Source organism: Quercus suber, unplaced genomic scaffold (genome assembly GCF_002906115.3).
Source record: "Quercus suber isolate HL8 unplaced genomic scaffold, Cork oak 2.0 scaffold_631, whole genome shotgun sequence".
Lineage (NCBI taxonomy): Eukaryota > Viridiplantae > Streptophyta > Magnoliopsida > Fagales > Fagaceae > Quercus > Quercus suber.
In genome coordinates, this window is record NW_027070073.1 from 216,108 (window position 1) to 288,196 (window position 72,089).

Consider the following 72,089-nt stretch of genomic DNA (forward strand, 5'->3'; position numbering starts at 1 on the left):
ACTCCTTACCAACCTCAACAATCATTATATAAAGATCTCTCTATACCTTTAACCTCTCCATTTTCATCAACCTCTTCTAGAGAAAATCTCCAACCATTAGCCATGACACATCATGATTATAACCCTTTCAAGACAAGTGGAATTTTTCCAACCATAACATATACACCTCCACCTAAACCATAACCCCAAGCCAAGCCACAGGATGAACCTTCCTCTAATAAAAGGGACAAAGGACTATTATATCAACCTCCAAATCCAACTATTGGAGCTTCTTCAAAACCTCCGAACATGAACATGTTGACTGTAGATCCTGACCTTCCAAATTTAATTTCATCAATCCTGAAAAACCTTACCCTTGAAAATCCAAGAGATCCTTATGTGCTCCTAGTAATTGATGCCATTGATTTAGACTTGTCTAATCTTGGTCTAGAAGAAGTGTTCATGATAGATGACCAGCCAACTATAGAAGAAAATGATGTCCTCTACCTTAAACCGCCTCCACCGCCACCACCGCCAATTTTTCCTCCACCATCTTTGGTCCCTGACAACCAAACACGTTTAACCCACCCATTAACCACAAGTTCAAAACATCTGTTTACCATTGATAATGTTCATCCTTCTAGATGGCATGATGGATTTTTTAACATGTATTCATGGTGCATTGCTAAACTTCAAGCCCCAAATTCTACTATTGCCCATGTTATTACTAAGTTTGTTGCAAGACTCATAGGAAGAATTAGAGAATGGTGAATCAATTTATGAGAATTTCGGCAGAGACAGGCAACCTAATCCAAAACACCAGAAGATTTTTTTTCACAATTCTTCATTATGAATTTCTTGGCTCATCGGCACATTATACAGAAGTAGCACGAGAAGAATTCTTGGACATGAAGTGTTGCTCATTTGAAAGAAAACACCTGGAAAAGCAGTTTGATAGGATGTTAAGATAATTTTATTCTATCAATAGCATGGATGATGTCAATATTAAGCATACCTTCCTCAACTCCCTCCCAAACCCATTGAAAGATAAAACTCTTCGCATGATGAACCTCCAAAGAATAACCTTACAACAAGCCTCCTTGGAAGAAATTTACCAGCATATGCTCATTGCTCTAGAAAAGCTCTGCAACCAGAGAAAATTTCTTTCAGAAATTGAAAAGGTTCATAGTAAACTCAAAGACAATTGTAAAAGGAAATATTTGCAAATAAAATGCTATGAGAAAAGTTGTGACTGTTCAACAAAAAGAAGAGATCATTTCAAGAAGTATCCATTGAAAAGGAGACACCATGCAAGACCAAGGAAGAAATTTTTTAGAAAGCAAAAATGGAAGTTTCTTAGAAGAAAGCAATTGAAAGGAAAGACTTCAAAAGTCTATTTTGTGTGAAAAAGACCAAGCCATTTTGCAAAAAATTGTCCAAAAAAAGAGAGGACAGCAAAATTTCTTGAACAAGCACAAATTCATGCAGATGACACTCCTTTCTCAGATGTAGAATCACTTTTTTCACTTGATGATGACTACTCTCCTCAAGCTCTAGTAGTCATAGCTTATTTCACATCAAAAGAAGACTCAGACTCAGACAATTATGATGCCTCAGACCTAGAAATCCAAACCATTTATACATCCCAGCCTATTATATCTCCTCTATGTAGCCCCACTCCCATAGCCCAAGTACATATCCTCTTAGAAACCTACTCTAGACCCATTCTAGTTATAGCCATTTTTGATACTGGAGTTGCAGCAACAATTCTCCATCCCAAGATTCTACCTGCAGAATTTTGGTTGCCCTATAACCAGATGTTTCGTGCAACAAATGGAGAAACATTTTTAATTATCCAAAAAAGTAAACCTATCCTTATTAGAATTTTCTCAACCCTCACCATAAAACACCAAGTCCTTGGATCCCCTCTTACTGGCAGAAACCTTCTTATAGGTTTTGATCTCCTTCACCAAATACCTAGTCTTAGATGGTCTTCAAAATGACTTTTGCACAAATAGCACCTTCTCACTTAGACTCAAGTTCCTCATTTATTTACAGTTGACCCCTTTGACTCTTTGAGAATCCAGATCACTAACAATTTTTGTGCAAATAGCCATTCTAAATTCCTCCTTAAAAATCCAAATCCATTATGAAAGAACCCAAACTTTTTCATACACTTTCCTTTCAAAAAGAATGAAGATGTAAACCCCACAAAAGCTAGCCATAGAGGAATGAACCTAGAATATTTAGCCTTAACCAAATAAGAGTTATCTGCCCTCCTCTCAGAAGGCCTCATTGAACCCACAACCTCCCCGTGGGCATGTGAAGCTTTTTATGTCAACAAGCATGTTGAACAAATCCAAGGAAAACTTAGATTGGTAATTAATTACCAAGATCTTAATCATTTTCTTGCAAATGACAAGTTCCCTCTGCCAAACAGGAGTACTCTCTTCCAGCATCTTTCAAATGCAAAAGTGTTTTCAAAATTTGAACTTAAAGCATGATTTTGGCAATTAGGAATCCATCCAGAAGAAAGGTACAAAATAGCATTTTGCATTCCAGATCACCATGACCGATGGACAGTTATGCCATTTGGCCTAAAAAATGCCCCATCTCAGTTCCAAAAAGCAATAGTAACGTTGTTCCAGACACTCTTAGCCAATGCATTAATCTATGTGGATGATATCCTCCTGTTCTCAAAAGATGCAAATTCTCATGAAGGGTTGCTCACTGAATTTTATAATTTAGTGAAATCTCAAGAAATATTGCTTTCTAAAAAGAAAATGGTCATTGGATAGTATTCTATAGATTTCTTGGGAGTAAGCATTTTAGATGGAAAATATATTTTGCAGCTTCACATTGCCGCCTCCCTTGGTGAATTTCCAAATAAGCTCACAAGTGCCAAACAAATACAACAATTTCTTGGAATTGTTAATTACATGTCTGACTTCATCTCAAAGATTTCCAGATACAAGAACTGTTTAGCTCAACTCCTGAAGAAAACCCCTCCAAAGTGGAATTCTATTCACATAGAAGCAATCCAACAATTGAAAAGATTAGTAGAATAGCTTCCCCCGCTACAGATTCCAAGACCAAGCAAACGAATTTTGCAGACAAATGCAAGTGACGAGTATTGGGCAGTAGCTCTTTTTGAAGAAATTGATAGAAAAAGAAACATTTGTGGATATAAAAGCGGTGCATTCAAGCCTTCAGAACTTCATTATCATTCCACTTTCAAGGAGATACTTGCAGTAAAACATGAAATTGAAAATTTCTAGTTTCATCTCCTCAGGCATAATTTTTTAGTGGAAATGGACATGTCCTCTTTTCCAAAAATGCTTCGGTTCAAACGAAAAATGCTTCCTCATCCTCAATTACTCAAATGGTCAAATTGATTTTCACAATGGTCTTTCCAAGTAAAGCACATCAAAGGAAAAGATAACTTGATCACCGATTACCTTTCCAGAAAGCCTCCAGCCATTAACACCACAATTATTCCTCCACCCTTATGTGTATATCCTATTACAAATCCATCCTCATCCTCTACAGCCCCTAAAGATATCCTTAATATGATAGAAAACCTTCCTCTAGATATAAAAGACCAAATAAAGACCTTGACCCTTGAAGCTAGATCCAAAAAAATCATCAAAGTCCTCCATAATTACCTTAAGGAACATCATAATCACTTTCTTGCTATTTCTCCTAACTTGGACCGACCATGGAAAAATCATTTTGCCTTTTGGATAACCAACTGGACTGTCATACATTATCTTTACATGTGGTATTTACTCAATGAGTATTACTTGTGCCTTTTTGAACCAGGATTTTATAGACTTCTTTTGCTCAAGAAAATAAATATTTTCAAAAATTCTTGTTTGAAATACTGAAAAATGATGCTTATAATGGAGATTGGAAAAAGTATCCCATTAGAGAACATCCAAGATTTGGTCACAAAATTATTACAGGATGTATAATTGCTAAGATTAATTCAAAAAATGACATCCAAGTAGAGGGTATCTTTCACCCGTCAGAAATGCATTAGGTCACTAACCCAGATGACACCCTCCATTTACACATGGACACCACTTAGGCATCTTGTCACCATGCTCTTACAAAGGCAAAATCCTTTAATAAGGGAACCTTATCTGAAACAAGACCAAGTACTTTAGAAGCTTACAGACAACAGTGGCCACATGAAGACCTTTAGGAAATGCCCAATCCTTTTATTGGTTATGATGACCCCTATTATGATGACCATGACCCAGACGTTGGCGCTGACGTCGATAAAGAATGGTTCCAAGGAAGGGACGGATGGGAGTAAACAGGCCCAATACTTAAGGTCCTAGAAACATCCTAAAGTAGGTTGGCCTTATCCATGCATGTTAGAAACACTTATTGCCCCTATAGAAGCCTTATCCAGCAGCAATTTTGTCTCCAACCAGGCCCTTACTTCCTTCAACACTTGTCAATCACAAGCCAAGCCCCTCCCATCTTATGCAAAGTTGATTGTAAATTGTATCTAAATTTGTTTTGAGTTCCGTGATTTATAAATAACTACTTTGTATCATTGTAAAGGTAGAACATAGCCTTCTTCAGAAATCCTTATGACTCATGTAAAGAGTTTGTTGAATCTAATAATATCATTCAACTTGTTGTATCTAGTTCTCTATTCTATTCCATACTTTCAAGTAATTTTCTATATTTCTTTAGCGTTATATTTTCTTAACCAGTTCCCATAATCTTCTTACACCATCTATCCTCCTCCACCCTCTATCTCCTATATTTGGTATCAGAGCCTATAATCTTCTTACACCATCTATCTTCCTCCACCCTATATCTCCTAAATTTGGTATTAGAGCCGATAATCTCCTTACAGCGTATAGTTTCCACCTCCTTTGATTTGTATACTTTGATTATTGTCCTAATTAGTATGCTCTGTGATTTACAATTGCCACAATACGTGGATCCTCTATATTAGTCACATCAGAACACTGGACTTGATAATCAAGTAGAACACTAAGGAGTTTGTTTTCAAAAGTATCAAAGAATCCAGTTTCCCATTGTCACCTTGTGGACATTTGAACCTAGAGTTGGTGTTCTAGTCCTGTTAGGTTTTGGGTAAACAATTCTTTCTTAAAGAAACTATTATGGCCAATTCATCTTCTGTAGTCACTGATACCCATAAACTCGTTTTTGACCTTTCCCTCTGTACGTCTACTACAAATAGGTTAGACTACTTGTATGAAATCTCTCATGTACCTGAAGATGGAAAAATTCCTATTACTAATTTCCCTATTGTAAATCCTTATACTGTGTTTAATAAACCCCAAACTTCATTCAAAAAAACCCTAGAAAAAATAATTGGTCCTTCTCACCCCATAAACCCCAATAGGGAAGTCAGTAATAAGAATTTTATTAAACACAGTATAAGGATTTACAATAGGGAAGTCGATAATAGGAATTTTACTATCTTCAGGTACATGAGAGATTTCATACAAGTAGTCTAACCTATTTGCAATAGATGTATGGAGGGAAAGGTCAAAAGTGGGTTTAGGGGTTTCAGTGACTGTAGAAGATGAACTGGCCATAATAGTTTCTTTAAGAAAGAACTATTTACCCAAAACCTAACAAGACTAGAATGCTAGCTCTAGGCTCAAATGTCCATAAGGTGACAATGGGAAACTAGATTCTTTGAGACTTTTGAAACAAACTCATTAGTGTTCTACTTGATTATCAAGTCCAATGTTCTGATGTGACTAATACAGAGGATCCACATATTGTGGCAACTGTAAATCACAAAGCATACTAATTAGAGCCAATAATCTTCTTACACCTTATAATTTCCACCAGAACCCCAAGCTAGGCCACAGCATGAACCGTCCTCTAATAAAAGGGATTGCGAGGGACTGCTCAGATGTCCTTTTTTGAATTGAGCTTAGTAATTATACATCCCATAGTAATTTTGTGACCAAATCTTGGATGTTCTGTGATGGGATACTTTTTCCAATCTCCATTATGAGCATCATTTTTCAGGATTTCAAATCAAAATTTTTGAAAATATCTATTTTCTCGAGGGAAAACATGTCTATAAAATCCTAGTTCAAAATGAAGACACAAGTAATACTCATTGAGTAAATACCACATGTAAAGATAATGCATGATGGTCTAGTTGGTTATCCAAAAGGCAAAAGGGGTTTTCTTGATGATTTTTTTGGATTTGGCTTCAAGGGTCAAGGTTTTTATTTAGTCTTTTATATCTAGAGGAAGGTTTTCTATCATATTAAGGATATCATCAGAGGCTGCAAAGGATAAGCCTGAGGTTGAGGATGGATCTATAATAGGATATACACACAAGGGTGTGTGTGTGTGTATATATATATGTATATAAGGAATTGGTACCCCAATCTCTAGTTAGACTATTCTACTCCCTACCATGAGGCACTCTAGAAACCCATGAACCTATAGTGCGGTGGATTACCACTTGGGTGTGTAGTTGTTAAGTTGCCTCAATTCATTTAAAATTTTTCATTTATTTTAGCATAAAAATCTGTTTTTTTCTATCTTACACAATGGCAAAACTTAGGTATAGTATCTTAGGTTCCCCTCTTAAATTTTATCTACTTGTCTACTTCAAACACACAACAAATGGCATTACTTCTCTCTCTTTCAATTTCTTTTTTTTTTTTCTTTTTTCTTTTTTTTTTTGGGTCCAAACTCAAAACCCATTTCGAAAACCAGCGACTCAATCCCAGAAGAAGAAATTGGGTCTTTTGTTCTTCCTCTCTATGCTCTTATATTGATTGTAAAAGTTTGTCATATACACCCTTAAATCCTTTATCACAATTCACAAACATGTTTGCCAACAGCATGATTGTCGAGACTGACAATCCAAATTTGATCTTCATCAGAGATGCAAGGCCATTCCAATTGTTGATCAGTGCGTCGAAGACCATAGGCCCATACTTTTTAAGGTCTGGTAGTCGTGGAGCTTTGGTTTCGTCAACATGTCCGAGTTCTACAATAGATTGAGGAAGGTCTTAAGGAGGAGGTGCGTGGTATTGCCCTCTTGAACATGCTTGAGATATTGATTTGCAGATCAAATTGTTTTGGCCATGAGAGGGAAGAGAACTTTTTAGTGGCTTATGATGATGATGATAAGAGCTTTTAAAAAGAAGAGAGCAAATTAACGTTTAAGCTGATGTTTTCTTGCAAGTTCAGGAGAATGGAGGAAAAAACAAAAAAAGAAAAGAAAGAATACGGAGAGAGATACATATTTTAAAGCCGTTTAGGTTAGATGTTTAGTTAGACAAGTGGCTGTCTTCTTCTATGAATTTTGTATATGGGTTTGATGAGTTTGGGATCTAGATTTAGAATGGGTTTAATGAATTTTAGAAGTTGCTGGAATTCAAGAGGAGATTGTGAAGGAATAGAGTCAGTGAAAAGAGCAGAAGAAGAAAGAATCTGAGAGATGAGAGAAAAAATATTTAAAAATTAAAATAAAAAGCTATAGTAGCATTGTATATTTACACGATTACTATAGCTAACTTGTATTTTTACACAATAATACATGATCTGATCTGATGCAGTCCAGTTTTAGGCTATATTATGTAAATTTTACATATTTTTTTTAATTATACACCTACTGATGTGAATGCTATAAAATACTTAAAAACGTGTATTACAAAACAAATATACTTTTAAGGTCCATTCCAGTTCTCCTCCCACAAAAAAAATAATAATAATAATAAAATTAAAAAATAATATAAAAAAAAGACCATTTCAGTTAGTGGCACATTAGTCAATTCATGAAAAGAACGATGCTAACTTTTTTTTTTTTGAGAAACAACGATGCTAACTTATTATTACTAAAACATGTACCAACATTTTTCCTCAAGGTTCAAAGGAAAATAGAAATGCAGCTATACATATGCGTCATCTCCCAACAAGATTTCAACTTTTCCTTTTTGACTTAGCTAGAAAGACAAGACAACAACATCTGGAAGAGGAAAAACATTGAATACAAAGGCAGTGATTAGTCCCTAAGAAATCTCCAAGGTCCCATACCAGTCCCTATCCTGCAAAGATAGAAGCGTGAATGTTAAGGTAACCTGAAATTTCCCTGATATGTTAAAATAGTCAGTGATAGATTGTAACTGAAAGAATTTTTTTATTTTTTATTTTATGACGTTGAACCTCACCAAGTTAGGGCCCTTTTTGGACCCATCCTTGGGAAGTAAACTACAGTCCACATATACACAGCCCCGCCCACTAGAATCATGTATCAGGTAATCCTAAGGAACTCCTAGTGGGGATCACACCAAGATGTCTAAATCTCAGCTCATCTCAAGCTTCCAACCACTAGGTTGCACCTTGACTGGTAAGGAAGCTAAAAGAATATATTATCCTCCAACTCAAAAAAGAGGTAAAAGCCGCTAATTCAAAACAATGAGAGCTATAAAATGAAGGAAATGGTCTCTTGCACAAGAAGTTACCTCCAAAAACCAGCGAATGTGCGCAGACTCATATAGATAGACAATGCAATCCAGAGACCAATAAAGCCGTGACTTGAAGATAGTATAAATAAGCACAATATGCTCATTAATGAAACCAAAACCTGGGGACAAAGGGGAATTGAAATTATATGAGAGAGCGCCATGGATATATCTGTTAATTTAAGGAAAGTACCAAGAATGATATATTAACTGGTTGGATACTCAATGCTGGTTAAATAATTTGGATATTCTTCTTTTACTCATTCTAAAAAACCAAACAAAGATATCATGGGTAGCAACCAAGGGTTTGGAAGACTTGCCATTGAGTAAGCAGAATATGCAAAATCTGAAGCTCCATAGTTGATTCCATCAAAAATAAAGGCTAAAGCATTAATAGGTTGAGTCACTGCAACAAACTAGTAAAACAAAAAATAAAATTATCACAATTGAAATTATTGGGATCTCATAAACTGGGAAAGAAGGGAAGGAGGGAGGCAGAGGATTACCGGAATGCCTACACCTATAAGTTTCAATACATTGACATCCGCTGTAAATAATCTGGGTGCAAATTGTAATACAACTACGAGGACAGCTGAGAGCACTAACCCCAGAACCAAGCCCACCTGGATTATAAAACCATAAGCAATGCAGTGTAAAGCCAAATAAATAATAATAGTCAACAGACCTGCAATACACGAGAAGCAGTGGCAGTGGCCTTGGTGTAATCCTTCTTTGCAAATGCACTTGCAAGGATTGCCTGAAAAAGGTTTGAGTCACTATAGTCTACTGTGGAGACAATTTAGAACAGAATATGTTTCCGGATGGTTTAATATAGTCTAAGATGCTAAGAAATAAAGTCAAGCATGGCAAGGTGATGACACAATTCATGCTTCAGACAGTTCAACTTGTGTGCGTGTGTGTGTGTATATCAAAAAGAGAAAAGTAGAGAGGGGGTGGGGGGGAGAGAAATAAAGTTAGAATACAAATTGCAAGCAATTTGTAAGAAGTTAGATTAAGCATTTTACCAAAGACTCCAAACTCTGAGCCTTCAGATTATAATATGCTTCCAAGTTCAAATGTCCTAGTTAAGAAGAAACATAACCTTTTTTTTTTATATACTTATAAATGATGATTTTTGGTAAAAATGAAGCCAGAGAAAGAGCTGAGGCACCTGACAAAACCCCAAAGTTAAAAATGGAACCTATGGACATCAACGCACAAAACAAACAAAGAAACCTTCCTTGTTATACAACCTCCTTTGTGGCTTCCAAATGTAACATATATGTTTCATTCTGCTAATATATTGCTCTTTTGTTTTACTTTGAGTACAAGCTTATATATTGTTTGGAGTTCTATGTATCTCGTCTATTATCATTTCATAAAAGTTTCTCTCCCTTGCCACGTCGAACACAGGCCTTTGTAGACAAATATGGAAAGGTTATAGTAGCCAATAGTAGCATTATACTTGTATTTAAAAGTAAGTATCTTACTTGTCCTGCAACAGCCAAGCCATCAGCAAGCAAAGAGGTTGCCAGCCAAATTTGTAGGCAAACCTGAAATGCAGCCATTGATGTTGATCCCTGTCTCGCAGCCAATGATGCTGCTAGGGTTACACAAAATGTCACAGCTATAACCCTCACCAGTAACATAGATCCTAAATCCAAACACAGCAACAACAACAAAAAAAGCGAGAGTTAAATTGCAATCAACATGTAGAATTTCTACAGTATTTAGTATACCAAACATGCCCAGTATCATAGAATAAGATCATTATGAGTATTCTTTGATAAACCCCAGGAGGAAGGAGGATAGGGAAGAGATTCGAACTAGTGACCTCCACTTCATGAGGTGTAGTCAGCTGATTGTACTACCGCTTAGGGTAAGAGCATGATGAGTATATAAATAGAAGATACAGATAGGTGATGAATAAGAAATAGCAACTAAAATGAAATATTCACTAACAGCCTGATACAGAGAACCAAATATATGTTTCATTTATTATTGAACTTTCCACCTGTACGGTTGGTAGTCCAAATACAGTCATCCTCACATAAATAGCATAACATAACTTGCACAAATATGTGAGATTCAAGGGTAAGTTATTGAGGGTAGTTGTACATTTTGTAATCAGTCAGTTTGCATCCTTACATGAATTATTCATTGAATAAAGTGACATAATGACGCAGGACAACCAGAACAAAACTGAAATAACGGAAAAATAAAAGATATGACCTAGGAGTCAGCACCTAGGCCTTGCTTGGAGTCAGCACCAAGCGAGGAAACCACTAAGAGTCAGCACCTAGGGTAGACCTGGAGTCAGCACCAGACCAAAGAAAGACCAAACGGCCATTATTTTCATTCATCAAAATATCAGTCATCTTCTCAAGGAGTACAATAGATTGTTTATAAAGGATTGCTAAACTCTAGTTCTAATTGGCTAGGAAACCCTAATTGCCTTATTACAAAAATAACCTTACTTCTAAATTAAAATACTAAAAGCCCAATAAACTAATAGGACCTAAAACATAAAAATACAATAGGCTTGCAAACATAAATAATACTAAATAATAATCTTCTTGTGTCTCCCACATCATTCTCCTCTGGTTGGAGAAAACTCAACCTCGAGTTCTAAAGTGTTGAAGAATTAGGATGCTGACAAGTAACACCAAATTTGGAATCACCTTAGGGAGCACAGGGAAAAGAAAAACCTTGAATTCCACCACATCAAACTCATTTGGAATAACAAAATCAATGTGTCGAGTCAGTATAATCTCATCTTGAACCTTATGAACCATAGGAAACAGTGTGGTTTTAACCTCTTCAACTTCACCAAGATGTAGATCTCCAAGCACCATGGAGGGTTGATCAGAAGCACATTCAACAACTTCAACTTTCACATTATGTGCACCCTCAAGCTTGCTGCATTGTTTTTGAGTGTGTGCCATTATCGTTTCTAGCCAGGCATTAATCCTAATGATTATTTGCTCCCCCAATTTCCACGACATAAGTGAAACATTCTGATTTTCCTTTCTTACACTAGCAAAAAGTGAACTGAGAAGATTCAAGGAAATATCTTCACTTTCATCTATGACCAAATTCATAATTGTTTCCATGGCTGAAAGTACAGCAGGTTGATAGTTGGACCTAATTATCTTTAGGAAACTTTGAAACATCTCAACAACCAATGCATCACACTCAAGATCCAACATCACCAAGCATAACTTGACTTTTGCAATAGTATCAAGAATTGAAACCACCTTCTTATAAGAGCGAGTAGACATATGAGCTAGGAAGCACGGGTGCGTTTTGAGACTCGGGTGCGGGTGCGGGATTCGGCAATTTTTAAAAAAGGTGGGTGCGGGTGCGGCAGGACTCGGCGATTAAAAAATTATTAAAATTATTTTTATTTATATTTTTAATATATTACTAAGTATACTTTTCACATTATATATACATATACTAAATTTAAGAGCAATAATAAATAATAACTCAAAAATAATATTCATAAATTAAATAAAACCCACAAAATTAATCTTTTTATTTTTATTCTCTCCATTCACCTGCCACTAGTGCCAACAAGTCAACAATATATTACGTTTGGTCTCCTCATAATATCAATTTTACCTTTTTTTTTATTTTTTATTTTATTTCCCACGGCTTCCATTTTCCAAAGCCTACTCTACACCACACGTCCACACCTTTTAAAAAACATCTCTTCGTCTTCTTCGTTCTTCTCCTCAGCTTCGTTTCTTCCTTTCTACATTTTTTTTCTTCTCCTCAGCTTCGTTTGTTCTTCCTCAGCTTCGTTTCTTCCTTTCTACATTTTTTTTCTTCTTTCGTCTTCCTCTGCTTCGTTTCTTCCGTCACTCCCCTTCCCAGTTCATACCTTTTCTTTTTTTAACCTTTCTTTAGTTTCCTTAAACCAGTTTTCTTCTTTCGTCTTCCTCAAACGGTGCGTTTCGCACCTTTTTTTCTTTTCTTTTTTTGTTCTTGCTGGGCTCGCCAAAAAAAAAAGGAGGAAGAAGACGATCCGATTCGGCGCGAATCGGCGCTCGTCAAAGCCGAGTCGGCGCGAGTCCAGCGCTCCACGTGGCAAGATGCGGCCCGACGCGGCACGGACGCGCGGTCTGCGACGTCCCTCCTGCGTCGCCGCGTCCCGCCGAGTCCGACGCGGGTGCGGCTCCTCCGGAACCACGTCGATGCTTTCTAGCATATGAGACATTTTCAAATGCTGCCAAAATCAATTGAAATATTTCTTTCATTTGCTCGTCCTTATATGGGGCATTTGGTGCTGTTATCCTTGTAATCTCAATAAGGCAAGATAAAACTGAAACCTTCACATCCATTTCAGCATGTCGCAAAAGTTTATTAGTGATTAGTGCCTTCACTGAGGGTAAAAGTGCATCTCGCATTGATTTGGATGGTTCTTGCTCCACATATGCTAACAAATTTTCAACTTTATCAAGAAGAGTGAGGAGATCATCAATGGAGGAGGGAGGGTTAAGGAGTGCATTCCCAGCCTCCTTAATCTCCTTCTCAAATTCTCTATCAAAGGCAGTCATTTTCAGCTCAGACTTGGAGTCACAAAACACCGATATGGAAAATTTCCAAGAAGTTGAAGAACACTTGATGCGCACAGGTTGCTGTGATTATCTTGGAATAGGCTTCTAGGACTACTCTCAAATAGTTGCTGGGACTGCGCTGGTTGACAGGTTTGGATTTTTTGTGGGCTGGGTCGTGTACTTTTTTTTTTAAAGAAAACTAGTGTTGTAAAATGTGGACTTCGGGCTTGTTAACAAATGGGTTTTTAAAGAAAACTGGTGTTGTAAAATGTGGACTTTGGGCTTGTTAACAAATGGGTCGGGCAAGGGCTTGAGTGACTATGTACAACGAGTTTGTTGTTTTGACTGGGCAGTTTAATGGGTTTCAATTTGAAAATGGTCTGGGTTATAAAGGTGGGTCAGACTAGCTTGATTTTTCTTCTTTTTTTTTTCCTTTTCTGAGAATGGGTTTAGACAAAGCTAGTGGGTTACCTCCTGAGATCGGATCGATGGAGACTGATGAGACTACGGGCGGTGTGACAATGGGCGAAATTGAAATCATGGCAACGTGGAACAGAGGTGATGGTGAGGATCGAAGCTGTTGGCGGTGAGTTGCTGCAACTGGGGCTTGTGGATGTGTATAGCGGTAGTCACGACGGCAAGCAAGAACCGATGGAGGTGGATCTCCGGCGCGAGGAAGACCAAAAATTGATGAACCAGGGTCAGCGGTGATAGAACTTCTCTGTCTTTGTGGTTGCAACTGGTTTGGTGATTTGAGTATGGGTTTAGCATCTATGGCCGTGGGGTTGGGGTCTTGGAGTGATTGGGATGTTTGTGTCAAATTGTCAATGGTGGCGATGAGGTGGCAGGGCTGGCAGGATTTTTTTTTTTTTGTGGGGTCTTCTAGTGGTGGTAAAAAGCAACGGTGATTGGATTTCTAATGGGTTGTGACGGCGGTTCAACAGATATCTTTTTTTTTTTTTTTTTTTTGGGTTCTGGGCTCACTGCGATGATGCTTCAAATAGATCGATGCTTGCTCTGATACCAAATATAACGTAGGACAACCAGAACAAAACTGAAATAATGGAAAAATAAAAGATATGACCTACAAGTGAGCACCTAGGCCTTGCTTGGAGTCAGCACCAAGCGGAGAAACCACTAGGAATCAGCATCTAGGATAGACTTGGAGTCAACACCAGACCAAAGAAAGACCAAACGGCCATTGTTTTCATTCATCAAAATATCAGCCATCTCCTCAAGGAGTACAATAGATTGCTTATAAAGGATTGCTAAACTCTAGTTCTAATTGGCTAGGAAACCCTAATTGCCTTATTACAAAAATAACCTTACTTCTAAATTAAAATACTAAAAGCCCAATAAACTAATAGGACCTAAAACATAAAAATACAATGGGCTTGCAAACATAAATAATACTAAATAATAATCTTCTTGTGTCTCCCGCATCACATAACTTGCACATAGAGAGTTTCAAGGCTAAATTATTAAAGAAAGTTTTTTAGGTTTTGTAATCTGGCATCATTCCATAAGGAGTGAAATTTTTTGATAAAAAATAAACAGCTTCATTAATGAATTAAGAACAAGAGGTCGTAACCTAGCACATAGGATGTAGACAAGATTAAACCCAATAGTACATAAACAAATTAAGTTCTAAATTAAGCATATCTAAAAAATTGAACAATGGAGAAGAAGGAATCATAGCCTTGGTCCGCTCCTGAATACTCCTTAAGAGTACATCCGTTAATGTCCCAACCAATGTCTCTTCCCTCAAATATTCACCCACATTCCTTTGTCTCCAAATACACCACATTAAACATAGGAAAATGGCCTTCAAAAATCATTTCCATCTACCAAACCTTACTTTCCAGCACCCAGAGAGACCAATTAACATACATAGCATCACCCAACTAATCCCAAAAAAACAGAACACCAAGCTCCACAATCCACGGCAAAGATACAATGGAGAAAAAATGATACACATATTCCCCATTCACCTTACACATCATCCTACACCATTCCACAATCATTATACCCTTCCTACCAAAGTTTTTTGTTCTAAGGATCTTACCCATTTACTGTCCATACCAAAAAAATAAAAGCCACCCTTGATGGAACTTTTACATTCCAATTGCTTTCCAAGGGAATGTTTGTTGCTCCCCATCTCAAAGCTTTATAAGAAGTTTTAACTTGAAAACCCTGACTTTTTGATGGAAGCCAAATCATTTTTTCATTTCCAAGGGAATGTTTGTTGCTCCCCATCTCAAAGCTTTATAAGAAGTTTTAACTTGAAAACCCTAACTTTTTGATGGAAGCCAAATCATTTTGTCATTTTCATGGGATTACAGAATAAAGACCCTCTAAAACATAGCCATAGACTCTAATTCCCAGTCACGAAGAGATCGAATTAAAATAGGGTTCCAATGAATGCCACCACTAGTCCATTGCAAATATTCCACTACCTTCCCATCTCCGTCTATTGTTAAAAAGAGGCTAAACTCCCAAAGGATATCTGAGAAACTTACACGTTAACCACAAAAAATTCTTTTTTGAAAATTTCTCATTGATATCAAACAATGCAAAAAATATTACAGTGGCTTCCAATGTATATTTGTCTATTGTTCAAAGTTGACATTATAGATTTCTGTGGATTTGTATACAACAAAACTGAAAGACCAAGTGCTAATGAAAGCTATATTGTATGAATTAATATTTATACAACCTATGTCTTCATGATTAAATAGAAACAGAGTTTCATATTACACATACATATGCATACACATATTTTGTACAATCTAGAGTTTATGAAAGCATAATGATTTTTTGTTCTTCTCATCATCTATTGAGAAGTCCAAGTAATCAAGTTTCTGCATTACGATAACTCTCCATTTAACAAAATACATTATTTCCTTAAGCCTCTAAAAGTCACAAATTAAAATGTATACTCAGACATACTGCTTGGATATGTTGTAAACAATAACATATTTGAGTCCTGATAATGGTTTAGCGGCAGCAATTTTATTGAAAAATATATAGATTCTCTTACCATTTTTAAGAAACCGACCAATTTGTAGATCTTTGATACTTGGAGGTAAGAGATCAACTTCTTTAATTAATCTCCACAAAAGCATCAGGGAGATTAGGTACCTATAATGGTTATATATCATGTGAGAAATAGAAGTGGAGACATTTAAAATATTGAGACATCCTGGCCCAGAGTCAGAAATAGGAAATCTAGAAAATAATTAGTAAAAAGCAACACTTACTGAGAAATAACATGGGCAATGGCTGCACCACTGACACCCATACGGAGTATGAATATAAATATTGGGTCTAGAATAATGTTTGCTACATCTCCTACCACTACATTCAAATTTAACAAACTATTAGATAAGATTTAGCTGAAATCGAAAACATGAAACCTGGAATATATTCTTATACATGAAGAAAAGAGAAATTATTATCCAACTATATCCAGATTTGATATGAAAATATTTCAATGAATGTTTAATTACAAGTTTTATTTATTCATAAACATAAATATTTTCATTACATGCTTTTCTCCCCAGCAGTCTACAGGTTGCACATTAAAGTACCCATATCTGCTACGTTCTGTAAACCAAACATTAACCACCTAACCTTGTAACTACTTAAGTTCTCTTCTGCTAATTCATTTTTTTTTCACTCCTTAGGCAGAAAATTGAGGATAAGGCTGCCAGTCTATCCCAGATTCTGCAAAAGCAAGAGCCTCATGCACTAGGTACAAACTTTTAAGTACAAACACAACCAAGCCTTAGTTCCATAACTTTGGGGTCGGCTATGGTTCGTTTACAAATTAATTAGGGTCAGTCATGCGTATTCTTTTTAACCATTCTATGAAATCCAAAATCATGTTGGACTTATAGGCACAGAAGACCAAAAGACATTGACAACATTAGCAACAACCAAGCCTTAGTCCCAAAACTTGGGGGTTGGCTATGGATTTACACATTAAGGGTTTGTTTAGAATCTGCTTATTTTGCTGAAACTAAAAATTTTTTGTTGAAAGTACTATAGATAAAGGTAAAAGTTAGCTGAAATAGTACAGTAGAACTCATGAATAGTACCAAAAGTGCAGTGGGTCCCACTGTACTATTTCAGCTAACTTTTACCTTTATTTACAGTATTTTCAACAAAAAGTTTTCAGTTTCAGCAAAATAAGTGAATTTCAAACAGACACTAATTAGAGTTGGCCATGTGTAATCTTTTTCACCATTAAATGAAATCCAAAGTCATTTCTTTGTTACCTAAGAGCCGAAGACATTAAAATTTCGTATATTGCATCATGACATAAATCATGACAATGATATTCTATGTGCAACAAGACTGACATTTTAATTAAAGGGATACTTGTTTCAAAACTTACCAATAGCAAATAAAGGAGTTTTTGTGTCTTTAAATCCTCTAAAAACCCCTTGCATGGCCAGAGAGAGAAGAACTGCTGGAGCACCAAGAGACCTCAATGTCAGGTATTGTTGGGCTGGTTTTAGCATAGTAGAATTCTACAGGAACAGAATTGTGCTGCAGTCATTATATGTAGATTTTAGTTACTTGTATATTGGAACAAAAAAGGGGAGTCTAGAGGCATCTGAAGCCTTTTAGTACATAGAGAGATCATATTTTTGAACTTTTGGAGAAAATAAAAAATGTGAACTTCAAGTAGTTACATCATTTCAATGCAATACTGCAACATTGAAGTTATGAATTACAAATTTCTCCAACCATTTCAAGAGCCAATGTTACAATAAAGAATCAGACTACCTTCCACCCCAATAAACATAAGGAAAACCAACACATGACAGTCAATATTAAATGATGCAGATGGCCTTTTTCACCATCAATTTTGGGAGATAGGATGATGTCATGCATGGGGTCAGCTTTAGGAATAATATTAGCTTATCTCCAAATATGTGGTGTATATAAGGTCTATAATTGTTGCCAATGATCTCTAGCTCAATGACACCTCCTCCCTTGTAAGAGCAAGGGGGAGGGTTATGCTGTGTTCAACACCCACCAAGTGCATGTATAATTACCAATATAAAAAATTAAAAAAAAAGTATATAATAGTTGTCATTTCAATTACTGTCATGCTACCAAGGTGCAACAAATAATTTGTGAACAATACTGCTCATTAGTCTAGAGTATCAATCTAATGAACCTAGTATACTTTCTTATTCTTAAAATAAAAGAAAAGCTGAAAGTATTTCATACTCAATAGCAGTCCCCACAGTATAGGCATGCTGCAAATGCTTAATGAAACATTGTCATAAAACTAAAACAGCTAGCACAGCAAGAGTGAAGATAATGAGCAGAGGAGATATCCAATTAATTTTAAGGAAGCTCTTCTATAAGTTCTTTGGATGCATTCTCAGTGCTCATAAGTGATTTCCGAGATAGTTGAAACCCAATTTAGTTGAGAGTGTGGTTAAAAGTTGGGCAACAAGAAAATAAAAATGCTTTATCATATAACCATTTAATTATAATCATTTGACGGATTGGCATAAAAAGGATTCCATATATAGAATTACTAACACACAGGCTTTAGGGAACAACAAGCATAAAAATCGATTGACTCTAGCACTAGTAAAACTTACAGACTCTACACCCATATAGTTCAATATTGGTTTAGCAGCAAGAATGAGGAACAAAGCTTGTATGATCCCAAGCACGCTACCAATAACCAATGCCGCTGAAGCTGATGGAATTTGCCTTCTGACATTTGTTTTCTTGTAACTACTGGGAATGAGTGATGACTTGCACGTAGACTCTGGTTTCAAATAGACCACAACATGTTAATAGGCAACAAAATGATTCCAAAATGTTACATTGGAGGAAAAAGAAAAACATCAGGCATATTGGAATGATAGAAATTATTCCAAAAGATAATTTCAACAAAAACAAGAGGGTAAGAAGATAAAATTCGCACCAACTTGTGGTATCAGATCTTCCAGTTCCATCTCCTGATTGACAGCATAACCTGTCTCAAGTACTCCACCGTCATCTGCTTCAATACTCAAACTTTTAGTAGCATCTTCCTCAGCAACGAAAGAGGTTGTAACGCTGACAAGTGGGAATATTGCTATCTTTGATACTTGGTTGAAAACAGCAATAGAAACTCCTACAGCAGCAAGCTCCACAGGACCTATTTGAAGATCAGCCTAATTATCAACACCAAAACCAAATTGTAATATAGTTCTGCAACTTATGATAGCCCAATGATTGATCCAGAGTAAAACTTATAACTAACAAAACCATGCACATAAAAGGGTAAAATGAGTCTGCATAGTACCTGATAACAATTAACATCTAACTAACAATAAATTGAACATGTACATAAATCAGATATCCTTTTCTAGTAAGGCAATATTTCCTTGGAAGGGCCTTTGGAAAGTAAATGCATTTACAAACATAAGAAGTCAAAATTCTTCTTGAAATTCAATAGCCTAAGTCCAAAGCAACATTCTTCACTATAATCAAATTTTGGAATTGACTTATGGAAGGTAAGAAGTTGTATATATCTGTTTTCCCATTGGGGGCATCATGAATACAAGTCTTCTCTGATGCATACCATCATCTTTTAATAAGATTTCACAACTCAAACACAAGTCAACATTGTAACATACGCTATGCACAAGCTTGCTTCAATACATAAAAATGAAAATGAACGGTAAGCACTGACCAATATGGCCAATGAATGCTGTGTCTATTAGAGAAGCAATGGGGTCCGCCGTTAAAGCCAGCGCTGTGGGAAGTGCAATCTGCATTATTTCCTGACCAAGTTCATCGTTTCTGAATACATTCCTGGCAATGCCATTGTTAAAGTTGCAAGTTTAACATTTGAACAAGTAATTTGGCCCAAAGAAAAAAAGAACATTCAAATCCAATAAATATAAAAATTTAAAAAAAAAAAAAAAAAAAAAAAAATGCCTTCCCAGTTTGTCCTAGCTTCCCATGTGCTGGGCTTTGTTGCCAAGGAAACCGTTTCAGGACGAGGTCTCCTACGTTAAAACGCCTTGGCCTTACCATCGCATCATACCGCCTAGCCATGAGGTTTTTGTATCTTGCCATCCTTTGTTCGGCGTCTGTCCTTACCTCGTCTATCAGATCAAGGTCCAACCGGAGTTGTTCCTCGTTATCTTCATCTTGTACGTTGCAACCTATGACTGGCCATGTGTACTCTGCGGGTATGACTGCTTCTGCTCCATAAGCTAGCTTGAAAGGAGTTTCCCCTGTAGGAGTTCTCGCCGTCGTTCTATACGCCCACAAGACACCTGGAAGCTCTTCTGGCCATATTCCCTTAGCCCCCTCAAGCCGAGTCTTGATTATCTTTAACAAGGATCGGTTTGCTACTTCCGCTTGGCCATTAGCTTGTGGATGGGCTGGTGAAGAGTAATGATTCTGAATTCCAAAATGCGTGCAAAAATCTTTGAAAAGCGCGTTATCAAATTGTCGTCCGTTGTCTGACACCAGCACCTTAGGTACTCCAAACCTGCACACAATATTTTTCCAGACGAAGTTCTTAACATTCTGCTGTGTGATGTTGGCTAAAGGTTCCGCCTCTACCCACTTGGTGAAGTAGTCAATGCCAACCACGAGGAATTTCATTTGCCTTGTACCCAAAGGAAATGGGCCCAGAATGTCTAGTCCCCACTGTGCAAAAGGCCACGGGGCCGTCATTGGAGTCAAGTATTCTGACGGTTGCCTGGGAATGTTGCTAAACCTTTGGCATTGATCGCAGACCTTGACGTAGGCCTTGGCGTCAGCTTGCATATTTGGCCAATAATACCCTGCACGGACGATTTTGTGGACGAGCGACCTGGCTCCTGAATGATTTCCACATGCTCCTTCATGAATTTCCCTTATTACATAGTTTGCTTCGTCTGGGGCTAAGCACCTGAGATAAGGCTGGGAGAACCTCTCTTGTAAAGGATTTCATCAATAAGAATGTACCTGGCTGCTCTTACCCTTAATTTTCTGGCTTCGTCCCTCTCTTCTGGGAGCTGTCCGTCTTTGAGGTAAGATACAATTGGAGTCATCCAATTTCCCTATCTCCCACCTGCAGTATCACTGGGATATCTACACTTGGCATATATTGAATTTCGTCTAATTCGTCTGTGGCTTCCTTCGCTGAAGCTTCTCTTGCCAAGGCATCGGCTTCCATGTTTTCCTCCCTTGAGACTTGGACGAAACTGACTTCTTCAAACTTTTTCATAATGCGCATTACTCGGTCTAGATACTTCCTCATTCGCTCTTCCTTTGCCTCAAACACTCCATTCACTTGACCTATGATCAACTGCGAATCTCCTAGGACGAGGAGTGACTTCGCTTCTATGGACTTGGCCAATTCCATTCCCTTGAAAGAGCTTTCATACTCAGCTTCGTTGTTAGTCGTTGGTACTGCAAACGGACTTTATGCTTTAGCTTGTCCCCTCTGGGGATTGTAAAACCACACCTATTCCTCCTGCATGCTGAGTAGACGAACCATCGACATAGACGACCCACCTGGCATTAGCTTTGTCACTTACTTCATCACCACTTGAAGTAAATTCTGCGATGAAATCTGCCAAAGCCTGAGCTTTTATGGCGTGCCTGGTTGGTATCTTATGTCGAACTCACTGAGCTCGACGGCCCATTGGATCAGACGCCCTGCAGCTTCCAATTTGTTCATTGCCTTCTTAAGGGGGTGGTCCGTCATGACATTGATGACATGAGCTTGAAAGTAGTGCCTTAATTTTCTGGAGGCTGTTATCAATGCAAAAGCTAATTTCTCCATCAGAGGGTATCGTCCTTCCGCTCCCCTCAGTGCCTTGCTGGTGTAGTACACGGGTCTTTGCACCTTGTCTTCTTCCCTCACCAATGCTGAGCTCACCGCGTGTGGGTGACTGCCAAATATAAATACAATTGTTCTCCTTGTACGGACGGGCTTAACAAAGGGGCCTCAGTGAGATATGTTTTTAGATCTTCGAAAGCTTTCTGACACTCATCGGTCCATTCAAACGCTTTTCTGAGAACCTTGAAAAATGGCAGACATTTGTCGGTTGCTTTTGAGACGAACCTATTGAGGGCGGCAACTCGTCCGGTGAGGGATTGGACTTCTTTAACATTGGTCGGGGGTTTCATATTCAAAATTGCTCGAATTTTGTCAGGGTTTGCTTCGATTCCTCTGTTGGAAACCATAAACCCTAGGAATTTCCCTGATGATACTCCAAAAGCGCATTTGCTAGGGTTAACTTCATTCGATACTGCCTCAGTGTCTCAAACGCTTCATGCAAGTCGTCCAGATGCCTTCCCTCGTCCTGAGTTTTCACCAACATATCGTCTATATAAACTTCCATATTCCGCCCGATCTGTGGACGAAACATATGATTGACCAATCGTTGGTACGTTGCTCCGCATTTTTCAATCCAAAAGGCATTACTTCATAGCAAAATAATCCCTGACTGGTGACAAAGGACGTCTTCTCCTGGTCCGCTTTGTCCATCCTGATCTGATTATACCCAGAGAATGCGTCCAAGAAACTGAGCAGCTTATGGCCTGCAGTAGAATCTACCAGCTGATCAATGCGTGGTAACGGGTAACTATCCTTAGGACAAGCCTTGTTTAAGTCAGTGAAATCGACGCACATCCTCCATTTGCCGTTCGCCTTCTTGACCATGACTACATTGGCCAACCATTCAGGATAATATACCTCTCGAATGAACTTCGCTGCAATCAACTTTTGAACTTCCTCCTTAATAGCATTGTCTCTTTCTGGGGCAAACACTCTCTTCTTCTGCCGCACTGGCTTCGAGGAAGGGCATATGCTCAGACGGTGGGTAATGACACTAGGGTCTATACCCGGCATGTCTTCATGACTCCATGCGAACACATCCCTGTTTCTTTTTAAAAAACTAATAAGATCTTTCTTGACCTTCACTTCCAGATCTGCTCCAACCCTGGTAATCTCTCAGGGTTATCATCATCTAAAGGGATATCTTCCAACGCTTCAACAGGTTCTGCCACAACTTTCTTCTCTTCGATAATCATTGCTTGAACTTGCTCGTCCGCAGCCAGCATAGCTAGGTAACACTCCCTTGCTGCTAATTGGTCTCCATGTACTTGGCCTGTCCCATGCTCTGTTGGGAACTTGACTGACAAGTGGTAAGTAGATGTAATCGCCTTCCACCTATTCAGAGTTGGCCTCCCAATTATTGCGTTATAAGAAGACGAGCAGTCAACTACAAGGAAGTTCACTTCCTTGGTAACTTGCTGCGGATATGCCCCCACTGTCACTGGTAATGAAACGCTACCCACAGGTTGCACCTTCATCCCACCGAAACCCACTAGGGGGAACTCGTTGGACGGAGCAAGTCTCGTCCTAACCTCACTCTAGCTAGTATAAGATATCAGCAGAACTCCCATTATCTATCAACACCCTTCTAGTCTTGTAGTCTGCAATGAGGAGGGTGACGACAATAGCGTCGTCATGAGGGTGATGGACTCTCTCTGCATCCTCGTCCGTGAAGGTGATTGCCTGCTCGTCCATAACCCCTGCACATGGTGATCGTCCAGAGAGCTGAACGCTCTGGACCACTTTCAAATAGGCTTTCTTTGACTTGGCGGACTGTCCTGCAGAATTTCCTCCTAGAATAATCCTTATTTCTCCGAGCGGTGGTCGTGGCGAGTCTTCTACCTTCGCTTTCAGTTTCTCGTCCTTACGATCTCGTCCAAGGAAATTTTTCAACTTCCCTTGTCTGATGAGATTCTCAATCTGCTGCTTCAGGTCGAAACACTCGTCCGTGTCATGCCCGTGGTCTCTATGGAAGCGACAATACTTGTTTCTGTTGCGCTTGTTGGGATCTCCCTTCATCTTTTCTGGCCACTTTAAGGAAGGCTCGTCTTTGATTTGCATAAGGACTTGCTCAAGTGGCACGCTCAAAGGAGTGTACTGTTGGTTCCTTGCTGATGGACCTGCTCTCTTCTCTCGATCTCTCTTATCCTCCGTCCGTCCCTTCTTTGAACGAGGGCCCTGTTCAGAATGACGAGTAGGATTTGTTTCCATCCTCTCAGCCCTCTTCCTCTTCTTAGCTATAATCGCGTCTTCTGCATTCATGAAATTTTGGGCTGAATGGACGAGCTCAGCCATGGACTGAGGTTCCTTCTCGTAAAGCTTATGTATGAACAAGTCGGAGTTGACCCCATTATGAAAAGCTGCCAACAATAGCTTGTCATCTACCTCGTCCACGCTCAGGGCTTCCCTGTTGAAGCGCGTGATGAAGGAGCGCAAACTTTCATTCTCTCCTTGCTCTATGGTAAGTAAGCTGGACGAGGAACGCTTATGTCTCTGTCCTCCAATGAAATTATTAACAAATAATTTGCTCAACTCCTCAAAAGAACTTACTGAACTCGGAAGTATTTTGCTGAACCAGACTCGCGCTGGCCCTTTAAGGGTAGTTGGAAAGGCTCTACACATTATTTCATCCGGAACTCCTTGAAGATGCATAGTAGTCTTAAAGGTAGCAATATGGTCAAAAGGGTCCCGAGTGCCATCATACGAGTCTAAAGTAGGCATCTTGAACTTTGGTGGCAAAGGATGGCTATTAATGGATGAGACAAAGGGTGAATCAGTTCTGTGAACCAAATCTTCTACAGGATTGGTCCTTCTCATGCTCTCTCTCATTTCGTCCATGACCTTCCTCATTTGGTCCACCTCTTTCTCCAGATGCGGTACCCTTCGTGAAGCTGCACCTCTTGATTGACTTTCCGATCCAAGGTTTCTCTCTCCTGGAATTTGTTCACGTTCGTCCCCGAGAGCCTCCTGCCTCTGCCTTCTAAAGTTAATCTCCCTTTGCAAGTCTTGATTCTGGCGAGTCAGTTCTGCCATGGCCGCGGCCATGGATTGCATTTGCTGGCAGAAGGGGCTGCATGGCAGGCGCTGATTGCTGGCCGGAAGGGGATTACTAGAAGCGTCTCTACTCTCCTGGGGGCCTGGACTGGTAGCCCCGATCTCGTCCGGACCATCTCAGCCCTTTTTCCAGAGAAAGAAATGTAGATCTGGCAAATAGATTTGAAGTGCGATGAATACAATCTAATTTCTTTTCCCACAGACGGCGCCAACTGATAAGCTTGTAGAAATCAGTGGGCTGAAGATTCCCGGATCTTGATCTCTGAGAGAATCCTGTAAAACAAAATCAGATCAGAGGAGACCGGTGGGTGCCGGCCCAGGGTCCTCCGATGGCAAAGTTAATATTGTCACTCGTCGTCTAAAGAAAGTACAACTAGAAAAATGTTTCTTTTTTCTTTTTCAGAGTTTTTTCATACCTTGCCTCCTTGCCGATTGCCCCTTTATATAGTGTTCGGTAAAAACGGTTACCTTGCAACTTCTCCGGTTGTTGCGGATTTGAGAGCAACCGCTCGTAACTGCTATAACTGATTATTTACTGCGGAACGGTTGCTGGAATATTGCGCTCATTGAGAGTAGACGCAACCTTTCACCTTGTCCTCTCTACCTTTGGCAGAGACAAGATGTCACTATGATGAAGGCTCGTCCATCCTTACGGATGGACGCCTTTTTCACAAGCCTCGTCCTTGCTCCTCAGCACGAAGGAGGTAAGGACGAGTGTCCACTATTGGCCTGGACGACCTCCCCATGGCTTGGACGAGCCTTGTGGACGAACCTTTTGGAGGGATGTTCCTGCCTCCTCATCAAATACCAATCAGATACTAATACTATTAGGGTATCCATTAATCCGAGTCTAAATCTTCTGTCCCACTTTTTCTGCTCCACTTTGTACTCCACCAATAAATATTTACCACGTGTTCGCCTAATTAATTAAATATTATCATTATTGACTTATTAATCCTACAATTATTAATTAATAGTATCACGTGGCAAGTATTTATTAGTGGAGTATAGAATAGAGCAGGAAAAGTGGGACAGAAGATTTGGACTCCATTAATCCCCCTNAAAAAAAAAAAAAAAAAAAAAAAAAGTTCAGGGCCCAACTTAATCAGGCAAAACAGGAACCAAAAAAAAAGCCTGATGCAGACAAAAATCCAGTTTTACACTATATTCATATCAGTAGGCAAAAAGACCGTCATAGTTCATATGGGGTTGAATCAAATACCTATGATTTTTCAATGAGGTTACTTCTCAGTTTAAATAAATAAACTAACAGTGTTATTGACAAAGTAAAAACACCAAATATTATAAATAAATAAAAAACCACCACTGGCAGAGATGGAAGGCCTAGACAGAAACAATGTTAGTATTTTTTAAGTTTGTACCTTGTGCCTTTGAACAACACAAAGAGGGGCATCTTCCCATGCTTTTCCACAGACAGGAAATGGTATCTAAGGCCATGACTGGAATTGGGTCTTCCACGTTGAGTAAAAGGAATCAAACAATACTGGGTACTTTGCAAAAAGATAAATTCATTGGCTTGAACAGCCAAAGAAAGAATACCATATAATCAAGAATTTACAACACTGGATCTGGCTTCCAAGAAATTCGCTTCATTTGAATAACAACAATACAACAAAATATATGAATGCTTTAATGGGGGAAGTAGTACATTCAAAGTTCAAACAAAATGGTTGTGAGGAAGGTAGAACTAACCGTTTGACCACCCCAGACAGCAAGATTCTATGTCAGCCTTCCCTAGTTACGAGAACCCAGAATGACACCCACCAATAAATAAATAATCATATCGTATCCTCTGCCGATTGGTGCCTTTGACAAGGTTCCTTTCCTCGACAAGAAACCGATTAAATTAGTAACAAACAAGGAAGTGAAGTGAAGGAACAAATACTGATTTTTAATTCTATCAACCAAAAAAATACTGATTTTTAAATTTTAATAAGCAAGTGCACATTATTTTTTTAATTTATTTCAATAAAATAGTTCCATGCGTTCGAAAAGTTTTTACAACTTATATGTATTAGATAATAATTATTTTTAGAAAAATTTTATACTACTTTTATTAAAATATGTAAAAAATTGTTTAAAAAAACAGTTTTCTTTTTTTTTATAAAAATTTTTTAAGTATTTTATAAACTAAAAGTGAGTTTATCCTTAGCTTTTAAATTTTGGATTTTAACTTAGCTTTTTAAAACCTTTATTTTTTTTTTTTTCATTTTTTTCTTACTTTTTCAAAATACAAACATTCTTTAACACATTTTCATTAAAGAGTTTTCAATAATAAAATTAAATTAAATTAAATTAAATATATATTATAAAGTTAAAAGTTAATACTGATATGCTTGTAGAAATCAGTGGGCTGAAGATTCCCGGATCTTGATCTCTGAGAGAATCCTGTAAAACAAAATCAGATCAGAGGAGACCGGTGGGTGCCGGCCCAGGGTCCTCCGATGGCAAAGTTAATATTGTCACTCGTCGTCTAAAGAAAGTACAACTGAGAAAAATGTTTCTTTTTTCTTTTTCAGAGTTTTTTCATACCTTGCCTCCTTGCCGATTGCCCCTTTATATAGTGTTCGGTAAAAACGGTTACCTTGCAACTTCTCCGGTTGTTGCGGATTTAGAGAGCAACCGCTCGTAACTGCTATAACTGATTATTTACTGCGGAACGGTTGCTGGAATATTGCGCTCATTGAGAGTAGACGCAACCTTTCACCTTGTCCTCTCTACCTTTGGCAGAGACAAGATGTCACTATGATGAAGGCTCGTCCATCCTTACGGATGGACGCCTTTTTCACAAGCCTCGTCCTTGCTCCTCAGCACGAAGGAGGTAAGGACGAGTGTCCACTATTGGCCTGGACGACCTCCCCATGGCTTGGACGAGCCTTGTGGACGAACCTTTTGGAGGGATGTTCCTGCCTCCTCATCAGTTGCCCCCTGTTCACATGGGTCGTTCAGCTAATTGGGTAAGTTTATCCAACTCGTCCTTAGATGTTATCGGCTGATTTAAGACAGAAGCATATGCCACGTGTTAGCTCCTTATTCGCAGTTAGTCTCGTCGATTCATTTCTTCGAGACAGATGCCACGTGTCACTTTCGCGTTGGTGGCGTCGCTTTAAATGCCCAGGTCAACATCCTATAAATAGTTGAATCTCTTCCGTGCCTTACATTTCTAGAATTTTCTGCCTTTGACATTCCTCGTCTAGAGCCTCGTCTAGGAGTTTTCACGCGTTTATAGCCCTCATCCGTCTTAGAAACAGGTATTCTTTCCTCCTTCGTCTTGTAGGTTTCTTCAATTTTTCTTTTTCAAAGAAAATGTCAGCAACAGTTATCTCTTCGTCTAGTGATAGCGTAGAGAAAGAGATAGACGAGTACTACGACGAGACTAGTACTAATAATTCCAGTACTTCTAGCGATAGTAGTGGGGGAAATTCTTCGGACGAGTACGTTTCTGGAGTCCCTGGTGTTCCTTTGGAGGTTGTCCAAAACCAACTTAGGAAAGCCTCAGGGTCCCAGGCAGGTACCTCGTCCAACTCTCCTCCAATACCACAGACGATCAGACCACTGTTGTTAGTTGTGCTTTAGATCATTCCCTCTAAGACGGACGAGCAGAGGTTAAATAATCTTAGGACGTGGTACCAAATCCCGGACGAGTTCAACCCCAGATTACCAGTCCGTGGAGAGTGGTGTTGTGACCCTCGTTTTGGGATAGGCGTCTATGAAGCCTATCTTTTGGGGGGCCTAAGATTTCCATTAAATTCTTTTACCAGGGAGTTACTACATAGGTTAGGTTTAGCAGTATGTCAGTTTAATCCCAATGCATGGAGATTGATTATCTCCATGCAAATTTTGTGGAGGGAAGTATTTGGAGGGACCGTCCTCTCACCGTGGACGAGTTCCTCTTTTGTTATAAACCTTCTGAAATTCATCAATCCCTTGGCTTTTACCAGTTCACAGCCAGGGGTAGTGATGGTAGATTGATCAAGTCCCTGGCCTCGTCTGATAGGAAATGGAAGACAGAGTTCTTCTTCGTCTCTGGCTTTGGGCTGGTAGCCCTGCGGACGTGGGCCGGGATACATTTGGTCTTATACTGGGGATTTAGGGAACCTTCGTCCGAGGGTAAAGTTTTTGTCTCCCTTTTTCTTTTTGTTAATATTATTGTTTGTTTATGTCTAACTTTTATTTATTTTCTTTTAGCCGTGGGACGACCTTCCTTAGCAAATTCCACCGCGACCGCGTCCACAGGGCTCGTCTACATTCGGACAGGGATTTTCATTCCTTAGTTACACTCAGACGACTTGCCAAGTGGGGACTTGGTCCTAAACCATCTGAAGAAGCTCTTGCACACGAGATTACTGTACGAAGAAGTAAGTTCTAAATCCTAAGTGTTTTATTGTTGTTTCTCTCGTCTTCGTCCTAAAAGAGAGTTTTCTTTTCTCCTTTTTTCTTTTTTTCTTTTTTTTTTTTTTTTTTTTTTTTTTTTTTTTTTTTTTTAAGGAATGGCAACAATGAAGGGGAACAGGGAAAGGAGGTAGCTGCTGAAGGGACTCGTCTTGAGGGCGAGCCTCAATCTCGTCCACACGGTGGGGAGAAAAGGAAAACTCTATCCAGAACCTTGGATTTGGGGAACCTCCCAGCCGTCGCAGCAAGAAAATCAAACAAGTCTCGTCCCAAGCGAGAGTCAACCTACCTCCGTCCCAGCCACCTACCCAAGTAGTTGACGTTGATTCGTCTACACCTATTGAGACCCCCCGTCCAAGACTCCTACGCCCACAACGACCATCCCACCTCGTCCCAGCCTTCCAAAGGGTTGCTTCAAACATTGTTGAAAATGAGGACTTAGCCTGGGAGAGGTTTCAGAATGCTGTGCTTGAGGAGGACATAAATGCTTGCTAGAATGTCCTTGAGGGAGTTTGAACACTCAGGTGTTCATGATCTTTTCAAGGTATGGAGTTCTTGAACTCGTCTTGACAATAACACAAGGATCACCCTGTTGACTTCTCTTACTCGTCCTTTCTTTCAGGCCATGTCAAAATTTTATGGCAGCCTCTAAGCAGGCTACAGAGCTGGACAAGACGAGGGTCTTGCTGGAGACGAGGATCCAGGAGGTGAAGGCTGGTCTAAAAAGTGGGCTGAGGTGGCTGCTAGCGCTAATGAGAAGGCAAAGGAGTTAGAAAATTTGATCGAGGAGCTGAGGAGCGACGCTGTGGAGAAGGATACTCGTCTTGATCATCTTCAGAAAAAGAATGACGAGTTGAGTTCTCTTCTTTCTCAAGCACGAGAAGACGCAGTGAAAGAATTCAGGGCGTCCAAGAATTGCACTGATCTCCTGGACACAACTGCGCAGCTGGCTTTGAAGATTTCAGGATGGAGGCTATGGAAAACTTTCCTGAAGTTGACTTTAGCTCCATCAAGCTCAACCTAGGCGCTGCTGCAACCAGCTCTCTCCTCCAAACGGGTCTGAAGACGTCAATATTGAGGACGACGCCTCAACTTTGCCTCCTCAAGACGATTCTCATGTCGATGTTCCACCGTCTTAAGGACGAAGACTTTTAATCAGTTCTGTTATCTTTTGTTTTTATCTTCTTTTGGTCCACTATTGTTGGGACTTTTTATTGTAATGCAAATACATTTAACTCGTCCATGGTTAAGGACGAGTTTATGCAAAACAGCTTTTACGTTATAAGGGTGTTTGGTCATTAGTTGTCCGCCCTTGAAACAAATTGAGTAACTATTATTGTTTTTCATTAATGTGTATGAACGAGTCTTTATTTTTCACATACTAGCCTTGATGTTTAACTCGTCCATTTACACATTTTTATCATTTCTGTCTGAATTTCACTAAGTGTGATTCATCCATAATAATTCAGCTTTATTGACTTTCTATTTGTTTTTGCCAATTTCCGTCCTGAGGATATGCATTTTTACTCGTCCATGGACAGATCTTTGATTGCAAAATTACTCGTCTATGCACTTGTTCATACTTCAGACAACATTTTACTTCACCCTTTATGTGAACAAGTGTAAGTTATCCTTATGACGAAGTTAAATTTGTTTCGCCTCGTCCTTTAATTTGGACGAGTTTTGTCCTTTGATTTGGACGAGTCTTACTCGGATATCAAGTTGCAACTCGTCCTTTGTTTTGGACGACCCTTACTCGTATATCAAGTTGTAACTCGTCCTTTGTTTTGGACGAGCCTTACTCGTATATCAAGTTGTAACTCGTCCTTTGTTTGACGAGCCTTACTCGTCTATCAAGCTTTACCCGTCTTCTTTTGTTTTGGACGAGGTTATTTAGATGGCATAAATTTCATTTCAGCCCTTTATTTGACGAATTTGCCTTGGAAAAATTTAAACGATACATCTCCGCGTCCAGATTTCTTCGTCTTGAGCTTTTCAGCTCTTGGCCACATGAAAATCAATATTAAAAACAAACATTATATACATAACATATGTGTTTAAAGACGGGGCATACATTTCATAGGCTAACGCCTTTGTTCAAGCAGACTACTTCATAGGCTAACGCCTTTATTCAAACAGACTATAATGCTATTCACAAGTTTAACATAACAATAAAGCCACACAATATGCAACAACAAAGTTTTATTTTTAACCCTTGAGCTCGTCCAGAGTCATGCTCCTCCAAGCCAACTTTTTACTGATAGTATTTCCTTAAATGCTCCACATTCCAAGGGTGTTCCAACTTTCTCCATCAAGGGCTTCCAAATAGTAGGACCCTGGTCTTTTGCAGTTGATGACTTTGTAGGGGCCTTCCCAGTTTGGTCCTAGCTTCCATGTGCTGGGTTCTTTGTTGCAAGGAAATCCGTTTCAAGACGAGGTCTCCTACGTTAAAACGCCTTGGCCTTACCATCGCATCATACCGCCTAGCAATGAGGTTTTGTATCTTGCCATCCTTTGTTCGGCGTCTGTCCTTACCTCGTCTATCAGATCAAGGTCAACCGGAGTTGTTCCTCGTTATCTTCATCTTGGTACTTTGCACCCTATGACTGGCCATGTGTACTTCTACAGGTATGACTGCTTCTGCTCCATAGCTAGCTTGAAAGGAGTTCCCCTGTAGGAGTTCTCGCTGTCGTTCTATACGCCACAAGACACCTGGAAGTCTTCTGGCCATCATTCCTTATGCCCCCTTCAAGCCGAGTCCTTTTTGAAAATTTGGTATTACAGTTTGTCTAAGAAAAAAAAAAAAAAAAAAAAAAAAAAAAAGGGGTCTCCCGTCATACGCACCGGTCAATATTGTATTTCAATCGCTTTGGCTAGGAAAGCCTCCCTCAGTTATGAATCTAGACGTACCCAAAATTTAAAAAAAATAAATAAAAGTTTCATGAATTTAGACGATGGTTTTTTTTTTATAATATTTTTTTGGACGAATATCTAACTTTTTAGTCAACAAAGTGGTTTAGTCTAGCGTATGTATATTATAGTCTCCACGGTTTATCATTTTTCTAGTGAAGTTGGACCATGTTTTTCCATAAGTGCCAGTATCGATCTAATGTATCCGATTCCTCTACTTCCCTTGACTTGACAGGAAAAGAATAAAAATTCAGCCACGGCTTTCTTGATATGGTTCTAGGTAATCCACTATTACGGTTTCTTCTTCTTCTTTTCTTAAGAATCTACTTCGATATGACATCAAGTATGCCCACATGGTAAAAATATTGGGATTATCACACGTAGAATCTTCATACATATAATTTGAGGCATAAAGCCATAAATTTATGGTGGAGTTTTCTTAATATTATTTAAATATTTATTTAATTTTCTATTTTATAAATTTTTTCCCTAAAAAACCGTTTTTGTACTTTTTATAAATGAATTACTAATTAAGTTTTTGTATTTAGGTTTTGCTATCATTTTTTTGTTCACTTCATAATAATCAATCAGTTAAAAACATTATAACTTAATTGGTACGTGTTTATAATATTTAGGGTATAAATTCTTCCTTCTTGTTGTAATTATCGAATTATCAAAAAAAAATTATAATAAGTAATAACTAATCTTCTTAATCTACTTATGACATAATTGATCTTAAGTAGAATTTTATCAATTTTAATTTTGAAAATTTTGTTCTGCATTATGTAAATGGTTTGTGCTTTAGAATAAAAAAATTCATTTTATATAATCTAGATTTGTTATCTTAGATGTTTGAATGTTATTATTGATGGTGATCAACAATAAGTATTCTTCGTCCATAATGATCATCCAAGACCAATAACATCCAAAATGGTCTTCAAAAAGGATAAAGTAGGAATATGCACCACAAACATAAAATACGGACGTCCAAGCATATCATCAAAAGGAAATCTTGCCTTCTAAGGAGAACTAGGTCATCCATACCACAAAAATATGGACGACCAATAAACACTTAGTAATTTTCTAAGTGTTTTCCATAATCTCAAATGGTTAGACCACTAATCTTGATCTTCAAACGTGAGGTGAATTCTCCGAAATTCGCTCCACTCTCCCCTCTAAGTCCACACATCTCCCACAATGTTAGTGACACCTAACAAGTAGACTCACTCAAAACTCTCTATAAAAAGGACCAAGGTTCATCCAACCAAGGTATGTTCTACTATTCACCCACTTACTACACTTGTGTATTAGAAAGAAAACTGGCTTAACCGTCAAAGGGTCCCTAGCCGGTTCACCCCAGTCAACTTCGATAGTCTTTTCCAATGTTTTCAAGTCATCCAACCATTAAAGCTGGAGTATTCAGCTTCCTGATTTTTATGCATCATCAATTGGCGTTGTCCGTGGGAAAGGTTCTAAGTGTTAGCCACTTTACTTTTTGAGACAAAAGGCTGCATGGTCTGGACTAGGTCAATGGCCATAAGCCCGGAACACTAAGAGAGTGGAAATGCCTCTAGTCATCCAAACCGTGGACTAGCACCGCCACTAACGTCCATCCAACAGCAATTGCAATCCATTGCAGTTGTAATGGCAAATTTGACACAACAAAACCGAGAATTAACTAGGGAAGTCAATAGAAAAAAGCAACGTTGACATTGACATGCCGAGGAACCTAAGTAGAACTCAGAGAATGGAGGGGCAGAGAACAGCGCTAAAGGAGGAGATCAATCTAGAGGCACCATCACTTGAAGGGTGCCACATTTGGAGAAAGAGATGGATTAGACGAGAAAGGCCATGGAGGAGATGAAGGACTCTGTTAGGATTTATGTGGAACTTGTTATGAACATATGTCATTTAGAATTGGCTAATCCTTTGACAAAACGCACTTTACTTATAATTGGGTAAATCTAAGATGTGTTTAATACTTTAAGAAATAAGAGTTCAAGTCCAAGTATTGAAACCATGCAAATCTGTTCAAGAATCAAGTAAAGAAGTGTTGTTCATTAAAGCGTAATAAATATCTCGACAGATGTATCTATCGAAATTTAATATTTGAAACTTGACAGATTGCTCGACAGCTGTATCTATCGAGAATTACGAAATTCAGATTTCCAAATCTGTTTTTCATGCATATCCAAGTTATTTGTGTAGGATTCCTTTTTTCACAACACTAGACATATATAAGGATTATTTTAAGGGCCGTCTCAGTTAATGCAAAGGTTGTCGCACTTATTGTTACATACATGTTGTGATCGGAGACAATCTGCCCTAATTCATCTTTCTCTTGAAGAAGCTGCTGCGTTTGTACGCCGTATGGTTTTGTAACCAATGAGCTTCTTAATCTTCATCCTGTGGATGAACTGAAGAACTTTACAGCCAACATCCTTCTCAAGTTGGTGTGTTAGTCACATACTAGGATCTGTGCATCGATTGGTTAGTCATGTACTTGGAGCCGTGCATTGAAAGGAGAGATTGTCACTATATTACAAGTCCAATTGTATATTGGGGTAAGGGTTCAACTGTAGGTTAGTATAAGATACTGGGATTCCTTTACTTGTAACCGCTTATTTTGATAATAATAGATTTTCAGGAGTTGTGACCTTAAATTCACCCTGTTGGGTTTTGCCTCAGGTAGTTTTCCCCATTCATAAACAAATCACCCGTGTCAAATTTAATTTTCACTGCATTTAGTTATTTGGTGATTTGTTTGTGCTACCATACATATTGCATGTTAATTGACTTAATTAATTCACTTGGCTAATTAATTGGTTAATTTACCTAAGAGGTCAATACATTATTGGCCTATCAGACTCCATGAGGAGGACGAAACATGTGGATGATCTCGTCCACAAAATTAACTATCCCTTCACTATGTCCATCACAAGTCATCCTTTATACTCCAAGTTCAAAATGCCTACCTTGGACTCATATGATGAAACGCGAGATCCTTGTGATCACATCACTACGTTGAAAACAACAATACACCTCCAAGGCGTTCTAGATGAGATCATGTGCAGAGCTTTCCCTACTACTTTAAAAGGCCTAACTAGGGTGTGGGAAAGGTTCTAAGTGTTAGCCACTTTACTTTCTAAGACAAAAGTTTGCATGGTTTGGGCTAGGTTGATGACCATAAGCCTAGAACACCAGGAGAATGGAAATGCCTCCAGTCATCGAAACCGTGCACTAGCACTACCACCAGCATTTGTCCAACAGCAATTGCAGTCCATGGCAGCTGCAATGGCAGATTTGACACAGCAAAACCGAGAGTTAACTAAGGAAGTCAATAGAAAAAAGCAACGTCGACATCGATGTGCCGAGGAACCTGGGTAGAACTCAAAGAATGGAGAGGCGGAGAACAGGGCTAAAGGAAGAGATCAATCCAGAGGCACCGTCACTCGAAGGGTGCCACATTTAGAGAAAGAGATGGATTAGATGAGAAATGTCATGGAAGAGATGAAGGACTCCATGAGGAGGACGAAACATAGATGATCTCATCCACAGAACTAACTTTCCCTTCACTACATCCATCACAAGTCATCCTTTACCCTCCAAGTTCAAAATGCTTACCTTGGACTCATATGATGGAACGCGAGATCTTTGTGATTACATCGCTACGTTCAAAACAACAATGCACCTTCAAGGCGTTCTAGATGAGATCATGTGCAGAGTTTTCCCTACTACTCTAAAAGGCCCAGCCAGAGTGTGGTTTAACAAAATACTACTAAACACTATAACTTCATTTCAGGAGTTAAGTAAGTTGTTCGTCAACGACTTTGTCAAATGTCAAAGGCATAATTGTTCCTCGTCCAGCTTGCTGCATATAAAGCAAGGAAAGAACGAGAGTCTTCGAACTTTCATAAACCGATTTAACAGGGAAGCCCTGCTAGTAGATGAAATGGAAGATGAAATCCTCTTGACAGCCTTCAACAACGGAGTTACCTCCGATTTGTTCATTCACAAGCTAGAAGAGCCACAGATAATGGCCAACTTGATACACTCAGCTTTAAGGTTTATGAATGCTAAGGACACAATCATTGCCAAGAAGAAGAAGAAGGCTAAACGAGTGGAGGCTGGGTACATGCACCATCCAAAACAAGGCCCTCATCCAAAGAATGCCAAGATGGGAGAAAAAAAGAGATTGAAATGGCAGGTGTACTTGCAAGTTAGATTTGTGAACTTGTATGAAAAATGGATGAGCTATCTAACGGTACATTTTGATGAAAATGCTCAAAAGTGATAAAAATGAAAGCTTTAACATCATAAAATTGAGAGAAAAAGAAAGCATTGCAGGGAAAGTAAAGAAAACAAGGAATGTACGTGGAAAACCCTTAAAAAGGGGTAAAAAACCACAGGTGAGCAAAGGTAAATGTCCCTTACTCCTTCAAGCTCTCTATTATGTGAAAAATAGAAGTTTTCCTTGTACAATGATAATATTCTTCCTAAAAGAGAAGCTTTTTCTCCACCTCACTTCCTTACAAACTTTCTACTCTTTTCTCTAATGTTCTCTCTTGGTTCTTGCCCTAATAGTCTAACAACATGTTCCTCTTATAGTCCGAGGAATGTTGCTAGGTACAAAAGACAGGTGTCAAACCATGATTCCTCTATTTGAATTCTAATACAGCTGCTGTACTATGTAATGGTTGGAGGAGAGAAAGTAAGCATGCTGAAGTCAGGGTAGCAATGTGGAGAGTGACTCTGCCACTATGTGGGGAGCAATCCTTGAACAAGGAAAGGAACATCAGGGGCATTAAGAGTAGTGCACATGTCCTTGATAGTGGTCTAGCACAAGCACAACCAGTAAAAAGGGAGGGATTTCATAGACTTTGACCACAGGGGGTCACTATCTCCCTTTTATGAGTGTTAAGTGTCCATGTCAAATGCAAATCTCACTCTTCCCCAAGATGATCACACCACTGGCACAGACCAAAAATCCTTTCCAACAGCCAGCGTTCCTCTCCTTTGCTCACAACCATTCCACATGTAGTGACTAGATCCCGCCATGTCAAGATTCTCACATGCCTTAGCTGGTGTACTGTACCAAATCCAAGAAACAAACCCATAAACACAGTAACTAACACAGTACTAAATCAATCCAAAACTACAACACAACCACAATACTACAAAACACTTCAAAAATCTCTCTCTCTCTTAAACCGCACTGCTTTCCACAACACATTCTCAACCAACAAGTTGCTAGTAACAGAACATAAATAAGAAGCATATATGGAACTTACAATTTTGGGCTTTCTCAAAGTCAGAAGGGGTCCTTGACGCACGATCAGAACGAGCCCACCAACGGCCCCCAAAAAAAAAAAAAAAAAAAAAAAAAAAAAAAAAAAACCGCCTCACGAAGAGGGCAATCCAGCCCACACAGCAGCAAGGAGCCACAGAGGGGCAAGAAACAGCCACTTCCCGAAGCAAAGCTCGCGAGAATGGCAGAGAAAAGCTTGAGCGCACGATAGCAACTGAGGCTTAGCATACGCCGAGAGAGAAAGGAGAGACTGGGCTCTCATCTCATTACTTTCTCTCTATTTCTTTCTTTTTTAATACCTTCATTTGCACAAGTTTCATACAACTTCGACTTCAACGACAAATCTCCATCTCTCTGCCTCTGGGACAGAAACAAAGGTACTCTCTCCTCTCTTCGCTCCCTACTTTTCTCTTCTCTCACACCATCTACTTCAAATCAACCTAAAATTGCTTACACTAATTCTTCGTTTCCCTAATTATATTATTTATTCATGACATTTCGTTTCTTGTGGCTCTGTAAATTGATGATAATGGATCAGCTTAACCTATGGTTGTGTTTCTTATGATTTGAAATTTGATTTATAATCTTAATCTTAATCTTAACCTTAATTTTGGGGAGTTAGATCATAAGGGTGACCTTGGCCTTATGGGAATATAAGCATATGTATAGCTTGTAAATGCAGACCCTGCCCTCGTAAGGGACTGTAATGCCTGCCTGATTTACAAATTAAATATTTGTTATAGTTTTTCATCTTGTGTTGGATGCTAATCTTTTGTTTGTGATCAAATTACTATTTTCAAGAAATGAAAGGAAAAAGAAAAGACAACTAAGTGATTTTGCATTCATTGCTAGTTGTACAATTGTTTCATGATTGGCAACTAAATCAACTACTATGTCATGTAATTGAAAGAATTTACTATCAATGTAGGAATCTGTGATTTTAAAATTGTAAGTCTGATCTGATTTCAAAATACAAACCAATATTACATGTTGCTTTTGTCTCGGGTGCCTAGGCACATGATATTACACTTGCATATCTTTTCTAATATTTACTTCTTTTTAGGTTTTGGGTTAGATGGCATCACATGAGGAAGATTGCTCTCCCAATACTCTTGCGTTTATGGAACTTGCGATACAGCAGGTAATGCATAGGCCTTCTCATTTATGCTAGGACTTATTGCCACTTATAACTTACACTCTGTTTGTTTCGACGAAAATGTTTTCTAAAAAATGACTCGTTTTCTAGAAAGCATATTCATAAAATGAGTGCAGTTGAAGTGAGAATGTTAAGATGAATAAGTGAAAATATATGGAAAGATAGGATCCAAAATGAGGGTATCCACTTGAGACTTGCAATTTACGCCTTCAACTATTATAACGATGTCAATATGCCCCTTCCGTTCTGGTCCGTCACATTTTCGCCATTAACCTACCTAAAAACGATGTTGTTTTTTCTATTTTCTTTTAAAAAATTGTTGCTTTTGTGATGGTCAAATTCTAATGGATATGGATGAAAGGGGCGCATTGACATTATTGGAATACTTGAGGGTGTAAATTGCAGGATTTCATAGTCAAGGGACCGATTTTGAAGCAACCTCAAACTAAAAGGGTGTAAATAGTATTTTCGTGTTTTGTTTTTTATATTTAAGAAGTATGATGGTTTTTGCAAGTGAATATGGAGTTATTAGCTAGAAGATCACCTTTAGCCTATAAGAGATAGTAGTAGTAGTAGAAAGAGCCCCTTTGTCTCTCTCTTGTCATTTGATTATTCTCATGTTCTAGAGAAATATTGACACTGAAAGCATGAACCCATGGCATATTTTTAGACTTGTAAGAATGGGAAACAACTGCCTCTCATCTACAAAATGAGTGTGCTATTACATCTGGAATTGAGCCAAGCTTTGACTGTTCAAATGCAGCTTGATTAGTAATCATTGTGTTCAAACTCATCTTAAGATTGTGTCGAACCTTGTGTTTCTTAGAACGCTCTACAAGTGGATTGCAGCAATGGATTGTCTTTCTTTTTCTAATGTGTTGGATTTTAGAGTTGCTAATCTTTTAAACCAAACATTATAATCTCACATTCCTTAGAATCTTATTAGATTCCCAATTAAACCAAACATAGGAATAGTTACATTCCTAAACATCCAGATTGCAAGGCATCACATTCCCAGGAATCTAAATGCCAGGAGTAATGTGGATTCTCCCGTACCAAATGCCACCTTATAAAAAAAAAAGTTATTATCAATTACATATATTATTTTGTTATTAGTTCCATATTGGAGCTACTTCATTGGTCAATCAAAGCTATCTTATGTTCAGATTTGGCTTGTTTATCAAAAAAGCCTAAAAATGCTAAGAACGGCTAATTAGTTGAATAAATAAGTGAAGTTGAGCTTTTTCCTGAGCCAAGCCCAGCCTGTTCTTGAGCAATTTCACTTGTTGCAGCTTTATGAGCTGTTCTTGATGATTGGACTTGTTGGGCTTTATTGCTCACAAGTTTTGTGGTTTTTTTGGAATTCATTAAGTTTGGAGTGCTGGAAAATTACTTATTAGTTGGTGGCCTGCTCTGATCTGCAGATGCCATTCATTGCTGCTGCTTAGCTGAGGGTTGACTATATTAGCTGGAAGCAACACAGAGCTTCATGTTGATTTTCTTAGTGTGCATGCCTAAGTTTATTCTAGTATTCTCTTTAGTATTTAAACTATTGTTTTTCTTTTTGGAATTTAAATGGTTTCTCTACTGAGTTTCTTGTTCATTCCTTTCATGTGGCAGGCAAAGCTTGCTATGGACAGCCTTGAAGTGCCTGTTGGGTAAGCTGTTTGTTGTGCTGTCTTTTTGTATGACGGTTTTTATTATTGGATCAGTAAAGATGAACTTTATTTTTTTATTTTAAAAAGACTACTATCTAGCCGCAGAGTAGACAGGTGGTGTAATACTACAGGCCTATACAATCAACAAAATGAGCACAAATCTAAAACTTCTACAAGTGAGGAAAAGGAAAGATCACTTATCACAGACATTACATTCCCCATCATCCAATCATACAAAGAACACAAGAAAAAACGTTTCAAGTCCAGTATGGAATGTTCCCCTAATAAATGTGACAATTCCACTCTCTCCGAATAGTCCACATAGGACACAACTGAATAGCCCTCAATTATCTGCAGCCTGGCCACGCCTGAAATCCCCTTCCAACAGGCCAGCGCCTCCACCGCTTGTTTAGGCATCACCCAAGAAACACCAAACAAGCATAGTAAAAAAGACCATAAGCTACTTGCATAGGTGCAATGAAAAAGCAAGTGGTCCACAGATTCCTCATTAGTCTTGCACAAACAGCACCAATTGACAACACAAATGTTCCTCTTTTTCAAATTATCCAGTGTAAGAGTCCTTCTTTTTTGATAGATAATAGAAAATTATATTATTGAGAAAAGGAACAATGTGTTCACGGTGGTGAACCCACTGCACCTTAACATACTTCTCCAAATACTTCTCCAAGGGAAGGAATGTACACAACCGATTGTGAGGATTTTATAATATGACTTAATAGCAAAAAAGCCACTCTTTTCAGGAACCCAACATATCCTATCCTTCACTTGCTGGTCAATGTTGTTGTAGTATAGAAGATAAAAAAAGGCCTGTAAGCCCCCAACTCCTAATCATGAAGTGACCTTGTAAAGATAACATCCCACACAATATCCCCCATTGTTCCAACAGATAAGATCAACAACATGAGTTTCTTTGCTCTGAGCAGTTTGAAACAACACTGGAAAAGCCTCTTTAAGAGTAATCTCCCCACACCACACATGATGCCAAAACCAGGTACACCAAGCATTCCCCACCTCAAACCGAATGCAATGAGAAAACCTCTCTCACCCACTTCGAATGTTTTTCCATAAAGTTTCACAATAAGCATTTTTCAGAAATATGTACCTTTTAATTGCTCTACAAGATATATTTGCTAACATTGTGAATAATACTTCACAAAATTTCATGGCATGCCTGTCACCAATTGTACTCTAAAAATTTAGTGCTATGACAGTTTAAAATATTTTCTAAGTGCCACTGTTTTGTGAATTATTTTACTTTGTCAGAAACTATATTTCTTGCTGAATTCAGAGTTTGTATCCCTGCAATGCCCTGTCCCTGATTAATATTTCTCTGAGCTTTTATAGAATGCCACAAAACTAAAGCTTGACTCGAACACAAGTTCAAAAATATGAAGCTTCAACCTTATAGGTTAATTATACAATCATTTTCTCTGAGTGTTTATAGAATGCCACAAAACTAAAGCTTGACTTGAACACAAGTTCAAAAATATGAAGCTTCAACCTTATAGGTTAATTATACAATCATTTAAAAAAAAAATCTGGTACACTGTTTTTCCCCCAGTCATTTTTTAAGAAAAAATTATAAATGATTATGGTGGGGCTGCTTTGGCTGTATCAGTCTTTTACAATAAGAACACTAACTATCACATTTAGTGAGTTGGACTTTGACTTATAGCTTTCAAAATGTTTAGTTTAGGGCTTCAGGTTCCTTTTTAGCTGTTGACAATCTACACAAGTCTATTCTTTATTTTTTGGTAAGTTATACATGCAGCTAGTGGGTTTTGAACCTGCAATCTCACCCTTCATCGTATTATTATGGGAGGAGGAACTGTATTTTGAGGTAGAGCTCATTGACTTAGGTGAGACTATTTATAGCTGAGCAAAGCATTGGTTTGAGAAATCTTGGGTTAATTTGTGCTGAGATTGGGTTATTTATGTTGATAGAAGCCTCATCATGTGACCCTTTTCTTATATAAGTCACATTGTGTGAACCAGGAAAAAATTAAATGGAATAACTTTCTCATATTTTGCTCCAAATAGCTACTCGAAGCTTGCTTTTCTTGCCCATAACTATGTTTAAGAGAGAGGCGTTTTCATTTGATCTTCAGGCCATGTACTCCTTCACATATGCAGGGCTTGGTGGTATGTGACTGTTAACTGTGTTGTGAAGATGGACATTACACTATGTTCTTACCTTCTTACATTATAATATAAGCTTTCAAAAAAAAAAAAAGTTTCATGAAGTGGTACAGTGAGTCTTTCTTAATTCTTATGCTGATAATTTATTCCACATTATATCTGGAGTATGATTTTATGGTTACATTATTAATATGATTACCAGCTGTGTGATTGTTGAGGATGGGAAAGTTATTGCCTCAGGAAGAAATCGAACTACTGAGACACGAAACGTAAGATCCACTTTTCTTTTTCCTTTCATATTTTGCCACTATGTGTTCTCTACTTGTTTCCATCATTTCAGAGTTGCTTTGATCTCCTTTTTTCTGCTTTGGTTTCCTTTTGTGTGTCGTAGAATTTAGATTTGCAACATTTTTTTTAACCACTTTATCTTGTAGTTATGAAGCTAATACTGGTTTATTACATCTAGTTTAACAAGAAATCAAATTGCAATCACTACCACATTTCATAGAAATTTCATCTCTTAGAAGGGACAGATCCTAGTTTTTTTTGTTTTTTTGATAAGTAAGAAAGGTATATATTGAAAAAGCTACTTCATGTGGAAAGAGCACAAAGCAAACCAAGTAGTACAAGGAGAAAAAGAAAAAGAACAAAAAAGAAAAAAGAAAAAATTAAATACAAAGGTAAGGAATAAAGGGGGGAGTCACTAAATGTGAGTCTCCAAGCTGGAGACCAGTCAAAAAGAGAACCACTAAAAGAAGTAAGCAACTAATCTCTCGAACTCTCCACGTCCTCAAACGTCGTCTATTACCTTCCCTCCATATACACCACATTAAGTACAACGGAACCAAATTCGAAATATTTAACGAGTGCCTCCCTAACTAAATTCCAAATATTTCATGTGTCTTACCAGGAACGGTCCCAAATATTCTCTTTGGTTAGGGAAGCACTCATCAAATATTTCGAATTTGGTTCCATTGTACTTAATGTGGTGTATATGGAGGGAAGGTAATAGATAGACGTTTGAGGACGTGGAGAGTTTAGGAGATCAATTGCTTGCTTTTTTTAGTGGTTTCTCTTTTTGACTAGTCTTGGGCTTGGAGAAACTTGAAAGGGTAGCAATGAGGTCCTAGGTAGAACATCTTCTTTCCTTAGAAGAAATATTATGGAGACAGAAATTGAGGATATTATTTATCAAGGAAGGAGATAATAGTACTAAATATTCCACAAGGTGGCAATATCCCATAGGTATTATTTGGGTATTTTGGAGGTGGATGGGGTGATATATGAGGAGAAGTCAGTGGTGGCTACCCAATTAGTACTGTTTTACAAAACATTATATCAAGAGACAAAGGAGTGGAGATCTTTTGTGGAGGGTTTGGAGTTTGATCAAATTGGGACGAAAAGGGAATGGCTTGAAAGGAAGTTTGAGAAGGAGGAGGTCCTTCAAGTTATAAGAGATATAGAAGGAGATAGAGCTCTAGGTTCGGATGGCTTCTCTATGGCATTTTTTTCACCATTGTTGGAGAGTTGTGGAAAAAGATGTCTTATCCATCTTTGAGGAGTTTCATCAGCACAATAATCTCTTAATACTACTTTCATTGCCTTAATCCCTAAAAAGAATGATGCATTTAATATTAGATATTTCCGGCTCATTAGTTTGTTGGGGAGTGTATAAAATCTTGGCTAAGGTGTTGGTGAACTGTTTGAGAGGGGTTTTAGATCAGCTAATATCAGAGTCTTAAAATGGCTTTGTGGGTGGAAGAAAAATTCTTGATTCAGTCTTTATTGCCAATGAATGTGTGGATAGCTGAGTCAAGAGTAAGATTTCAAGGGTTATATGTAAGTTAGATATTGAGAATGCTTACGATCATGTAAATTGGGAGGCACTCCCCCTAGTTTTGTTGAAGAGAATGGGCTTTGGAGAGAAGTGGTGTAAATGGATTCGTACTTGTATATCCATGTTTCAATTCTTTGTTTTGGTAAATGTGTCTCTAGCTGATTTTTTTGGAAGTTCGAGAGGACTGAGACAAGGGGATACGCTATCTCCTATGTTGTTTTTATTTATGATGGAGGTTTTTAGTAGGATGTTGAAGAGAGTGGAGGGGGCAGGTTTAATTCGAGGTTTCAAGGCTGATAATAGGCGGGATGATGGGGTATGTGTTTCACATCTCTTGTTTTGCAGATGATACGATTCTTTTTTGTGATGCTGATGTGGAGCAGATCCTTCATATACAAATTTTGCTACTTTGTCTTCGAGCTGTGACAGGCTTGAAGGTTAATGTGTGTAAGAATTAGACATGGCAAAACGGGCGGGTCGGGTCAATCGGGTTGCGGGTTAAACAGGTCATTTTAAGCGGGTCAAAATTGGGTTCGGGTCAATCGGGTTGCGGGTCGGGTCGGGTTGACCCGTATTTTTCACATTAATTTTTTTTATTTTTTATTTTTATATAGAAAACAACATGTATCTGTCATTTGGAAAGTTATGCAACAAATTACTTAATATAAAATGCATTATTTTGAATTCACCACTTATATCAAGAATGAACTCAGTTAAACTTATTAATACTTATTCAACAATTTTAAAATTATACAAATCCTAACATTACTATCTAAAACAAAATAACACAAAGATAAGTAAAACAAATACACAAGTTTTATTTCTACACAATATCAACATTCCAAATATAAAACAAAATTACAAATGACTTATTGGATAACTCATTTGATAAAGAATAAAAATATATAAGAAATTTACAATCTTGAAAATTAATTTTATAATCTATTATTAGTTGTGGTTGACACTCTATTTCAATTTGAAATATACTTTGAAATTTGATTGCTTACTTATTTATACATGGTCTCTTTTATGAATATTATATTATTGTTAAGCAACACACACTCTAGAAAATATCATAATTTATTTTGAAAAACCGTTTATTTTGGACATAAATTATTAAAAAATAGGTCTAAGTATTCATAATTTATGCTAATTTGATACTTTAGCTTCACTATTTTCACACTTGTGAATATTTCTTACATGTCTACAATTTTAAATCTATGTTTTTAACTCTACTGTAACCATATTATCTTGGCATGTATTTTGCTATTTGATATCTAAAAATATTTACTCATTACAGAATGTTCAACCATTAATCTTTCAATTAATTTGCATATAGTTATGTAAATGTATCAATTGTTTCCTTAAAGTTCACAATAAACAATTAAACCAATATTGTCTTAGTTTTACCATTTTTTTACCCAAAAAAAAAAAGTTTTAAAAAAATGCTTTGGGTTCGGGTCGGGTCGCGGGTCACGGGTCAACCCGTTTTTGCTTCAAGTCAAAAAAATCGGGTTCAGGTCAGGTTTTTCGGGTCGGGTTGGGTCGGGTCGGGTCAGAAAATTCTGACCCGTTTTGCCATGTCTAGTAAGAATGAAATGGTTCTAATATGGTTCTAATAAGGGAGGTTGATAATGTGCATGCTTTGCCAGAGATTTTGGGTTGTAGGGTGGGACTTTGCCTATGTCTTATCTTGGCATGCCTTTGGGGGCTTCTCTTGATTCCCTTCTATTTGGAATCCTATTTTGGAGGAAACTGAGGGCAAAATTGGTGGGGTGGAAGAAGCTTTATTTGTCAAAAAGTGGTAGATTGATGTTACTTAAGAGTATGTTATCGAGTCTCCCTACCTATTATTTGTCGCCTTTCTCCATTCCTACTCATGTGGCTAATAAGATTGAGAAGTTGCAAAGGGATTTTCTTTGGGGAGGTATGGGGGTGAGTCCAAGACACATTTAGTAGTATGGGACAAAGTGCATGCACCTATGGTCAATGGTGGCTTGGGAATAAGGAAACTCGCTACCTTTAATAATGCCTTATTAGGGAAATGGCTATGGTGTTTTGGGTTGAGAAGACAAGACTTTGAAGGAGGGTGGTAGCTACTAAGTTTGGGGAAAAGCAGGGGGATGGACTTATAAGTTGGGTAGGGGTGTGCATGGTTGGGTTTATGAAGAGCCATCCGAATGGGTTGGGAAACATTTAGCCAACATATTTGGTTTGAGATTGGGGTGGGAAATAGAGTAAAATTCTGGCAAGATTGTTGGTGCGAGGATCAACCTCTTCAATTGACTTTCCTAGTTTTGTATGAGATTGCCATTAATAGAGAGGCCTTAGTTGAGTTCTCCTTAGCAAGGCAGGGTGTGGGGGAGAGAAGGAGTTGGGATGTATGTTTCACTCAGGATTTGAATGATTGAGAGTTGGATTTAGTCGTGGATTTCCTTCATACTTTGGAATCCAATACCCATTCAACTGAAAATGGGGATCGCATGAGATGAAAGATGAAGAATGGGGAATTTGATATCCAATCGGTTTATAATGAGTTGCGAGGTCCTCTCTTCGGCATCTTTCCTTGGAAAGGCATTTGGAAAGTTAAGGTCCCTTGATGAGTCTCTTTTTTTGTTTAGCCCGCAGCTTAGGATATGATACTCACGGGTGATAATTTGAGACTTAGGGGCTTCGTTGTTGTTGATTTGTGTGTTATATGCCGTTGTTGTGGGGAGACCGTGGATCATTTGTTGCTTTATTGTGAGAAGGCTCATTGGTTGTGGTATTTTGCTTTTCGATCTTTTGGGGTTTCGTGGGTTTTACCAATAACATTACCAAATTTTCTTTTCGGTTGGGGAAGCATCTTTCAAACGTTTGGAATTTAGTTCCATTGCATTTGATGTGGTGTATATGGAGGGAGTGTAATAGGAGGACATTTGAGGATGTAGATAGCCTGGAAGACTAGTTGCTTGCTTCTTTTAGTGGTTCTCTTGTTGACTAGTCTCTTTTTGTTCATTATTTATCTTCTCTCTTGTATTTTAAGTCTTTTTCTTTGCTTTTATATTTTTGACTTCTTTGTGCCCTTTTGCATAATGAAGCTTTATTTATATAGATTTTTCTTACCTATCAAAAATAACTAAGTAAGTTGTTCCCAACGGTCAAGCACGAGTCAAGCAACTTGACAAAGCTTTTAAGCCTATTGATTTGGGGCTTCCCTGAGTTCTTGAATAATATTATAGTCGTGACTTCTCAATTCAAACATCCTTGAAAAAGTATGACACTTTAACCTATTACATTTGTTTCTTACAGATAAAATAACAGTAATCATATGTAAAATGTTAAGGCCTTCCACTTTTAATGCTATTTTCAGCTGTGACTAATGCTTTTTAACTAATCTTGTGAGATTTTTTATTATAAAATTTTCAGTAAAATTGACTAGCGGTATGTGTGCAGGCCACAAGACATGCGGAGATGGAAGCTATTGATATTCTTCTTGAGCACTGGCAGAAAAATGGACTTTCAAAGTTAGAAGTCGCTGAAAAATTTTCAAACTGCTACCTTTATGTTACCTGTGAACCATGCATAATGTGTGCAGCTGCTTTATCAATTCTTGGTATGCTCTTAACTCTATTAAAGGAAATTTATTTTATTTTTTAGGCAATAATCTGATCATTGCATTACCTTGTTCTCTCTCTAGGTATAAAAGAAGTATGTTATGGCTGTGCAAATGATAAATTTGGAGGTTGTGGATCAATATTGTCCTTGCATTTAGGTAGCTCTGAGCCACTTAAAAGGTTTATTTCTGGAACCATCCTCACAGTTAAGTTTTTGTTGATTGGTTCAATTTATTTTCTATTCCTTGGAAAACTTGCTTTTTGTTTCTCATAATAAATTGTTGCAAATATATTTGAGACTCTGCCATATATATATATATATATATATTTCTTGATATGATATAAAGTGTAATTTAGGGGCATAGCATTACTGAGAGAAAAGTTAATAAAACAGCCTTAACATATGGCTGATATTCAAACAAATCCAGAGAAAGACCCTCCAAAAAGTTCGTAAAGCATATGATATAATTCTTATTGTGTCAAAAATCTGCTAGTTGTTGATATTTTGTTTGTGAGATAGCTACACAGATCATCATCTTCTATGTTACTATAGCAAAATTGGTACATTAAGTAACCTGTGTTGACCAGTCCATGCCTCAACTTTTCAACCAGCAGATAGCAGAAACATTTAGTGATGACTAAGTTTTATCTTTGACATAACCAATAAATGGCACCATTGTACAAAAGTAATGATACATGAGGTGATGGTCTATTATCAATGTCCTTGATAAAAATGCATCTCTTTGGCCTTACAAAGCTATTGGATATGAGAGGAGAATAAAAATATTACAAAAAGCTAGTCATCAAAAAAAGAAAAGAAAAAAAAAAAAAACCCTATAAAAAGGCTAACCATAATACACTATTGTTAATGTTAAAGAGAAATCCAAATGTATGGCATGGGAAACATGGATGAAGAAGGCTCCATTGCTATTGTTGCATACTCTTGTTGGTGTGTCAGTGGTGTGGACACCAGAGCAAGGATGCAGGGATTGTTTGCCATAGTTGCCATATTGGGGGTGCCACTTACTATCCCGTAATTACAGACTGTATTGTTTTAGATAGTTTCTCATTTTACCAGTGGACATTTTCAAATTTTGAATGTTTCTTTTATTATGATCGAGAGATTTACAATGATGTATCAATGTCTAATTGTAGTCTTTGGAGCCCATTGAAGGGGACTCCACAAACGTTTTGGGCAGTGCATTTTGAATGAGAATATTTTCTAGTTAGAATTGTTCTTGCATGGTGATTCCAAGCACCCTTAGGTGGTGAAGCCTAGGGTTTTATTTTGTTTTCATATTTTCCTGCTTTCCTCAAACACGTTCTGCATCAACTTGGATTAGAGCGCCCAATCCCCCTCCACCCACTCCAAATCAGACTAAAGAAGAAATCAACCTCAACCACACTTGAACAAAAACCAAATACATACCTTATGGAATCATGTGAAGCCCCTTTTGACTGATGATGCCCCATTAAATTTGCAGAGTCACCAAAGCTGCCAATTGCGGTCAAATGTTGCTGCCCCCAAACTGACCGAGAATACCGCCACAAAACCCAAACAGTCCATGAGTTCCACAAACCTCCTCGTGCACCGCTTTGAATCCTAGAGCCCAACCCCTTCGAAACAGCAGCTCAACACAATGAAACCTGAGTCAATGGAGGGGGGATCAGACTCTGATACCATGTTGATGCAGAACATGTTGGAAAGCAAGAGAACCCTAGGCTTCATCACCTAAGGTTGATTGAAATCACCACCAAGTGAGAACAATTCTAACTGGAAAATTTTCATTTAAAATGCCATGCCCAAAACATTTGTGGAGTCCCGTTTTAATAGGCTTCAGAGATTACAATCATACATCGATACATCGTAAATCTCTCAATCACAATAAAAGTTAATATACAAATTTGAAAATGTCAAAAAACAATAAAATAAGACTCAAGTCAACTGTCCCTTGCCTCTTGTAAGTCTTCAAAGAGGGCTCCAGTTATGTTCCCTGTCATGAATACTTTCTGCTGACACAAATTGATTTTAGTTATCATTTATCCTTTAATGGTGGACAAAGTTCCATTTCATCTATTTTCCTCTGTTCTTTTGTCAGTAGTATATTCTCTCTTAATAATTTACTAGTTTCTCTGTGTTTTTGCTACCTTCTTTGACGATTGTTAAATACAAAATTTTACAGTCTCTGGTTTCATTTGCCTTCTTTAGGGAATAATTCTATGCTTTCGGAGTGTTGTCACAAAGAAAGAAAACCAAAATTTTCTTGACTTGGTAGTACCCAAGAATATTTTACTTTCATATTAGATTTGAGTCTGGTTCCGAAAGTAGAAATCTAAAAGAAGAGTGTTTACATAACTTTTCAATTGTTCTTTATTTTTGTATGTACTCTGACTAATTAATGCATTGTGAAGTTCATTCTAATGGACAGTCTGTAACTTTCTCTTTAATGATAGTCATGGTGTTCTCAAGGAGAGGGATTTAAATGTACTGGAGGAATAAATGGCATCAGAAGCAGTCTCTCTTCTACGAACATTCTATGAACAAGGGAACCCTAATGGTATGTAAGTTCATCATAATTAGGCTCCATTTGGCTGCGTTCAAGGAAGCAATAAATCTTTTTTGAAAGAATTGGAAAACAAAGAGAAGAATTCATGAGTCACATTTGGAAATGCATCTCATAATTAACCTTCTGCAAGACTAAAATATTACTCTCAAACATATTGGTGTGCTAACCATGGCATTACTGGTAACACGCTGCACTTCTTATAAAAATCATTCATTCCAAAATGTAAGGAACAAANAGAGGACCATTTGAAGGATCTCGAGGATATATTTGGCACCCTTCGCTCCTATAACATGAAGCTTAATTCGAGTAAGTGTGCATTCAGAGTAACAGCAGGAAAATTCTTGGGCTTTATAGTGTCTCAAAGAGGTATCAAGGCCAACCCAGACAAGATTAGAGCCATAGTAGAAATGGTCCCCCCGAAGAACGTGAAAGAAGTGCAGAGTTTAAACAGCAAAGTAGCTGCCCTTAACAGGTTCGTATCAAGGGCGATGGACAAATGTTTGCACTTCTTTCGCATGCTGAAGAAATCTTTCGGATGAACTGCCAAGTGTCAGCAAGCATGCAAGGAGCTAAAGGCCTACCTCTCTTCCCCACCACTGCTAAGTCCTTCGCAACCGGGGGAAGAACTCTTCCTATATCTGGCCGTCTCCCCGGCAATCGTCAGTGCGGCCTTGGTTAGAGAAGAAGAAAAGGTTCAAAAGCTCGTATACTATGCCAGCTATGCATTTCGTGGTATAGAGGAAAGGTATCCACCAATGGAGAAGCTCGCATTCACTTTAGTTATGGCGGCCCGAAAACTTATGTTGTACTTCCAAGCACACATGGTAATCGTCCTAATTGACAAGCGCTTTCGACGGGTAATAAGCAACCCCGAAGCTGCTGGTCGATTGGCACTGTGGGCGATAGAGTTAAGTGAGTTTGATATTCAGTACCAATCATGCACTGCCATCAAAGGATAGGTCATCGCTAATTTCATAGTAGAGTTCACCAATGGGGAAGACAAGGGGGCAGATGAATGTCCACAGTGGAGCATACATACAGACGGGTCCTCTAACAGGCAGGCCGGGGTGTAGGAGTCGTGCTTCTCTCTCCTGAAGGAGACCAGATCAATTGTATGGTCCGCCTCGACTTTCCTACCACAAATAATGAAATGGAGTACAAAGCTCTAGTAGCAGGGCTTGATCTCACCAAAGTAGTAGGAGCCGCAAGCGTAGTTATTCACTACGACTCTCAGGTCCTCACTAACCAAGTAAATAGGGATTATGAGTGCAGAGGCGAAAGAATGAAGAGATATCTGGACCAAGTAAGGAAAAGGGTAGATGAGTTGAAGGCCAAAATTATCCATATCCCCAGAGGAGAGAACGAGCAAGTTGTCCGACTTGCTAAAGTCGCTTCAGCCGAACATATGACTACCCTTGATAACGTACTCTCTTTTGTTCAATTTTCTCCACTAATAGATTCCGTCGATGTGCAGGAGATAGGTTCCGAAACCAATTGGACCACGCTGTTAGTCTCTTACTTGAAAAATGGCGTCTTACCAGACGGAAGGGAAGCCGTAAGAAAACTGAAGGTCCAAGCAGCATGATTCATCTTGATGAAGGACGTCTTATATAAGAGAGGCTTCTCCCACCCCTACCTAAGGGTTTGGGTCCTGAGGAAACGGACCACGTCATGAGAGAAGTCCACGAAAGGATCTGCGAAAACCACTCAAGGTCACGATTGTTGGCATATAAGCTAATTCGAGTGGGTTACTACTGGCCCACCATGCAAAAAGGCGCTCAGACTTACATCAGAGCCTATGACAAATGCCAAAGATTTAGCAATATCATTAGACAACCGTCAGAAGAGTTGACCCCTATGATAGCCCATAGTCATTCCTTAGTGGAGGTTAGACATCATGGGGCCATTCCCAATTGCGATGCGACAGCTAAAGTTCCTGATCGTGGGCATAGAATACTTCATAAAATGGGTGGAAGGTGAAGCCTTAGCCACCATTACGGAGAGGAACGTGCGAAGCTTCCTATAGAGATCCATCATATGCAAATTTGGGATCCCTAGAGTCTTAGTTTCAGACAACGGGAAACAATTCGACAACAACTCCTTCCACGACTTTTGCTCGCAGTTAGGAATCAAAACTCACTACTTCTCCCCCACCCACCCATAAGCTAACGGATAGGTTGAAGTCATGAACCGATCCTTGCTCAAAATTATCAAAACTCGGCTCGAGGGGGAAAAGAGTATATGACTTGAAGAGTTGCCAAGCATACTATGGACATACAAGACAACGGCAAGGACGCCCATAGGAGAGACACCATTTCGGCTAACATACTGGAGCGAAGTAGTCATTCTAGCCAAGGTCGAACTCACAAGCTACAGGGAGGACAATCATAATGAAAGCAAAACAACAAAGCTATGTGTCTACAGCTTAATCTAGTTGACGAAGTCAGGGAGACAGTAGAACAAAGGCTCGCACGATACCAGAGACCACATGGCTAAGCACTACAACCTCCCGAGTTCAACACAAAGACTTTCAAGTTGGAGATCTTGTTTTCAGAAAGGTCATGGGCGCTGATTAGAGACCCTACCCAGGGGAAGCTTGGCCCCAACTAGGAAAGACCTTACCAAATCACTTCATGGAGAAGAAATGGCACCTACCACCTGGAGACGCTAAACGAACGGAAGTTGCACCATTCGTGGAACGCCGAGCACCTACAGAAGTACTACTAGTAAAAAGGGTGGCATGAAGAGCCGCAACCCTTTATTTCTAGTTTACCTTAGTTAATTTTAGCTATACTCAGTTTTTCTATTTACTTTAGTTTTTGCTACAATAATTCTTTTAAAGCCCAAAGGGCAGGTCTTTGTCTTTTTAAGAACTACTTTTTCTACAAATGCATAGTTTATTACAATAAGAGGAGTTTATTCAGATATGGCTAAAGTGTTTATCTACAGAAAATAGTCCATAAAGTGGACTAGTCCATAAAATGGACAAGTCTACAAAGTAGATGACTTTATTTTTTAGTCCATAAAATGGATAACCTCATCCTAAAAAGGGTGAAACAGTGTTAAGTCCACAAAATGGATAAATCCAAGTCTACAAAGTAGACAACCCTAATATTCAGTCCATAAAATGGGTGACTTCATCTCAAAGAGATGATAGATAAAGTCCATAAAGTGGACACATTTATTAAAATAGACGAACTTATCAAATAAAGTAGACAACTTCATCCTAAGAGGATGAAGAATTTTGAAGTCCATAAAGTGGATGACCTCATCTCAAAAGGATGGAAAATTACTAAGTCCATCAAGTGGACGACATTGTTAAGTCCATCAAGTGGACAGCTTCGTCCAAAAAGGGGTGAAGAATTGATAAGTCCAAAGTAGACAACCTCATCCCAAGAGAATGAAAAATTATTAAGTCCATAGAATGGACAAGTGTATTAAGTCCATAAAGAAGACGAGCCTATCATTAAGTCTATAAAGTAGACGAGTCTACCATTATCAGTTATAATATCCACAAAATGGATGGTTGTGCAAATCCCCAAAATTGACGAGTCCATAAAGTTGACAAGTTCGGCCACCAGAGGATAAGGTTAGTTTTATTAAAAGGTCCACAAAGACGATAGTTTTAAAATAAAGTTCGTCTGCTAAGGAGATGGACTCCAAATGAATGAATATTCACAAGTTGAGGTCATAAGGGTGCCTTAAAACTACAAGGTAAATAGGATGACGAGATCATCCTAGTTCGTCAAGAACAAACAAAACGTTGCATACAAGCATGAGAAATATAAGTACCGGATACAAAGTACCACAACTAAGAGTAAATAATTTATAAATAAAAGCCCAAAAGCAAAGGGACACTTAAAAACATTTTCTACAAATTGAATTGAATATGTAAGTTACAAAGATAAGGCTAGGACTAAGCAACAGGAGCATCATTAGGGATCCGATCATCTTTACCCTGAGCAAGAGGGCTTTCTACGTCTAAAAGCTCAATAACGAGTTGGAAGTAGAGACGGGAGGATTTGTAGCAGGATGAGCTAAAATGACGTCATCATCTTTAAGAGGACGGTCCAACTCTGTGAAGTCGTCATCTTCATCAACAACGGTGTCGCCAGCAGGTGCCGTCAGTATGGGATCATCCACAGAAATCCCAGATAGGTCTAACTCTGGGAAGACTGACACGACTTGCTTAAGGCAATCTTCAAACCCAGTGCCATAATATTTAGCACAAGAATCGATGAATGTTTGCGACACCTTGAATTCATGAACAGCGTGAGCCCCAGCCTTTTCCACTTGCTTGCGCAAGGTCATCAGCTCTTCCTCTAGCTTCGCCTTCTGACAACCTACCCCTTCCAACTTCTCCCTCGTCTCCTTCAACTCGAGGTTTAGAGTACTTAGGGCCTCCTTATACTACTCCTGCTGGTCCATTAAGTTAGTATTGTGCTTCCTAACTCGGGTGACGACATCCTCGTTGGCCACAGGTCTTGAAGCGCCTTAACACATACCAAGGTCTGAAAAAGATATAGTCATCAGTCAATGAACAAGAAAAATATAAGATAAAGTTAGCCAAGGAAGTAAACTTACCTGGGTAAGATCAAAAAGAGCTGACGCCTCTAAGTCCTCTGTCCCTAGCTGAGCACAGGGATCTATGTCTCTCAGCTTTATAAGGGACTCTACTTCCTTGACGGTATAGTCCCTGTGAGTGAGCAAGCAACGGGGCCCCTCAATGATAGGACCAAAAGAAGTTATCACCCCCTTCCCCACGCCATGGCTAGACTTAGGGGGTGACTTCTTCTTGAGGTGGGCATCCCCAGGAGTGATAGCTCTCTTTTTAGGGGGATGGTCATCCTTCCTGTTAGCCTTCCTTTTGGCCAAACCCTTAGAAACGGCCTTAGGGGCTAACGAGGACGCCCCCTCTTTTGCTTTAGCCTTCCTTTCTTCTTCCTTTTTACAGGCAGTAGTTGCCTTCACCCTTTGTTTAGCCGCCTCCATTTCTACAAAAAATAATAGATGTGCATTAGAAAAGTTGATGGTAAGAACAAAAATGACGGGGATGGTAGAAAATCTACTCATGATGACGAGAGTATTCATCCAATCTACGAGCTTCTGGTGTTGGCACAGGACCCCCACAATAAGTGTGTAAGGTGTCGAGTGTGATGAGATCTTGACACTTCCGCTCGTCCAACGGAATTTCTGTTACCCAGCGAATAAAGTCTTCTCGCTCCTTTGTAATATGAGGACAGATGCTAGTTGAAAACAAGGAGAATAAACAGTGTTAGAAGCTTGGAATGAACAAACAAAGGAAAAATGGTAGACGGGATTAACCTAAATCCCTGACAAAAGCCCGAGTGTTGTCAAAATAACCACGGGGCATCGTCTCCCATTCTTCCTGACGACACACCCAATCCGTCCCCTCAACAAAACAGTATCTACTTTTCCAATTTCTGTTAGAGTCTGGCATATCTGACACTAATCTCAAGTCCTCCTCTCGGGTGGCAAAATGATATGTCCCTTTAGAAGAAATGATGTGCTGGGATCTATAGCAATAGAAGAACTCGTCCAATAAAAGCTGACGATTCCCTCCGTTTAAACGACCCCATAGAATCTCAGCACCTATAAAAGTCCTCCATGCATTCGAAGCAATCTGGTTGACGGACAACCCATGAAATCAGCCAGCTAACAATGCAAAGCCGTTAGTGGTAGTCTAAGCCCTTCAGCAAACATGGCGTTATACATGCCGCTGTTTACCGTCCTCCCTGTATAGCACTTTTCTTTTTTCCTAGGGAGACGGATTGGAATATGGTTTGGGATTTGGTAATGGGTACGCAGCTCCTTAAAAACCCTATCACTCATCTTTGGTAGAAATTTATTGACGGCCCACTCCTCCAGAAGGATGAAGGGACAGTTGCCTCCAAAACTTCCTGAAGTTCCCTCATAGGATTCCTTGTCACCTTCATCTTCGTCTCTGTCACTATCCTTCTCTCCTCCCTCCTCAACTTCACCCTTCTCACTTACTATTTCTTCCTCGCCCTCCTCTCCATAACTTCCAACTTCCTCGTCAGGAGATTGGGCTGACATTTCCCTTTTTGACGACCAGGAAAAGCCCTCAGACTCATGACCTGAACCGAATACCTTGTTGTAGCTTGCTTCATCGTGGATTAACGACTATTCACTCGACGCATCACTTGACATCTGACTACCTATAACTGACAAATTCATTCTAAGAACCTAAGATGACGACCTCACTATGGAGTTAATCAATTAGAATAAAATGCATACGTATAAAGAAAAGGAGAAAGAGGACTTACAAGTATGTCTTTTGAGCGAGTAACGGTTCCGAAAGCATCAGTAGCAGCATAAGCGACAGAGTCAACAAATTGACGGGGTAAAGGCGACGAGCTTTCTCTCAAGAAATTAGCAAGGAAGAAATATTAGAAATGAGGGGGGGAGGTGAGTTATATATAAGGGGAAAAATGCACGAAAGACAAAGCGACGCCCCCTTCTAGAAGCAGAGCCAACCGGAATGCGTTATGTTGGGAAATTTAGACCCTGATTGATAGAATTAACAAATTTTAATCCCAAGTTGTTAATTAGATTTATTATGAATAAAACTTGTTAAAACAAACAAACATCAATATCATGTCAAAATCATGTAGTGGAAAAAATAAACAAGACAAGATATGATGACCCAGGAAAACCAATGAAACAAACTAGTTTCACAGTAAAAAACCTGGGGGGAAACCGTCCTGAAAAGCAATTCATTATAGTAAAGAGAAGTTTCAGATCTAGTACAAAACCTTTGTCCTTAGACTCTACAATCCCCGTAGATGAACTCACAGCAGAAACCTTCTACCGCTTCAGAACCTCTGAACTCTTCAATATATGAACGCCACCCTTTGATGATGCACGAATCCTAGTACGTGACTAACCAATTGCACGGATCTCAGTACGCGACTTAATCACTAACTAGAAGAAGATGTTGGCTACAAAGTTCTTCACTTCATCAACAATGAAGATCAAGAAACACTTGGTTACAAAACCCTAATGCGCAAAGACGCAGTAGCTTCTTTCAGAGAGAATAAGGCATCGGTCACCTTTTGCTTATATTCTCCTTGTATTCTCTTATGTGACGGCCTCTAAAATAAGCCTTATATAGGTCTAGGGTTGTGAGAAAAGAAACCCTACACAAATACATAAGCCTGGCCCAAAAATTAGATTTGAAAATTCTAATTTTCGTAACCTCGATAGATACCTCGATCGATCAAGGAGGTGTCGAGTTATAAACATCGACAGATACAGCTATCGAGAAGCTATTGAGGAGACAGGAGCTTTCTCGATCGATCCACCAACTGTCGAGAAGGTGTCGAGATTGCGATAACAATCAACTGAAGAGCTCGATAGATAGCCAACTGTCGAGAGGTGTCGAGCAGCTGTCGGGCTATCTGTTCAAAAATTAGACTTGAACAACATGTTTCTTCAAGTATTAAACACAACTTAGATCTACCCAAATACAAGTAAAGTGCGTTTTGTCAAAAGATTAGCCAATTTACATAAACAAGTGACATATATTCTTAACAAGTAAAAACACATATGTCATAACAATCTCGCCCTTTGGCAATCCATGACAAAACCACAACAAACAAATGAACATATGAGAGAAGTCATAAATTACTCAACTCATATTCACTTGTTGAATACAATAAAATCTATCCTATCACAAACCCTTGAAAAACTTTGCAAGAAAAGAGTTTATGGCAAGTAGACTTTGACAACCTGTATTTCTGAAACACTTTAAACAAAACTTATCAAGGCATCTTGTGTGAAACAGAAATATTAGATTGCATACAAGTATAAGAAATATGTGTATGAAGATAGAAAAGAAACAACACATGAAGAGGTAGGTAAAGAAAACATACATCATCATATCATATAACAAAGATAAGCACAATGTATGTAAACATGGTCACAAGACCCAAGGTACAAGAAGAAGGAAGTAAGCACTCCCCCTAACAAGATGAAACACATCTCCCCCATACAAAGGAATGTATTTCTCTCCCTAACTTGTAGAATCTTAAACAGAAACCACAAAGTCTCCACAATTTCTCCCCCTTTTTGTCATGATTGACAAAGGATACAAGAAACTAGAAAGCTTCACCCAAGAAATATAAAGATGATCAAGGATGATCAAGGAGACACAAAGAAATCCATATAAATGCATGAATGTAATGAAACAAGATTCTATGGATAACAAGATAATAGAAGGATGCAAAACATGTGAAAAAACAAATCTCTCAACAAGAAAAATGTTAAGCACATAGATCCCAAAATACACACACACACTAAACAAGTCTAACCAATTTTATATTTCAAAAACAAGTCAAGATAGTTTAGTGAGCATACATTAGCACATGTAAAACACTTGTGATGGTCAAATCGCATTGTACCTGCACATGTATCAAGAGTAGCAAAGAATATTGCGTGTTGTGTGTGAAAAAAATCGCAAGATTGCATATGTGTATACAAGTTATGATGATTTGAGATATGAGAAAATACTTTAACTCACACACAATCATAACTGTTTGATGGGGACTATCATCTTTGAGATACATCCTATAACTCCCACATCTCCTAGAAAACACGCTTGCAATCATATTTAAAGCATTTTAATCTTTTTGCTTTATATTTTCTTTGCATATTTTCTTTTAAGCATATCATGCATGAGCATATAAAAGAGAGAAAAGAAATACCCAACATGTTAAGCATAGACATTGCACTTTTGCTATGTCGAAGTATACAGATATCTTTGACACTGCACTTTTGCTATGCCGAAGCATACAGGTGTCTATGATAATGCACTTTTGCTATGCCGAAGCATACATGTGTCATACTATGATTGGCGAGCAAAAGTGGTGAGATGGTTATTTATGCCTTTCTCTTAGGATTTTCTAGTCCTACCTGTCAAAAAGAATGATATGAGTGTTAAGTTTTAAGAGATAACTTAATCTTACTCATCACAAACAAGAGCCACAAAGGTGACTTGCTTAGTTGTGCATAGAGATGCTCATCTAAGCTACAAAAGATACAAAGTTTAGAAAACTTTGTTTCAATGGCCATCCAAAGTACACAAGTACCAAAGTACACATAACACACACTGTTTTTGTATTTTTCTGATTTTTCTCTTTTATTTTTATTTTGAAAACAAAACAAAATAAAAACTAAACAACCAGACAAAAACAGAAAAACAACATGAAAGCATGAAAGAAAGATGCATATGTATGAAAGTATGATAGAAATATGCAGATGCATGAAAGCATGATTCCAAAAACATATAAGAAATCAAGCAAAGAGAGTCCTACTTTAGATAGAAAGAATTAAAGTAGAGGACAAACAAAAAAGACAATTAAGTCTTAAACTCCTTTCTCACCCACACAGCACGAGTCTTTGGCCGTGAAGATGAAAAGGCACGTGTCCTAGTATGTCTACTAAAGGACATAGAAGAATTAAAATTCTCCTGAAATTGAGTTGAAAAGCTCCAGACTTTTAATAACTCTCCAAATAAAGGTGTAGGTCCTTGAGAGGAAACCTGTGACCGTTTGGACAATTGCTTATGAGGATACAACTTAAAGCAATTGGGACGAATGTGTTCAGAAACACCACAATGGTGACAAACATGAGTAGTTTTAGAGCTAGTCGGCTTCCTAGAAGGAGGTCTAACCTTAGAGATTGACAGAGATCTCAACTTAGGACAATTTGGCCTAATATGACCAACAATATGACAATGATGACAAATGGGGACAAATTCAGATTTATCATTCAACCTAGGAGGAGTTTTAGACATAGGTTTAGAAACTTCAGCATTAACATCAGATTGTTTACCTTTGTCTATCCTAGTAATATTAGCCTTCAACTCTTGATTATTCCTTTTAAATGGAGGAATATAAAAATCCATTTCTTTTGGGTTAGGCTCAACAACAAGTTTGACACTAGTTAAATTTTCAACTTTAGTTTTAGATTCAACTAGTTGCTCTTCCAAACTTTTAATTTTGTTCACCTAAGACGAAATTTGATTTTTAAATTTCTCATTCAAATTATTGACTTCATCCAATTTTGCAATCAAATCATCTTTTTCAAGCTTTACCTTTTTAAATTTAGCTTTCAATTTTGTAGAACATTCAAGAGAATTCATACAAAAATTATAAAGCTTGCAATAGGCATCTTGAATATCATCATCATCATTCAACACAAGATCATGCAAATCAAAACAATCAAGAGATTCCATGACAACGGGGGTCAATGGATCACACTCAGGAAATTAATCCAATCAGAGTGTACTCGCTCTGATACCACTTGTTGGAAAATTTAGACCCCGGTTGATAGAATTAACAAGTTTTAATCTCAAGTTGTTAATTAGATTTATTATAAATAAAACTTGTTAAAACAAACAAACATTAATATCATGTCAAAATCATGCAGTGGAAAAAATAAACAAGACAAGATATGATGTCTCAGGAAAACCAATGAAACAAACTAGTTTCACAGTAAAAAACCTGGGGGGAAACTTTCCTGAAAAGCAATTCACTGTAATAAAGAGAAGTTTCAGATCTAGTACAAAACTTTTGTCCCTAGACTCTACAATCCCCGTAGATGAACTCACAGCAGAAATTTTCTACCACTTTAGAACCTCTGAACTTTTCAATATATGAACGCCACCCTTTGATAATGCACGAATCCCAGTACGTGACTAACCAATTGCATGGATCCCAGTACGCGACTTAATCACCAACTAGAAGAAGATGTTGGCTGCAAAGTTCTTTACTTCATCAACATTGAAGATCAAGAAACACTTGGTTACAAAACCCTAATGCGCAAAGACAAAGTAGCTTCTTTCAGAGAGAATAAGGCATCGGTCACCTTTTGCTTATGTTCTCCTTGTATTCTCTTATGTGACGGCCTCTAAAATAAGCCTTATATAGGTCTAGGGTTGTGAGAAAAGAAACCCTACACAAATACATAAGCCTGACCCAAAAATTAGATCTAAAAATTCTGATTTTTGTAACCTCGATAGATACCTCGATCGATCGAGTAGGTTTCGAGCTTTAAACATCGACAGATACAGCTATCGAGAAGTTATCGAGGAGATAGGAGCTTTCTCGATCGATCCACCAGCTGTCGAGATTGCGATAACAATCAACTGAAAAGCTCGATAGATAGCCAACTGTCGAGAGGTGTCGAGCAGCTGTTGGGCTATCTGTTCGCATGTGTCGAGCTATCTGTCCAGCTTTATTGAACACCTTTTCTTCACTTGTTTCTTGGTCCAATCTTCATGGCTTTAATACTAGACTTGAACAACATGTTTCTTCAAGTATTAAACACAACTTAGATCTACCTAAATACAAGTAAAGCGCGTTTTGTCAAAGGATTAGCCAATTTACATAAACAAGTAACATATGTTCTTAACAAGTGAAAACACATATGTCCTAACATGCTACGTGTCCGAGCATTTAATGATGGTTGCTCGAGGAGTCGCCCATAAATGATTTTCCCTCTCTCCTGGCCAAGCGAGAAAATTAGCAGTGAAAGTCTAACTCCATAACCTGTCAGTTTAAACTGACGAGGATATGGAGTAAGGGGTAGCTGATAAAGGGAAATTACAATAATAGTACTTGCCCTTGAAAAGGTATAAAATGATACTCCAGTGAAACCCTTCAAGATCCATTGGAAAACGACAGGACGTAGCACCCCTCAAAGCTGACGAGATGACTTTAGGTAAAGGTTAAGGGTAGCTAAGGACAAGAAAGCTGAAGGGATTAGGCAAAGCTGATGACCCTAACGTAGCTTAGCTTGGTCCCCACATTTGCATATATAAGGAAATATCTTGTGTTTCACGTTTAGTGCTACTCAAAAGGACTCCTACAAGGAAAGGGTTCAGCAAAGTATGCTTATGAAGACTCCTATAAGGAAAAGACTTCTAGCTCAAGGAAAGAAGGTCAATCCCCTACCACTATAAAAACTCAAGAACCTCACAAATCAAGGTACGCATAATTCACCCAAGCTCTGACACTCTAGAGTTGTGAGAAGTTCTAACTTGATCTTCGGAGGGTACTTGGCCGGCACCACACTGGTGCTCTCTGTTAGGTCTTCTCTTTTTGGTTGTGTAGGTGTAGTTTCGATCGTGCGAGAACCGTGTAGTTCACTGGTGATTTTTCGGCATCATCAGACAATTTATGAGATATCAAGTTGAGTGACAATAAGATAGACAAGGCTGCCAACGAGCTGGCAACACAGGTGGGATCAAGTAGAAGTTCGTCATCATGAGGAGTGAGGTGGGCATTGGGTTCACTGGCGTATGTGTCATTGATCTTGTTATATGATTCTAGCTAGTGAGAGAGGATTAGAGCTAGGTGTGGTTGGTGTCAAATAATACCCATTGGCCATCGGTGGAGGAAGCAATCTCAAGGCCAAGGAAGCTGAGAGTGTTAAGGTCCTTCTCAAAATGTTGACTAGGAAAGTAGTCGGAGAGATGGGGCACTCTCAATGTTGGCTATGCCTGTAGTGTTGGCATTAGAGCAATGGCACCAACGGTAATTATCAATGATGAGTCCCGGACGCCTACAATAATGATAATACTAATAGCTATTTTTACAAAATTGGGATAAAATCCTGACTAAAGCTTTTGGGTTTGAGTAGTACTGTGATTTTACATTAAAAAGTGTTAAGTATTATTTGCAAGTGTCATACCCTATTCTAAGGTAGATGAGAATAGAAGGCAACAGTTTAGCTTAAAATCAAAGCTATCTTCACCAAAGTTATTGTCAAATGCTAACTCTTTTCTGTATTAGAGATTTATCACATAATGACTTCACTGGGAAGATACCGGAATTTTTAGCACAAATGCCAAATTTGCACACCCTGTGAGTTATTGAACTTTAACTGAGCTTGTTATTGCAAACGTAGATTTAGGTTCAGGAAATGAATTGTCTTATTTTACAATGTATTTGCAGTAGTTTAGGTGGGAACAAGCTAGAAGGTCCAGTACCTGAGGCTCTTCTGCTGAAGTATAAGGATGGAACTTTGGTCTTAAGGTTAGCTTACAATTTTCTTGACTTCATCGACGTACTAATTTCACGTTATCTTTCTGAACATGCCAAATGACTAGAAAAGGTCTTTGTTCATTTGTTTATCAGTTTTTGTGAATCATTTTTTAATTGTATTTCCCAAGGAAATTCTGTATATCAAAATCATTCATCGTTCAATAACTTACCACTGCATCTTACCAAATATGCAAGTCTTGGCGAAAATTCGGATCTTTGTCAGTCACTTCCATGTCAGAAAAAGAAGAACAAGGAACTTGTTATTCCACTTGTTGCAACGTCTGCAATAGCCGTGGTCCTGTTAATTTTTATTGCCCTGGCTATCTATAAAAGGAAAAGACGAGGTATGACTTTCTTTATTTTTGGTAAAATACTATTTAAGTACATAAACATTACCAAAATTTTGTTATTGGTCCTAAAATTTTTAAAAATTCATTTTTCAACCTTAAGTTATTGAAAAATTTGTTTTTCGTCCCTAAACTATTGAAATGTTTTATTTTCGATTCTTAAACTTTATCAAATTTTGTTTTTTGCTCCTAAACTATCGAAAATATTTCTATTTTTTTATTCCTATTTTTGTCTTTAAACTATTAAAAAAAAAATTGTTTACAAAGTTTAAGGATGAAAAAAAGAATTTTTTAAAAGTTATGGACGAAAAACAAATATATAGTAATGTTTAGGGATCAAAATAGTATTTTACTCTTTTATTTTCAAGTTCTATAATTGTTATTTGGATCCATAATGAATATACAAATCATCAGCAACAATTTTTGTATTCTACTCTATGTTCTACTAATTGTAGTATGCTATGTGTATATTTTTTACCATTTCAAATATTAGTTATTTTATAAGGAAAGTAAACTGAATACACATGACAATTTGTGATTGGTGAATATAAAGTGAAATGCAAAAAAAAAAAAAAAAAAAAATCCTAAATACATTGAATACAAAGTTATCAACTCTAATATATATATATATATATATAAATTGTCTAGTTCACCATAGACGTACAAAATATCCAAAAAAGAATATTTTGCATGAAAATTATATCCAACAAAAATCTTTCATAGAATAAAAGTAATCGTTTATCATCAATTTTTTTTTTTATAAGTATTATCAACAAATTAATAAATTCTGAATGTTTCTACAAGAGTCTTAAATTCATCAACTATCATCAAATCATTAAAGAAGGACATTTTGCAATAAAAAAGAACATTTATTGTTACAAGTGTCCCAAATATTTTGAATGACCAATATCTTTTTGCTTAAAGAATGATTCAACTGTTTTTGGTTTGCTCGTAACTTTGATATGACTCAAGAATTAACCTAAATAAATATGTTTTCTCAATTATATAAATGTTACACACAATCAAGAAAAACAAATTCCACTATTATTTTAAGCAACATCCACCTCATCATTCATATTATTATTATTATTATTATTATTATTTTGTATATTTTAAGGAATTAAATCCACCTAACACAACCCCACATCCCCCGTGAAAAGCTGAAAACATTTTCTTCACATACATGCGTCCATTTAGAAATTGTGATGATTTCCCTTGCTGTAGAAATGGTTACGGAATCCAACATCAATTTGAGGAATCGCCAGTATAGCTACTCTGAGGTTGTAAGAGCAACTGATAACTTCAAAAATGCTATTGGAGAAGGAGGCTTTGGCAAAGTTTACCTTGGCATTATGAGAGATGAAACTCAAGTTGCTATTAAGTTGCTCTCTCAATCATCAAAGCAAGGCTACAAGGAATTTAAAGCAGAGGTTAGATATAAGAGTCCAGTACTCTTCAATTACTTGAAACTAGTTTGTAATTACATGCGTATGTATATGATATATTTACAAATAAGCATAATTAAATGTATATTATAATTTTACCAAGTTTATATATAATATGTATAATGTTTGTATATTTGATAATATAAAATAACTACTAATAAAATAAATATAATTTTATTTGAAACAAATAAAAAAAATCATTTAAATTATTATCCATGAAATTTTCAATCTTAGTTTGTCCAACCACTATATGTATAATAATAATATTATTATTATAAGAAAAATGAATCAATAATGGTGATTTTTTAAGGAATTATTATTTTTTATTCTAATCTTTTTTCACTTAATAACTCATTTAACACAAAAAATTAAGAAAATTAAATTGGACTACTCGATTTTTGTAGTATAGTAAATAGTTGCACCAAAATTAAGAAAATGAAGTGAGACATATGGCATAAAATTAGACTCCAATTTAAAATTTAATTAAATTATATATTTATTTATTTATTTGATTTGCATCTTAAATTGGAAGCACGATTGCATGAGACATGTAGCCAGCAGAATTTAATTTAGCAAAGATAAAGCACCATTCATAAATGCAGGCAGAAATCTTGGTGAGAGTTCATCATAGGAACTTGGTCTCTCTCATTGGATATTGTGATGAGGGTGAGAACAAAGCGCTCATTTATGAATACATGGCTAATGGCAACCTGCACCAACATTTGTCAGGTATATACAATATTGTGTTGAAGACTATTACTTGATTTTTTTTTTTTTTTTTTGGGAGAAACAAACACACACACACATACAAAAGAGAGGAAAAAAGGCTCTAAGACAAAGGCATACTACAACTCCACTTAAAAGACTATTAATTGGTAACTCAACTCTCAACATATGTTAACTTCTCTAAAATTTAATAAAACAAAAAAACAAAAAACAAAAAAACACCCACGTATGTTAACTTATCAAATTAAAAGCATGATTAGTCTTGGGTAATACTCGGATTCTCCATGTAGTTCCATATAATTAACTACAGTTTGTTAGTTCTATATTTACATTAAGCCACCAAAAATAAGGGGCAGCTCACCAAGAATCTACATTCATGTTGGCAACATCAACATTTCCTGCTCTTTACACGAAACACAATAAACACCACCAATGAAAGTGTAATAAAGGCTTGTTTTAGTGAAGCACCTTTGCTGTTGGTACCTACAAATGTTACAACGTTTCCTTCTTGGGGTGAAAAAGCTTGAAAATTTACTGTAGATGGGATGAGGAAAAAATGAAAATGAACATTTTGGGGAGAGGGTGGGAGGGGGAGGAATAAATTAGTGCTCTAAACCTTATTTAAATCTTTGCTCCCCATTCCAATTAAGGAAAATGGTATCTGTAATGTGTTTGATGAACATGTCAATTATTATTTATTTTCTTGGGTTATTGCAAAATCGAGGCTATTTTTTTTTTATAATGACCTCAAGTGAATGTGATGAAATTGATATTTTTGGTAGTGACTAGGGGCGAAGGGGGAAGGGGGGAGCGGGGAGAAATTATTAGGTCCACTAGGAGGACTACATCAGACGTAGTCCTCCTTGACCTTCTAACGAATAAAATGCTATTATTTATGCAAATGTGACATCATCTGGTAATTTTCATTTTTTTTTATTCTTTGTGCTGATTAGGAAGCTCACACATACATTTGCATAGATAACATCATCTCATTGGTTAGGAAAGACCATATCAGCAGTCTTCCCAGTGTAAATAATAATTTCTCACAGAGGGGGGGGGGGGGGGTAAGCAGGCCATGGCCCTTGTTGACTTTTCAAAAATCCTCCTCCCTCTTGTATTTTTGGTTAAAAAAAATAATTTTAGACATAATTTAAATTATTGCCCCTAGATTTTTACTAAATATATGCAATAAATTTATATAGTTGACCTAATGCATTTCTATTCTCTCTAATTACTTTTATATCCTACATAGTTCATCAAATCAAATGTATTTAATGTATACCATATGTAATTTAATTATATTTTATTTTTAGTAAATTGATTGAATATTTAAACATGTTAAGATGTACTCTTTTTTTTTTTTTTTTTTTTTAAGATATAGAGACTTTATTTTTAAAGAGAGTTTCAACCTATGGTGTCCGCTCCTGATGATAGCTCTTTATCACCAGACCAAGACACCAATCAGTTTTTGGTGTAGATGGGAATTGAATCCCAAATCTGTTATTCAACTATCAGAAACTTTACCAGTTAAGCTAACTAGAATCCACAAGATATAGAGACTTTTTTTTTTTTTTGAGAAAGAGATATAGAGACTTGATGTAAATATTTTTCTTTATATAAGAAAATATCTTATGTTAAATCAAAATTGCAAATATTCTTCATGAATAAGCAATAAATATAAATAAAAAATATGTGCACACACATGTTATTCTTTGGATATAATTTATATATATATATATATATATGTATAGCTCGGCACCCCTTGCTAAAAATATGTTTCTGGCTTCTCTACTAGCAGTGACCAATGCAAATGTCTTAAAGTGGAACGAGAGACTTCAAATTGCAGTGGATGCAGCAAATGGTTTGGAAACAGTTTAATGGCATGATTATTCCTCTTCGTTATTTGTTTCTTTGTTTGCTTAATTAAAGTACCAATCGATGGCTTTCCAATTGACTTGCAGGATTGGAGTATTTACACAATGGTTGTAAGCCACCTATAATCCATAGAGATTTTAAGAGCACAAACATCTTATTAAATGAAAACATGCAAGCACAAATAGCTGATTTTGGGTTGTCTAGAGCTTTTGTAGCTGAAAATGACACTCATGTGTCAACTCGTCCTGCTGGTACGCTTGGATATCTTGATCCAAAGTAAGTGTCAAGACTTAATGAATCCCATATATTTTTTTAGCTGTGGTTAGAATATATCATAGTTTTGTGTACATAATTTTAAAAATAATTGGCAACAAACTTAAATTATAGTCATGGTGCCCCTAGTTTTTTCCTTTGTATTACTTTTGTATTATACATAGCCCATCAAATGAAAAGGAATTCATGATATATTTTTCTAAAAATAGATAAGTTAAAATAAATAATTATTGCACTATTTTTTTTCTCTTATTTCTCTTATACCATGCGTAGTTTATTGAATCAAAGTATATTTAAAATGTATGTTCCTATAAATATATTATTATATTTTTTTAATAGAAACATTCTTTATTTACATACACACACTCACAAATTGTTTCATTTTGCATTTCAAGAATTAGAGATATAGACACTATTTTTCCCCCCTAAATCCTTAGAAGAATTGTGGATCATGTGGTTAAGTATTAGATATCCATTTTCTGATTTTCACCTATGAAAAATAATATTTTTCTTTAGTTTTAGCATTTTTATATTTGTTATATTGACTTGTATATGTTTAGGATGTAAGACAAATTTGTATTATTTAATTTTTTTTTTTTAAATTTTTGTATGTTTAATAATTCTTAAAACTATTAGTATACTCTAAATAGTCATCTCTAAATTATTGAATAAAAAATCTTAATTTAAGATTCTTAAAGGGTATTATCAATACAATATGACTTAAAAGATAATTAACTGTTTAGAAGCTGGTTGGACGTTAAAAAAAAAAAAGTTAAAAACTAATTTGATGTAAATATTTGTTATATATGAGAAAATAACATATATTAAGTCAGGTTAGAAACATATTATATATATATATATAATTTTTGTACTTAAATATTCTTTTATACTTAGTGCAGATTTCAAGCAACTGGAAATTTGAATAGAAAAAGTGATATTTATAGCTTTGGAATTGTTTTGTTTGAGTTAATCACTGGCCGCCCAGCAATAATAATAGGCCCCGAAGAAAACACTCACATACTTGATTGGGTTTATCCTATAATTGAACAAGGAGATATTCAAAAAATTGTTGATCCAAGGTTAAAAGGAGAATTTCATGCTAATTCTGCCTGGAAAGCTACGAAGATAGCCTTGTCATGCGTACAAAGGGCTTCAATCCAAATGTCGGACATGAGTGAAGTATCTGTAGAATTAAAGGAATGTTTGGCTCTGGAGATGACTCATGCAAGAAGCCAAAGGATGGCAACCATGGGCAATAAGACAATTTCAAGCAATTCAGTATCCTTGGAGATCCAATCAGATATTGATGCCCTTGCTAGGTAGTTGCTCAACAAAGTATTTGTGGTAAACTTCTTGTACACTTATTTCATGGTTGCATGTCTTTTTCAATTAACTATGAGTGGCAAAGGACTTTTTAGCTTTTGATTGACGTAATAGATGAAATGATTCAATAATGTTTAGTGTGAATGTGTTTGAATACAAATCATTTGTACTATTTTTTGTATTCTACTTTATATTCTACTAATCACAACTTGCTATGTATTTTCTTAACTTTTCTTATAAAACGATCAAAGTTTAAAATGGAAAAAAATAAACACATGACAAGTTGTAATTGGTAGAACATAAAGTGGAACACAAAATGTGATACAGATGTGAGAGACTGCGCCCCCGGCCCCCTTTTTAGGTGTGTTGGGCCAAACCCATGTGAATGGATGGAGTCGTGTTATTGTCTCTCAAAATAGAGATTCGACTGATTATATTTTCCCCTTTAGATTAAGGGTTTTACAATGAAGTCACCACTTATTTAATTATTGGGATAAATAAGAAACCAAAATTGAAAAATTTCTCATTTTATTAATTTTCAATTAAATTTACATTGATCATAAGAAAATTACATGGCTTTAATCCTAGATACAATCTAAAATAAAGTACATGGCTTTGTTTCCTAGTTACAATCTAAAAATTGAAAATTGCAAGGATAAACATTTGATCTACTAACCCTTGATCTAAGTTCGGAGGCTATGTTATAAGGTGGGAAGGTGTTAGGCACCCACCTTGCCCAATGAAACCGGTCTTCTAGACTATATATGGTAACCAACATTCATATCATATCATCCAATATGTCAATTAATTTACATGTTGAATTTAATGTGTGTGCATGTGATAAATCCTAATTCAATTTATTAAGCATTGCATTTGGATTGAAAAATAAATTCTAGTGAATGTGTGTAGATGGTGATATCCTAGATTCAAGAATTTAAAAGAATTATTAAACAAACATCTTTTTTCATGTTTTTGATGTGGATTTAAGGTCGAAACTAGTGTTATGCATGAATATATGATGAACAACCAACAACATAGAAGAACACATATAAAATATTTAAGAACTATTCAAACATATTCAAGAAAATTTAAATAGTTACTATCATGCTTTAATCTCTAAATTCTCTATGCAACACAAGAAACAATTAGGAAAGAGATTATTACCTTCATGCAAAGATCCATTGGTGGAGGAGGAGACTCTTGGTAGAGATCCTAAGGGTAGAAGAAAAGAAAGAGTTAGGAGAGGAAATAGTGAGTCTCACTCAGTACCTTGAGTCCTCAAGAAGACCAAGATATGACAGACTACTTAACTTCACTAGAACTCAAGAGAAGGGAAGAGATGGGGTTTTTGTGTGTTTGAAAGAAGGAGAGGAGGGTTTATATAGTAGTGGTGGAGGAAATATGAATGGAATGTCATTTAATGAGGATTGACAAAGAATCATGCACCTAGACCTCATTTAGCCTTGGGAAAAATCTGGTGCATTAAATGGAGAGATTGGTGGGAGTGAAGCGAGTAAGAATTCGGTTTTCCCATAGCTGCTGATAACAGTCTGATAGAGTCAACTTCGAAAAATCATATCTGACTTAATTATGACAGAACCGTACGTTCTTGTGCTCAATTGAAGCCCGGATGTCTAGTTTCAAGAAAATTAACTCATTCATAGATTCAAAATATTCCGAGAGATATCGATGAAATGGTGAGCAGAGGTCATTTGTTAGAAAATGGTTTCAGCACAATTAACATTAATAGGTCCAAATTAGCTCCCAATTAACATTAAATGCTTTAATACTCCAATTTCAGACTTATTTGGTTCCAAATTTACTCTAATTAAAAATAATTGCACAAATTACTCATTGAATAATTAATGTTTAACTATCTAATTAATTAGGTGTATGCAACCTCACCATAAAATGTAGTCCTACCAATCAAATTATGACACATCATTGATATCAAATTGATTACACTTATAACCAATTGAAATCAATTTTTCATACTCACATATAATCGGACTCAATTTGTGATAGTGCATCTCAGCCTTTAAAACTTGATTTGATGATAACTTTCAATCTGGTGGTCCATTAGGGCTTATGACAGTCGATTTATCGTTACAATATCAAGATCATTTTATGAAATGAGATTAAGGATCTAATGGCGAATCAAGATGCATATTTTCAAGCAAAATTACCTTTTTACCCTTCATGTGAGGTTAAATACGGGTTGCAAAATGGGGTGCCTACAAAATGCACCTCATTGGTAGAGCTTGAAAAGCGAATGTCAATGTATGAATGAGACACCTAACTTTGCAATCAGTATTTAACCGTGGTGAATGTATGATGTATGTAGATAAAAAATGCGAACCGTCATGTAGTGGGTCAAAATGTGGACCGAATCTCCGGGGAGATTGCCTATGTACCTCTTAGTGAGAGGATCAAGTCCAAACACAGTTCATATAT

At 37.4% G+C, this 72,089-nt stretch overlaps 4 protein-coding genes across 9 annotated transcripts; 3 read left to right on the forward strand and 1 right to left on the reverse strand.

Annotated features, from left to right (window-relative positions):
• Positions 1-7,705: 7,705 nt before the first annotated feature.
• LOC112025725 (protein DETOXIFICATION 42) lies at positions 7,706-26,840 on the reverse strand. Of its 5 annotated transcripts, none has more exons than XM_024058409.2 (13): positions 26,664-26,840; positions 19,746-19,855; positions 18,993-19,208; positions 18,661-18,833; positions 17,433-17,568; positions 16,294-16,390; positions 16,074-16,174; positions 9,962-10,125; positions 9,157-9,228; positions 8,978-9,094; positions 8,792-8,887; positions 8,472-8,593; positions 7,706-8,054 (listed from the first exon to the last, which is right to left on the reverse strand). In XM_024058409.2, exons 2-13 carry the CDS (start codon positions 19,828-19,830, stop codon positions 8,012-8,014), a joined length of 1,422 nt encoding a protein of 473 aa, XP_023914177.1. In that variant the 5' UTR covers positions 19,831-19,855; positions 26,664-26,840; the 3' UTR covers positions 7,706-8,011. The 5 variants fall into 5 exon arrangements, with proteins under 5 accessions (XP_023914177.1, XP_023914176.1, XP_065621542.1 ...); XM_024058408.2 differs by having other exon boundaries at positions 19,746-19,867; XM_065765470.1 differs by lacking the exon at positions 26,664-26,840 and adding an exon at positions 26,333-26,630.
• A 9,118-nt stretch (positions 26,841-35,958) lies between these two features.
• LOC136064130 (uncharacterized) lies at positions 35,959-36,567 on the forward strand. Its single transcript, XM_065765465.1, has one exon. It carries the CDS (start codon positions 35,959-35,961, stop codon positions 36,565-36,567), a length of 609 nt encoding a protein of 202 aa, XP_065621537.1.
• Positions 36,568-37,429: 862 nt separating this feature from the next.
• On the forward strand, positions 37,430-50,648 carry LOC112025726 (tRNA-specific adenosine deaminase TAD2). Its single transcript, XM_065765461.1, is given in 9 exon segments — positions 37,430-37,958; positions 38,645-38,722; positions 40,358-40,395; positions 42,758-42,824; positions 47,828-47,987; positions 48,072-48,146; positions 49,473-49,495; positions 50,443-50,487; positions 50,489-50,648. Coding segments are annotated over 8 exon segments (540 nt in total). The 5' UTR covers positions 37,430-37,958; positions 38,645-38,656; the 3' UTR covers positions 50,555-50,648.
• Positions 50,649-62,438: 11,790 nt separating this feature from the next.
• On the forward strand, positions 62,439-69,768 carry LOC112022923 (putative leucine-rich repeat receptor-like serine/threonine-protein kinase At2g19230). 2 transcript variants are annotated; one of them, XM_065765467.1, is made up of 8 exons: positions 62,439-63,466; positions 63,557-63,637; positions 63,842-63,990; positions 65,218-65,423; positions 66,041-66,167; positions 67,960-68,025; positions 68,126-68,315; positions 69,212-69,768. In XM_065765467.1, exons 1-8 carry the CDS (start codon positions 63,372-63,374, stop codon positions 69,633-69,635), a joined length of 1,338 nt encoding a protein of 445 aa, XP_065621539.1. In that variant the 5' UTR covers positions 62,439-63,371; the 3' UTR covers positions 69,636-69,768. The 2 variants fall into 2 exon arrangements, with proteins under 2 accessions (XP_065621539.1, XP_065621540.1); XM_065765468.1 differs by having other exon boundaries at positions 67,963-68,025.
• The last annotated feature ends 2,321 nt before the right edge of the window (positions 69,769-72,089 follow it).

Excerpts from the sequence above, each read along its gene's own strand:
- LOC136064130 (XM_065765465.1), top strand. The coding sequence starts at position 35,959 with ATGCACCTTCAAGGCGTTCTAGATGAGATCATGTGCAGAGTTTTCCCT.
- LOC112022923 (XM_065765467.1), top strand. The coding sequence starts at position 63,372 with ATGCTAACTCTTTTCTGTATTAGAGATTTATCACATAATGACTTCACT. Across the intron at positions 63,467-63,556 it reads ATGCCAAATTTGCACACCCT|TAGTTTAGGTGGGAACAAGC; the intron begins GTGAGTTATTGA and ends ATGTATTTGCAG. Across the intron at positions 65,424-66,040 it reads ACAAGGAATTTAAAGCAGAG|GCAGAAATCTTGGTGAGAGT; the intron begins GTTAGATATAAG and ends TCATAAATGCAG.
- LOC112025725 (XM_024058407.2), bottom strand. The coding sequence starts at position 26,364 with ATGCCCCTCTTTGTGTTGTTCAAAGGCACAAG. Across the intron at positions 19,868-26,332 it reads GTGTTGTTCAAAGGCACAAG|GAATGTATTCAGAAACGATG; the intron begins GTACAAACTTAA and ends TGGCATTGCCAG. Across the intron at positions 8,594-8,791 it reads CATATTCTGCTTACTCAATG|GTTTTGGTTTCATTAATGAG; the intron begins GCAAGTCTTCCA and ends CTTTGTCCCCAG.